This window comes from Oncorhynchus keta, unplaced genomic scaffold (genome assembly GCF_023373465.1).
Source record: "Oncorhynchus keta strain PuntledgeMale-10-30-2019 unplaced genomic scaffold, Oket_V2 Un_scaffold_29839_pilon_pilon, whole genome shotgun sequence".
Lineage (NCBI taxonomy): Eukaryota > Metazoa > Chordata > Actinopteri > Salmoniformes > Salmonidae > Oncorhynchus > Oncorhynchus keta.
In genome coordinates, this window is record NW_026290908.1 from 35,400 (window position 1) to 106,827 (window position 71,428).

Sequence of the window (71,428 nt, forward strand, 5' to 3'; positions counted from 1 at the left end):
CATGAATGTGAGTGTAAACTGATGTCTACAACATGAATGTGAGTGTAAACTGATGTCTACAACAACATGAATGTGAGTGTAAACTGATGTCTACAACATGAATGTGATGTGTAAACTGATGTCTACAACATGAATGTGAGTGTAAACTGATGTCTACAACATGAATGTGAGTGTAAACTGATGTCTACAACATGAATGTGAGTGTAAACTGATGTCTACAACATGAATGTGTAAACTGATGTCTACAACATGAATGTGAGTGTAAACTGATGTCTACAACATGAATGTGAGTATAAACTGATGTCTACAACATGAATGTGAGTAAACTGATGTCTAAACTGATGTCTACAACATGAATGTGAGTGTAAACTGAAACTGATGTCTACAACATGAATGTGAGTGTAAACTGATGTCTACAACATGAATGTAAACTGATGTCTACAACATGAATGTGAGTGTAAACTGATGTCTACAACATGAATGTGAGTGTAAACTGATGTCTACAACATGAATGTGAGTGTAAACTGATGTCTACAACATGAATGTGAGTGTAAACTGATGTCTACAACATGAATGTGAGTGTAAACTGATGTCTACAACATGAATGTGAACGTAAACTGATGTCTACAACATGAATGTGAGTGTAAACTGATGTCTACAACATGAATGTGAGTGTAAACTGATGTCTACAACATGAATGTGAGTGTAAACTGATGTCTACAACATGAATGTGAATGTAAACTGATGTCTACAACATGAATGTGAGTGTAAACTGATGTCTACAACATGAATGTGAGTGTAAACTGATGTCTACAACATGAATGTGAGTGTAAACTGATGTCTACAACATGAATGTGAGTGTAAACTGATGTCTACAACATGAATGTGAACGTAAACTGATGTCTACAACATGAATGTGAATGTAAACTGATGTCTACAACATGAATGTGAATGTAAACTGATGTCTACAACATGAATGTGAACGTAAACTGATGTCTACAACATGAATGTGAGTGTAAACTGATGTCTACAACATGAATGTGAGTGTAAACTGATGTCTACAACATGAATGTGAGTGTAAACTGATGTCTACAACATGAATGTGAGTGTAAACTGTGTCTACAACATGAATGTGAGTGTAAACTGATGTCTACAACATGAATGTGAGTGTAAACTGATGTCTACAACATGAATGTGAGTGTAAACTGATGTCTACAACATGAATGTGTGTAAAGTGTCTAAACTGATGTCTACAACATGAATCTACAACATGATGTGTAAACTGATGTCTACAACATGAATGTGAGTGTAAACTGATGTCTACAACATGAATGTGAGTGTAAACTGATGTCTACAACATGAATGTGAGTGTAAACTGATGTCTACAACATGAATGTGAACGTAAACTGATGTCTACAACATGAATGTGAGTGTAAACTGATGTCTACAACATGAATGTGAGTGTAAACTGATGTCTACAACATGAATGTGAGTGTAAACTGATGTCTACAACATGAATGTGAGTGTAAACTGATGTCTACAACATGAATGTGAGTGTAAACTGATGTCTACAACATGAATGTGAGTATAAACTGATGTCTACAACATGAATGTGAAGTGTAAACTGATGTCTACAACATGAATGTGAGTGTAAACTGATGTCTACAACATGAATGTGTGTAAAGTGTAAACTGATGTCTACAACATGAATGTGAGTGTAAACTGATGTCTACAACATGAATGTGAACGTAAACTGATGTCTATAACATGAATGTGAGTATAAACGGATGTCTACAACATGAATGTGAACGTAACCTGATGTCTATAACATGAATGTGAACGTAAACTGATGTCTATAACATGAATGTGAACGTAAACTGATGTCTACAACATGAATGTGAGTGTAAACTGATGTCTACAACATGAATGTGAACGTAAACTGATGTCTACAACATGAATGTGAGTGTAAACTGATGTCTAGAACATGAATGTGAATGTAAACTGATGTCTATAACATGAATGTGAACGTAAACTGATGTCTACAACATGAATGTGAGTATAAACTGATGTCTACAACATGAATGTGAATGTAAACTGATGTCTACAACATGAATGTGAACGTAAACTGATGTCTACAACATGAATGTGAGTATAAACTGATGTCTACAACATGAATGTGAATGTAAACTGATGTCTACAACATGAATGTGAGTGTAAACTGATGTCTACAACATGAATGTGAGTGTAAACTGATGTCTACAACATGAATGTGAGTGTAAACTGATGTCTACAACATGAATGTGAGTGTAAACTGATGTCTACAACATGAATGTGAATGTAAACTGATGTCTACAACATGAATGTGAACGTAAACTGATGTCTACAACATGAATGTGAATGTAAACTGATGTCTACAACATGAATGTGAGTATAAACTGATGTCTACAACATGAATGTGAGTGTAAACTGATGTCTACAACATGAATGTGAACGTAAACTGATGTCTACAACATGAATGTGAACGTAAACTGATGTCTATAACATGAATGTGAGTATAAACTGATGTCTACAACATGAATGTGAACGTAAACTGATGTCTACAACATGAATGTGAACGTAAACTGATGTCTATAACATGAATGTGAGTGTAAACTGATGTCTATAACATGAATGTGAGTGTAAACTGATGTCTATAACATGAATGTGAGTGTAAACTGATGTCTATAACATGAATGTGAGTGTAAACTGATGTCTACAACATGAATGTGAACGTAAACTGATGTCTACAACATGAATGTGAGTGTAAACTGATGTCTACAACATGAATGTGAGTGTAAACTGATGTCTACAACATGAATGAATGTGAACATGAATGTAAACTGATGTCTACAACATGAATGTGAGTGTAAACTGATGTCTACAACATGAATGTGAGTGTAAACTGATGTCTACAACATGAATGTGTAAACTGATGTCTACAACATGAATGTGAGTATAAACTGATGTCTACAACATGAATGTGAGTATAAACTGATGTCTACAACATGAATGTGAGTGTAAACTGATGTCTACAACATGAATGTGAGTGTAAACTGATGTCTACAACATGAATGTGAGTGTAAACTGATGTCTACAACATGAATGTGAGTGTAAACTGATGTCTATGTCTACAACATGAATGTGAGTGTAAACATGAATGTGAAGTGTAAACTGATGTCTACAACATGAATGTGAGTGTAAACTGATGTCTACAACATGAATGTGAGTGTAAACTGATGTCTACAACATGAATGTGAATGTAAACTGATGTCTACAACATGAATGTGAGTGTAAACTGATGTCTACAACATGAATGTGAGTATAAACTGATGTCTACAACATGAATGTGAGTGTAAACTGATGTCTACAACATGAATGTGAGTGTAAACTGATGTCTACAACATGAATGTGAGTGTAAACTGATGTCTACAACATGAATGTGAGTGTAAACTGATGTCTACAACATGAATGTGAGTGTAAACTGATGTCTACAACATGAATGTGAGTGTAAACTGATGTCTACAACATGAATGTGAGTGTAAACTGATGTTTAGAACATGAATGTGAGTGTAAACTGATGTCTACAACATGAATGTGAGTGTAAACTGATGTCTACAACATGAATGTGAACGTAAACTGATGTCTAGAACATGAATGTGAGTGTAAACTGATGTCTACAACATGAATGTGAATGTGAACGTAAACTGATGTCTACAACATGAATGTGAGTGTAAACTGATGTCTACAACATGAATGTGAGTGTAAACTGATGTCTACAACATGAATGTGAATGTGAACGTAAACTGATGTCTACAACATGAATGTGAGTGTAAACTGATGTCTACAACATGAATGTGAGTATAAACTGATGTCTACAACATGAATGTGAGTGTAAACTGATGTCTACAACATGAATGTGAGTGTAAACTGATGTCTACAACATGAATGTGAGTGTAAACTGATGTCTACAACATGAATGTGAGTGTAAACTGATGTCTACAACATGAATGTGAGTGTAAACTGATGTCTACAACATGAAATGTGAACATGAATGTGTAAACTGATGTCTACAACATGAATGTGAGTGTAAACTGATGTCTACAACATGAATGTGAATGTAAACTGATGTCTAAACTGTAAACTGACTGATGTCTACAACATGAATGTGAGTGTAAACTGATGTCTACAACATGAATGTGAGTAAACTGATGTCTAAACTGATGTCTACAACATGAATGTGAGTGTAAACTGATGTCTACAACATGAATGTGAGTGTAAACTGATGTCTACAACATGAATGTGAGTGTAAACTGATGTCTACAACATGAATGTGAATGTAAACTGATGTCTACAACATGAATGTGAGTGTAAACTGATGTCTACAACATGAATGTGAGTGTAAACTGATGTCTACAACATGAATGTGAACGTAAACTGATGTCTACAACATGAATGTGAGTGTAAACTGATGTCTAGAACATGAATGTGAGTGTAAACTGATGTCTACAACATGAATGTGAGTGTAAACTGATGTCTACAACATGAATGTGAGTATAAACTGATGTCTACAACATGAATGTGAGTGTAAACTGATGTCTACAACATGAATGTGAGTATAAACTGATGTCTACAACATGAATGTGAGTGTAAACTGATGTCTACAACATGAATGTGAGTATAAACTGATGTCTACAACATGAATGTGAGTGTAAACTGATGTCTACAACATGAATGTGTCTACAACATGAATGTATAAACTGATGTCTACAACATGAATGTGAGTGTAAACTGATGTCTACAACATGAATGTGAGTGTAAACTGATGTCTACAACATGAATGTGAGTGTAAACTGATGTCTACAACATGAATGTGAGTGTAAACTGATGTCTACAACATGAATGTGAGTGTAAACTGATGTCTACAACATGAATGTGAGTGTAAACTGATGTCTACAACATGAATGTGAGTGTAAACTGATGTCTACAACATGAATGTGAGTGTAAACTGATGTCTACAACATGAATGTGAGTGTAAACTGATGTCTACAACATGAATGTGTAAACTGATGTCTAAACATGAATGTAAACTACAACATGAATGTGAGTGTAAACTGATGTCTACAACATGAATGTGAACGTAAACTGAATGTCTACAACATGAATGTGAATGTGTAAACTGATGTCTACAACATGAATGTGAGTGTAAACTGATGTCTACAACATGAATGTGAGTGTAAACTGATGTCTACAACATGAATGTGAGTATAAACTGATGTCTACAACATGAATGTGAACTGATGTAAACTGATGTCTACAACATGAATGTGAGTGTAAACTGATGTCTACAACTAAACTGATGTCTACAACATGAATGTGAGTGTAAACTGATGTCTACAACATGAATGTGAGTGTAAACTGATGTCTACAACATGAATGTGAGTGTAAACTGATGTCTACAACATGAATGTGAGTGTAAAAACAACATGAATGTGTAAACTGATGTCTACAACATGAATGTGAGTGTAAACTGATGTCTACAACATGAATGTCTACAACATGAATGTGAGTGTAAACTGATGTCTACAACATGAATGTGAGTATAAACTGATGTCTACAACTGAATGTCTACAACATGAATGTGAAGTGTAAACTGATGTCTACAACATGAATGTGAGTGTAAACTGATGTCTACAACATGAATGTGAGTGTAAACTGATGTCTACAACATGAATGTGAGTGTAAACTGATGTCTACAACATGAATGTGATGAATGTAAACTGATGTCTACAACATGAATGTGAGTATAAACTGATGTCTACAACATGAATGTGAGTGATGTCTACAAACTGAATGTCTGATGTCACAACATGAATGTGAGTGTAAACTGATGTCTACAACATGAATGTGAGTGTAAACTGATGTCTACAACATGAATGTGAGTGTAAACTGATGTCTACAACATGAATGTGAGTGTAAACTGATGTCTACAACATGAATGAATGTAAACTGATGTCTACAACATGAATGTGAGTGTAAACTGATGTCTACAACATGAAAACTGATGTCTACAACATGAATGTGAGTGTAAACTGATGTCTACAACATGAATGTGAGTGTAAACTGATGTCTACAACATGAATGTGAGTGTAAACTGATGTCTACAACATGAATGTGAGTGTAAACTGATGTCTACAACATGAATGTGAGTGTAAACTGATGTCTACAACATGAATGTGAGTGTAAACTGATGTCTACAACATGAATGTGAGTATAAACTGATGTCTACAACATGAATGTGAGTATAAACTGATGTCTACAACATGAATGTGAGTGTAAACTGATGTCTACAACATGAATGTGAGTGTAAACTGATGTCTACAACATGAATGTGAGTGTAAACTGATGTCTACAACATGAATGTGAACGTAAACTGATGTCTACAACATGAATGTGAGTGTAAACTGATGTCTACAACATGAATGTGAGTATAAACTGATGTCTACAACATGAATGTGAGTGTAAACTGATGTCTACAACATGAATGTGAGTGTAAACTGATGTCTACAACATGAATGTGAGTGTAAACTGATGTCTACAACATGAATGTGAGTGTAAACTGATGTCTACAACATGAATGTGAAGTGTAAACTGATGACTACAACATGAATGTGAGTGTAAACTGATGTCTACAACATGAATGTGAGTGTAAACTGATGTCTACAACATGAATGTGATGTGTAAACTGATGTCTACAACATGAATGTGAGTGTAAACTGATGTCTACAACATGAATGTGAGTGTAAACTGATGTCTACAACATGAATGTGAGTGTAAACTGATGTCTACAACATGAATGTGTAAACGTAAACTGATGTCTACAACATGAATGTGAGTGTAAACTGATGTCTACAACATGAATGTGAGTGTAAACTGATGTCTACAACATGAATGTGAGTGTAAACTGATGTCTACAACATGAATGTGAGTGTAAACTGATGTCTACAACATGAATGTGAGTGTAAACTGATGTCTACAACATGAATGTGAGTGTAAACGTAAACTGATGTAAACTACAACATGAATGTGAGTGTAAACTGATGTCTACAACAACATGAATGAATGAGTGTAAACTGATGTCTACAACATGAATGTGAACGTAAACTGATGTCTACAACATGAATGTGAGTGTAAACTGATGTCTACAACATGAATGTGTATAAAGATGTCTAAACTGATGTCTACAACATGAATGTGAACGTAAACTGAAACATGAATGTGACATGTGTGATGTCTACAACATGAATGTGAGTGTAAACTGATGTCTACAACATGAATGTGAGTGTAAACTGATGTCTACAACATGAATGTGAGTGTAAACTGATGTCTACAACATGAATGTGAGTGTAAACTGATGTCTACAACATGAATGTGAGTGTAAACTGACAACATGTCTACAACATGAATGTGAGTGTAAACTGATGTCTACAACATGAATGAATGTGTCTACAACATGAATGTGAGTGTAAACTGATGTCTACAACATGAATGTGAGTGTAAACTGATGTCTACAACATGAATGTGAGTGTAAACTGATGTCTACAACATGAATGTGAGTGTAAACTGATGTCTACAACATGAATGTGAGTGTAAACTGATGTCTACAACATGAATGTATAAACTGTGTCTAAACTGATGTCTACAACATGAATGTGAGTGTAAACTGATGTCTACAACATGAATGTGAGTGTAAACTGATGTCTACAACATGAATGTGAGTGTAAACTGATGTCTACAACATGAATGTGAACGTAAACTGATGTCTACAACATGAATGTGAGTGTAAACTGATGTCTACAACATGAATGTGAGTGTAAACTGATGTCTACAACATGAATGTGATGTGTAAACTGATGTCTACAACATGAATGTGAGTGTAAACTGATGTCTACAACATGAATGTGATGTAAATGTGACAACATGAATGTGAGTGTAAACTGATGTCTACAACATGAATGTGAACGTAAACTGATGTCTACAACATGAATGTGACATGTGTAAACTGATGTCTATGTCAACATGAATGTGAAGTGTAAACTGATGTCTACAACATGAATGTGTAAACTGATGTCTACAACATGAATGTGAGTGTAAACTGATGTCTACAACATGAATGTGAGTGTAAACTGATGTCTACAACATGAATGTGAGTATAAACTGATGTCTACAACATGAATGTGAGTGTAAACTGATGTCTACAACATGAATGTGAGTGTAAACTGATGTCTACAACATGAATGTGAGTGTAAACTGATGTCTACAACATGAATGTGAGTATAAACTGATGTCTACAACATGAATGTGAGTGTAAACTGATGTCTACAACATGAATGTGAACGTAAACTGATGTCTACAACATGAATGTGAGTGTAAACTGATGTCTACAACATGAATGTGAACGTAAACTGATGTCTACAACATGAATGTGAGTATAAACTGATGTCTACAACATGAATGTGAGTATAAACTGATGTCTACAACATGAATGTGAGTATAAACTGATGTCTACAACATGAATGTGAGTATAAACTGATGTCTACAACATGAATGTGTAAACTGATGTCTACAACATGAATGTGTGTAAACTGATGTCTACAACATGAATGTGACTGTAAACTGATGTCTACAACATGAATGTGAGTGTAAACTGATGTCCCATATTGGTACTATTGTGTGCCATGTCAATCACTGACAGTGTTATTTTACTAAAGGGCCTGTCTCCTGTTATTTTACATTTACATCTCAGAGGTTTCTTCTGCATCTCAGTATATTCTTTCTGTAAATATTCTCTCAAAGCAGAAATAGCATCCACATATTTTTAAGCATCAGCAACCACTTTCAAGCCACCACCTCTATCTAACCAGGAAGAGAGGATGAGAAAACAAGATCCCCAGTGTAGGGTTCGTATGTCAAAGGTCAATGTATAGGCCCAAAAGTTTCAAGAGAAGAAGAAGATGGGGCACATATTTGTTCTATGATAAGAGGGCACCCAGTTCCAAAGTTCATCCTTTCATACATGTGGAATCATTTACCTGCAGACACAGATGCTGAAACAGACCAACCAGGTAAAGCTCTTTGATTCCCAGTCTTCATCTCATGCTGTGACTACACTCGTAGAAAAACCCTTTGAAGATACCTTTTTGGTTCCAGGTAGAACCCTTTTGGTTCCAACTAGAATCCTATTGGGTTCCATGTAGAACCCTTTCCCCAGAGGGTTATACATGGAACCCGAAAGAGTTCTGTCTGGAACCAAAAAGGGTTCTCCTATTGGGACAGCCAAGAACCCATTTGGAACCCTTTTTTCTTAGAGTGTACATATTGCTTATGGGCAGATTCCTCCCAATAAGTATTGTGTGTTCTTGTAACAGGCAAAGCGTTAGAAATAGTGCTGTTCTCACTGCAGACATTTTGTTGTTGTGGATTTCTGAACCCATCACATGTTGTCAACAATTATATTTGTCATGGTTTCCAGTTAAATCTAAAGAACAACACCCATAGGTTGAATACCACCTGGGGTCCCCACTTCTCCTGCCTTACCAGGGTCTCCCAGTGAGGAGGACAAATGAACCTTTTACAGCAGTGGGCCAAATCAGGCTCAGGACCACACAAAGTGTTTCTTGGTAGTCTTAAACAAATCTACTTTGAAGCAAGTATACACCTCACACACATGGGTATGTGTCACACCCTGATCTGTTTCACCTGTCCTTGTGCTTGTCTCCACCCACCTCCAGGTGTCGCCCATCTTCCCCATTATCCCCTGGCTATTTATACCTGTGTTTTATGTGTGTCTGTTGCCAGTTCGTCTTGTTTGTTCAAGCTTACCAGTAGTTTGTCTCAGGTTCTGGGTTTCCTTAGTCACGCTTTTGCGTGTCCTCCTGGTTTTGACCTTTGCCTGTCCTGACCCTCTGCTTGACCCTCTGCCTGACCTCCTGCCTGCTGTCCTGTTCCTTTGCTCCACCTCTGGATTACCAACCTCTGCTTGAGCCTGCCTGCCATCCTGTACCTTGGCCTCTGCTCTGGATTATCGACCCCTGCCTGACCTCTGCCTGTACCTTGGCCTCTGCTCTGGATTATCGACCCCTGTCTGACCTCTGCATGCCGTCCTGTACCTTTTCTGCAGTTAAAAGAAAGTATTAATTATGAAAAATATTTATAACATTCCACCCATGAGGCCACAAGAGGGACATTTGATTGCAGGAAAGAGCTACAAAAAGTGCTGTTCTCACTGCAGACATTTTTTTTGTGGATTTCTGAACCTGTCATTCCTGAGTCATGTTGACAAATCTCATTGTTGCCATTGTTTTTAGGGTTAAATCTAATGAACAGCATCCATGGGTTGAATACCATAGTGATCTTATTGCTTCACAGTCATGTCCAGGTCTGCTGGTCTGGACATTGGAGAGATAGAAAACCTATTAGCAGTGATGTCTGTGTGGTTAACTGACCAGAATACATTAGCCAGTTAAACACCCCAGTGCTTGTACCTGCCTCAGGCAATGCCTAGTAGGATCCTACTGCTAAACCACTAACTATAGGAAGACACTGGGGGAGGGGGATCTGTCCTGCACTGTGCAATAATACACTCTGAGAGAGACCATGTAGGTTACTATCACAAATCAAAATGTTTTGTTCATAATGAATTAACAGGGTCTAAGTAGATTTGCTGTGCTACTAAAGTATTTCCACTGCAGCACAAAGGCAATGTGATTTCTGATTTCTCTGCAGTGCAGGTTGGAGGAGCTATCAGAGTGAGCTCCCTAATGGAGCCAGGTCAGAATCCTGCCCTGTGCATACAGATTGAGATATGGGAGGTTGAGTCCCCTGCAGTCTGGCCAACCTCTGGTCAAATAGAATCACTCCTCCCTGTGGACCCGCCCTCCTATTAGACAAACGGAGAAACTCTGGGTCTGTGTTTGACCTCACACACACCAGCCCACTCTGTAATGGAGTTTTTTTGTGTGTGTGTGTGTGTGTGTGTGTGTGTGTGTGTGTGTGTGTGTGCGCATAACTACAAAGATACAAAATGAGAATCAGATTAAACATCGAGGCTATTGGATGGCAGGTTGGCTGCTCCATTTACTGTGTGATGCATATTCATCTAATGTGTAAAAACCTGTCACTTTGATCAGGTACCCTGCTAAATAAAATGTGGGTAACGATTAATTAGAATTTGTTTAATTGCTACACAGTCCCAGGATATCGGTTGAAGTACGCAAACATGTAATGAATGTAATTATTACAATCTGTATCTTGTAATGAAACGGATCATCAAGTGTTTGAAAACAATAATTATTTTTGGAAAGAAGTGGTATATTTACACCAGACAGTCAAGCAGGATGTGCTTGTGTATTCATCCTATACTCCCTAGTTCCCCCAAGTGCTGTTGTCCAATCCAGTGATTATATTTCAAGTGTCCTATATAAGTGTCCTGACTTCATATTAGCTTGGGTAACCCAAACGTTCACGTGTATCAAGTATTACAAGGTAGGATTTGACCCATCAAGAGTAATTTTAATCCTTTCCAATTATCTTCAATTGTCTGGATAACCATTAACACTAGAGTAATTATAAACTATGCCTTCTCCTTGCTTACCAACCATAATCAAATCCTTTCATGGCTGTTTGGTTGAAAATTAATCTTCAGAAAAAGTAATATTGTGGTAATAAGAGAGGTAAGGATGTCTGTGTTTGTAAAGTATCTGAAGATGCCTTCTGACTCTCAACTAAAATTATTCCGTGGCAAAGTCTGACTGGATATAGGGCAATACTGGTAAATTCCAGATGGACTGGTCCATCTTTAGCCCAGTGGGCCTGTATAAATATTTTTTTGCACAAAATTATCATTATTTGGCTAGTAATGGGGCCCTCAAGGGACAAAATTGTCCGGTGTTAGAAATGTCCAGAATGATTTTTGGTCCCAGTCCGTCCCTGTTCAATGCATTCACTTGGTTGTCTTCACAGTTCTAGGATTTCTATAAAGATCTATACACATTGAGATTGGGGTTTGTCCTCAGGGTGAGGTATGCTTTTTAATTGTTGGAAACTCTAGGGATGCAAAGTTGCTTGCTAAGCCAATTTAAATCCCAGTGGGCAATTCCACAGAAAATACACTGTAATGCTTGTAGGGGTTTGGTAACCTTAACATTGAGAACATTGACAAGCAAGACTAATTGCTTCTACACCTGTATTGCTTGCTGTTTGGGGTTTTAGGCTGGGTTTCTGTACAGCACTTTGAGATATCAGCTGATGTACGAAGGGCTATATAAATAAAATGTGATTGATTGAATCTGATTAATTCTAATGTCTTGACTAACCTTGATCCAGCTCCTCATATTCATCACTCCAGACTTTTGTCTTGTTTCATGTCTCAGAACATCGGCTTGGATAGAGGCTGGGGTTGTTTATGTTCAGCTCCCTATCTGCTATAGATGAAATCATGGTATTTTCACACATGGAGGAGGGCCACTGCGGTGGCCTGGGTGCAGGGGAGTCTGGGCTGGCCGTGATAAGGGCTTAGGGGCTTTGAAGGCAGCTTTACACTGAGATCAAGGTGGGCCACACAGACCACAACAGAAGTGTTCAGACCCCTAGAAAACCCCATAGAGTTTTAGTCCTAAAGTAAGCTATCATCCTTACCAGAATGGCATGGAATGGCACTTGAAGGGTCACACAAGCCTAGAAAATAGCTGCCATGAAAATGGTGTGGTTAATAACTGATTATTGTACTTCCTCCTTCGACATCAAGACCTTTGCTTTCCCCAAACACCCTCCCGACACACACACACCTACACACACGCATTTACCATTCATGATGTTGTAGGCCTGGCTGAAAGGTGTTTGATACTAACAAGAGCCCATCCTTCTGGGATGGCCCCTGCCTGCCACTCTTCATCCACACCATTATCATAAATGTGACATTTCACAGATAATATTGATTACTTTATCTTAGCATTTCAGCCTGCATGACAGGCCGTTGCAGAGAGCAGCGTTTCTATTGATCTCTAGCCTATTAAACCCTCTTGTGAGTATAATCGTTGTTATAAGACCTTTTACTGCCTATAGAATCAATGGTTCACATTTCCAGACAGGACAGAAGAGATGTCATATTTGAAAATCTGCAATTTTCATCTACATGCCCTCCACCAATGTGTAATAGGCATTTTCTAACCGTTCCCTGGAAGAAAGACTGTACATATAGGGAGCTGAAATCATACACATATAATGCTATTTAGTTGTTCTGTGAAATGTTGAGTTCAGGACACAATGTGTGTTTACTTACATGCCAACACTGAAAAACATTGGTTTGCATGTTTCTTTAATGCCAATCCTATCCTGAGGGTTTGGTTTGGAAATGTCATGTAGACTTATATAGCAGGTCAAATCACACACTCCAGCAATTTGTTCCTACCGTGAGTCTTCTTTAATCTTTCTTCGTTCAGTTGGTAGCGCATGGCGCTTGTAACACCAGGGTAGTGGGTTCGATTCCCGGGACCACCCATTTGTCAAATTTACGTCGCTTTGGATAAAAGCGTCTGCTAAATGGCATATATTATAAAACCGCTAAACGACAACGGTTTGACATTGTTATTTGATTGACATTATGGTTCATGATAAATCCATGTGTAATAACAGAGCACGTAGTCAATCTTCAACTCAAGCTCTACTGAGGAGAATGACCATTTCCTCGTCTTGTTGTTGCCGGAGAAATCACACTTAGTAGAACAATAGGCTATAACATTCACTTCACTGGAGAGGACACTTATTTCTCTGAGAACTTAAGTTGAGAATAGGTAACATTTTACATTACATCTGGTTAATACAATTTAGTATCATTTTATTGTCGTTATTTGGAATTTATCCTCTGACCATCTAATGACAAATATTTGAATCACATCTGTTACACTAGTCCTTAATCAATCAATGATTGTCAGACAAATCTGTGTACAAGAAAAATAGGAAACGATTTAGTAGGCTACTATTTAATATTAACAACATATGTCCCCATTATCATGTTTGATGATTTATGACGATATTTCAACAACTAAAATAAAGTCAGAATCCTTATAAATTGTCATCAGAAATAATTATTCATTTAAAAGAGTAATAAACGGCATGAATTTTATTTTGAATGGAAAAACCTGACATTGTAAGCCCATGACCAATCAAAATAACGAACACATTTACAAACGTTAGATTATTTAGCAGTATACGTTATTAATTCAAATGCAATATAACCACAGTCCAGGTGTGACAAGACAAGAAATAGCCTACATAAAACATCTCCCATAAATTATTTGATAAAAAATAAATCTGTATACGTTCGAGGCATATATGTTCCATATACATTATCCAGTGTCTACATACAACAACATAGTTATCGAAAATGTTTAGTTATCAAATGAAAATACTCACAATTCAAAGCAAGACCAAATAGTTCAAGACATCCATGTCCTTCAGAAATCGACGATATTGTAATATTGTCTAACTCTTCATTCTGTTTAAAATTAAAAACATCTTAAATGTCGTGTTGTCTCTTTTTTTATCTGGCAATGCAGACATGTAGGCCTATAAACATGACCAAGCGCTCTTATGAAGAGAGGTACAAAAACAATGGAAATAAATATGAGAGAAAATGCATAATGCGTGATATAGGGAACTAAAAAATGGCCATATTAACCTCGCCTTTCTGACATGATGACAGGCTTTATGTCACCTAAAAGGGCAAAGTATCGAGGAAAAGCGTGTCTATTATTGCAGGTGGAGGGACCAAGTCTTCCAGTTTCAAGTAGAATATCCTCTGCAGACCTTGTGTACACAGCGTGCGAAGTTCAGGCAGCTTTCCCAAGAGTTTTGTCAAGTGATTTGGTCGACTGACACTTCCATCGTTAAAAGTCACTTTGTCTTTCAAACAGTTCACCATCTTGTTCTGAAGTTCCTCTACTTTCCTGGGCTCCTTCAGCCCATGTCTCTCTGAAACAATGACAGGGTGCAATTCGTTTCAAAACTTAACCCAATGGCATTATAGGCGCATAGATTCAGAATGTAGGGTTTTATTAGCCTACCTGTTACTGTGGCAAGGGCGCATATGCAGGAGAATGTTGCAACGTCTATATTCATACTTTGAAGGTTTGCAGAGAACTCCACTATGGTGTCAATCCAGTCTCCAAAGCCGCGCCTACACTGAAGCCTGTGCAAAACCAATCCGTTGCAGAAGATGAGCTTCCCTTCCTCAGGGTTGGACCTGTAATATGATAGCATCGCATGATTAGGAATCGGATACCGACTTGGCAATAAGATCAAATGGATACTATCGCGCGTAATTGTTGTGCGTAAAATGACTTTATATAGGTGCATTTTTGATATGCTATTGTATAAGATACCTGTAAGCCAAACGCAGAACGAAGAGTTCCAGGAAGGCTGATTCGAAGAGGAGATCTTGGTCCGGTCTCGGCAGATCGGTAAAACCTGGGATCTTTTGCGCCCAGTCTCGGATAATCTCCATGGAGACGGTCAGGACGTCGTAGAACTGCTGCACATGTTGCGTGTCATCTCCTTCGATTTGGCTGTCAGCATTATTCTGGAACTAGAAGATGATGTTAAATTGAACTCATAAACCCAATGCTCAACGGTATATTTTTAAAACGTATTTTTTAAACTTATTTTATGAATAAATTGGTGCGCAAAGTGATGTGGGTTGCATTTCCGAGGCTCGTACTTACTCGGGAGTAGTCCAGTCGAGACAATGAGGGGTTGGAGTCCACATGGGCCCTCACTAGCGCGTTAAGGATGCTGACAGGTGACAAAGGGTCTTGAATCTTATGTTTGGAGGGTAACCGGCCACGTCGACCCTTTAAACTTGCAGTCCTGACGACTGAATAATGAAACATATGAATTAAGTTGTTTTGTATAAATAATTACTATTATGCTTTGAAAAACACATTCTGCCTACAATTAATGTGTAAATACATTTCAAGGAAATGCGTAAAGTTGTGCGTTTTAGAACGAACCTTACCTTCTTTAACCATTCCCGTGACAAGGCACTTCTGGAAACGGCAGTATTGGCACCTGTTTCTCCGGCGTTTGTCAACTGCACAGTTTTTCCCAGCTAAACACACATATTTGGCATTTTTCTGAACAGTGCGCTGTGAAGAAACACAGAGGAGAACACCTTTAGTTGCCATTCGATGCGTTGACACCTGAAGCTTTGATACATTGATCAAATATAGCCACTAAAATACTTTTGCCACGCATATTGACCATGGGAAATGAACAGCCATGGCATATTGACCATGGGAAATGAACAGCCATGGCATATTGACCATGGGAAATGAACAGCCATGGCGTTGCAGTCTTCCACCTACTCTCCCAGCTGCATAATGCATCATAGCAGCGGACGAGGCAGACAGTGGGTAAATATAGTTCCGTGGCTACTCATAATATTAAGTTGACCCTCTCCCAGTCCTCTATTGGCATGGCAAGGAGATGAAGGTTCTTGATTTTTTAATTAATTTTTTTATTTTTTATTTCACCTTTATTTAACCAGGTAGGCTAGTTGAGAACAAGTTCTCATTTGCAACTGCGATTTTGAAGGGATTGTATCAGGAGCCAACAAACAACACAATGAATCAGTAGCCTAAATATTAAAATACATTTAAATGGAATGTTAGTTGACCGTTAGTTCTAAATGTATAACAATCCCCGCTGATATTTAATGTAACATACCTTGAAGAATCCCTTACAGCCCTCGCAGGTTCGCACGCCGTAGTGCTGACAGGCGGCATTGTCCCCACACACGGCACATAAAGCATCGGTGTTGGTGGGTGATCCTTGGCGAGGAGGCGACGGTGCTTGGTTATCCATAAAGTGATGTCCGTGACCGAGCTGGAACGAATAGGGGGAACCCACCCTGTGCTGTTTCCTTAGGGAGCTGGAACCAAAGATGCCCTGGCTCTCCAAGCCATGATACCTGCCTGAGGTATCCGGGTTCACGGACACCTGGAGGGACCCGTCAAATCTCATCTGGCACGTCGACAAAGGACTACCGGTTTGGGAATGCTTGAGAGAAAACAAGGATAATCTGGATATGGCATTTTTCCGCTGCTCCATTCTGTGCGCCACCGCCAAGTAGTCCTGGTGAAAACTGTACAGAGATCCAGAATCATCCCACGCATGGCTGGGTGGACTCTGGAATGTCTGTGTGTGTGGAGAGGGGGACTTGTAGTAAACGGACCCGGAGGGAGTGACCATCTCATCGGACTGATGCGGCTGGTGGTGGTGACTCTGCTGGTGGTACATGGGGATGTCTTCAACTTTGATGGATGACTGCTCCCCCAGATTGGGCATTTGGAATAGACAAGGGGGTTTGACGTCATAGTTCGAATTGTTACAGTAGCTGTCCACGAAAACACCGACATTTGGAAGATTGGTGATAGTGGCTGATGTGATTTCTGTGTTGGTCAGGTCCATGCTAAACTTGACAAACTCGGGCGTTAAAAAGTCGCAGTTATGGCTGTGGTGCTCTCCAGCGGCGTGGAAGCTGCTTGCGCTCTGTTGCGAAGCGGGACTAGCTCCTTGAGGCGACGATCCGCACTGAGCCTGAACGCACGGCATAGTTGCTATATGAGAGAGGGAGACATAGTTATATAAATCGATCTCCTTGTCAAGCCATAATCCCATCCAATGCAGATGCATTGCACGTAAATTAGAAAATTTGCGTAAAAGCGCACGAGACTTATATGATTAGCCTATTCTGTCACCACTCTCTAGAACAAGTGCCAACAGCAAAAGCATTGCATCTATAATAGGCGCAACGTCTCCAACATTATTTGTGGTCTTACCTTCAGTTGTATGACTATTTTCAAAGACACAATGCCCGAATCACTTCCTGGAGTTATGATAATATCCACTCGATGTTGCTCCCTGCTAAAGAATTCGAAAAAAATCGGTCACAAAAATTACAAACCTGTAAAGATATGAATTTATAAGCAGGTCATTACTTTCTGATCACATTAATGTTATAATGTTGAAAACAAAATGTGAATTTTAAGATAATTAAACCAATACCTTAAACTGTCACCCGGTGCACCATAATACATACATTTAGAGGATTACATCTTCTCCGCTGTATCCATATCCAAGTGCAAATGTAGTATTGTGAAGAGAACGGGGCAGATGGCCATGCACATCCCCAACTGGCTTCTAGACTGGCCGCGGTTAACACTGACAATGTGCCTTTGTTTATGTGGCTCGGAGTCGGAATACCACTGCCCACGTGCCAAAGACACTGGACGTCATCGAACATTACGCGCACCAATCCCTTCCAAGGATGGATGTTTCAGATACTTCTGTAAACGCACGATAGCATACAGAATCTAATAGAATAGAATAGAATGTTTTTTTTTTTACATCATCATACAAGAATGATTAAAAAAACATCACATAATAATACACATTAACGCATATGGGTTGGCGAAATGCCTGATGAAAGCATTGCAAAAAAAACAAATAAGAATCTCACCTCAATTCACAACTAACTTAATGATATGCATAGTTGCATTTACAGCAGCCTACGCAAAATATAGAGGTATGTACGAAGATACCAAACAACAATCATGTAAAATAATGACTAGGGCTGGTGACACTTGTGGCACCATAGTGACCCCGCACTATTGAGGATGGGGATTCCTGAGGAAACGTTGTACATTTTTGCCCTCCACTTACCTCATTATTATAGCAACGCCCTCTCCAACCTGATTGGATAATTGTGTAATCCCATTGGTCTACCCATATGTCAGTCAACTAATCTTTGCTTCCTGGTTCTCCTGGCTGTCAGAGTTGTATCACCGTTCTCCCGGCGTTATCATCAATTGGACATAGAAAATCAGTAAGTGAACGATTTAGAATACATATTTGTGCCCTTTCTTTATTGTTATATTGATAATATCAAAAGTTGAGCGATTGGCAGCGAGCCAGACAATATCATGGCAAACGTCAATGCGGCATTGTACGTATTGCTAGAACCCTCTCACCAGTGCACCTTCAACGTTTTCTGTTCTGTTTCTGTTAGGATGATGATACGGCATTCTGTTTTATTTTACACCCTTCTATAGAATAAAAACACTGTGAAATACAGTTATATTTACTTCCTGTTGCATTTGCATTGGATAACCAGTATCAACGAATTGGGGATGGATTGACTTTTTTATTTTTATGTAACGTATAAGAACTGGAACAAGTGCTAAGTTAGTTTGTCCTCTAAATTCACGTTGTCGTTTTTTGTGTAAACACTCGGAACCTTCATATGAGTTGCTGTCACTGTTCTTGCATGTGTATTTGTTGTCATTAACAACAAGTCTCAAGCTAAATGTGGATGGTGGCGTCTGTATCTCGCGTGATCATGTCTCTAATTCATGTGGTTCCCTGAGTAATTTCTTCATTTTCTGTCATTCAGTTGAGGAAACGGCTGCTGTCATGTGGGATTTGGCCCTGGTGTATTACGTTGGAGATGTGTCACCAGGAAGTCATGCCATTCTGAAACCAATAATGTACTTGTCTCTCTGCGTGGGTGGGGCTGTAAGACCCCTCCCTTCCCCCTATACTTAATCATGCTGAGTATTAATAATAATAATAAAAACAAATAATACAAAAATATGTTTTATTTTCACGAAAACTGGATAGGTGCAGTGAAATGTGTTGTTTTACGGGTCAGCCCTAGTAGTACTGAGCGCCTTGCTTAATCTTCCGGTTACTGGGGTAACTCTAACTAGTACTGTAGGCTACCTGCCGCACTCTAACACATTCACTGGATCAACACGACGATGTCATACTACATGTACTTTTTTTCTTATTATCATATATTTGATTTTATGATCCATCTGATGAACACATAATACACAGGTAATAAACACAGAACGCAGCTTGTCTCATCCAAAACGATTTCCTACCTACATTCATGACAGATAAGAAAATGACAGACATTTTTAAAATTCTCCTCATCTTATGAGGGAAATCATTACCTCTGGCCTAGTGAAACAAGAGCTGCTGGTGTGCATGCATACACCACTATGGTGTTTGCTCAGTTGTAGATTAGAATATATTGAAAAAAATGTATTTTAAGCAGATTGTCAGAATGATGGAGAGAAAGTGGCCATCATGTCACGGCACCTGAGTGGGTGAACCAGGTGTTGTCTTAACTCCCGAGTGGCGTCGTGGTCTAAGGCCCTGCATCTCAGTGCTAAAGGCGTCACTACAGACCCTGGTTCGATTCCAGGATGTATCACAACCTGCCGTGATTGGGAGTCCCATAGGGGCGGCGCACAATTGGCCCAGCGTCGTCCGGGTTAGGGGTTGGCTGGAGTAGGCCGTCATTGTATTAACTGACTTGCCTAGTTAAATAAAGGTTTAAAAAAATAATTAACTGTCAGACAAGTAAGAATGTTAAAGAAAAGTCAGCTGTCATCCAAGTGTCTCACACAGACACTCCCAGGGCTCCCACACTCTCCTCCACTACATCAGCCTGTGAATCCCATGCCCCCCTACCCCCACCTTGTCCCTCAGCACCTGGCCCTAGCCGATTGGCTCTTTGCCCTCCTGTCACGACCTCTCCACATGATCACCTGTCATGTAATATATGAATAATAATAATATAATAATAATATAATAATATATGCCATTTAGCAGACGCTTTTATCCAAAGCGACTTACAGTCATGTGTGCATACATTCTACGTATGGGTGGTCCCGGGAATCGAACCCACTACCCTGGCGTTACAAGCGCCATGCTCTACCAACTGTGCTACAGAAGGACCACAATGTCATTGCAATATAACCCAGTGTGTCTAACTCAGTCCACTGCTGTGTGTTGTGCTGCAGGAACAGCATCAATGGCGTTCCGGAAGGCCTTGAAAGGGACAGCTATCATCGGGACCGGGGCGGCCGCTGCTCTTCTGGGCCTATCTCAACTGTCGGAATACAGAAAGACACAGGTAGGCCTGGGACATTGAGATGATGTAGTGGGTTGCATTTCACACAATCTGCTTGTGTTTTGTAAACTTGTTTTTCTCATACTTGTATGGATTTTGAGTTTGTATGCTGCATTGAGGACAATAACATTTTCTAATCTCATCTTTATGTTGCCAAGGTTGTGGTAGTCTGTTTCTAAAGTCAGGACCTGTAAATTACACCTCAGAGTCCCTCTGCAGCAGGTTATAGATAGTACTGAGAGTGGGAGAGCGTCTGCCAATGGCAGGGCAGGCTCCTGGGAGTCTACTAGGGAATGCTGGGACAGCATCTGACAATGGCAGGGTATGCTCCTGGGAGTCTATAGGGAACGCCCATCTGGGCAGCAGGTTGGCATTTATTGGGATGACTAATGTACTGTAGGCAGCTCTGCAGAGTGGTCACTAGCTGGCACACACCTTAACCATAACCTTAACCACACTGCTAATGCCTAACACTAACCACACTGCGAACCCTAATGCCTAACCCTAACCTTAAATTAAGACCAAAAAGCACATTTTTATTTTCATGCATTTTTACGAAATAGCCAATTTTGACATTCCAGCTGGCCTGTCTCGTGGAAATGGCTCAGTTCTGCCTCCAGGACAAGATTCATGACAATAAACGTCAACCTGCATCTGGGCATGTCTTATCTAGACTGAGGAATGTGTTCCACTTTTATTCAAGACTATGCTGCTCAGATAGGACTGCTGTGTAGAGTGAAGTTGACCTGAATATGAAGACAGTCAATGGGACTTTAGCTGTGTAGAGTGAAGTTGACCTGAATATGAAGACAGTCAATGGGACTTTAGCTGTGTAGAGTGAAGTTGACCTGAATATGAAGACAGTCAATGGGACTTTAGCTGTGTAGAGTGAAGTTGACCTGAATATGAAGACAGTCAATGGGACTTTAGCTGTGTAGAGTGAAGTTGACCTGAATATGAAGACAGTCAATGGGACTTTAGCTGTGTAGAGGGAAGTTGACCTGAATATGAAGACAGTCAATGGGACTTTAGCTGTGTAGAGTGAAGTTGACCTGAATGTGAAGACAGTCAATGGGACTTTAGCTGTGTAGAGGAAGTTGACCTGAATATGAAGACAGTCAATGGGACTTTAGCTGTGTAGAGTGAAGTTGACCTGAATGTGAAGACAGTCAATGGGACTTTAGCTGTGTAGAGTGAAGTTGACCTGAATGTGAAGACAGTCAATGGGACTTTAGCTGTGTAGAGTGAAGTTGACCTGAATGTGAAGACAGTCAATGGGACTTTAGCTGTGTAGAGTGAAGTTGACCTGAATGTGAAGACAGTCAATGGGACTTTAGCTGTGTAGAGTGAAGTTGACCTGAATGTGAAGACCTTCAATGGGACCAACCCTGATCATAAAATAGCTTACTTTCTGTCGCAACTTGCCATAAACTGCCTTATGAAGTGGTAAGATGGACTTTAGCTATGTGACGTGAGAAGTTCTTATGCCTTGTTTCATTTGTGTAAAAAAAAAAGAAGGGAACATGACTTTTGATGTTTGTTTAGTACAGTGAAATAATCAGCACTATTTTGGTGACAAACAAACAAAAAAACACTGAGGAGGAATGGGAGTCCTGATTTTATTTCATTATTTTTCATTTATTCAAATCTGATGACGCTCATGTGGATCATATAACATAGCATCTGAAACTCCAGGGAACTGGACAAAATACACCTCCATGATGTTTCCATGGCGATGCATCACTTGATATTATTAATAGGGCAACTGCTGTGTGAAAAATCATTAGACTGGTCCCAGATCTGTTTGTGCCGAACATGTTTGACATGATAATGACTATATTGACAGCACAAACTGATCTGAGACCAGGTGACCACTGCATCACTGTAGACCAGGGATTGAAATAGCCAAGGAGTCGTGTGGGTAACGTTAGAAAGAGAGAGACGGGTGCATCTCTTGACCTTTGAACCTAGTCAGTGCCACAGATATAAATACGTCTTACAGTATATCTTCTATTTCAATGGTCTGTTATTACTAGTGACATACCAGGTCACTTGTCTAAAGCATCTGACCCTTTCTGTGACCCTTTGTCCTAATGTGAACTTTTATTTCTGTATCCTGGTAAATATCTCATCCCCCTCACCTTCCTCCCAAACAAGAATAAATGGGTAAGCAAAAGTGAAACACCTCTGAGAAAAATTATAATAATCTGCAATCAGGCATGCGGATGAGAGGCCATCACTAACTAACCCTGGAGAATCTACTGCTAATTGGATAAATATGTCTGTTTGGTCTCCTCTGTGACAAGGGCACAATCTCTTTCTCTCTTTCAAGCTTGAACGTTTTTCTGTTTTCTGGCGGTGGGCGATTGGACATTTGCATGACATCCACTGTCTGACTGACTCCATGTACTCAACGTGATTGCAGGGCAGAATGCCACTTAATTGTCTGTGGGTGTTTTAAATATGCACGTCCATGGAAATAGACACTAATTATTTGATCTTGTTTGCTGTTACGGCCCTAAATTACAAATGCCCGGGTTTCATTCACAGATTTGCAAGTCAAATGGACCAAGTGGCATCGCAGCAGCTCGATGTAATCATTTAGAGAATAAAATGCTAAATAGAAAATGAATAAAATGTTTCATTACGACAGCCATGCTTAACTTGCTTGTCCCCATGATCCTTGAGTTCAGAACAGACTTGATTTGACTTTGTTCTATTTTCCCTGAGTTCTTTTGTGCTTTTGTAAATCAGACACCAGGAATCATTGTTATTATCTAAGTACTGCAAGTAGGGGTCTTTCTGTATGAATAGGATTGTGGGTTACAACCCTTACCGGTATGGGTACCTGATGTTGTTGTGACCATCGATATCTATGGTCGTGACAATGTTGCTGTGACAATGTAGACACATCTATCCCAGGGGAGATTATCCAGGCTTTAAGACATTTCTTTATGCTTTCACTAATCTCTGAACCCAGAGCCAAATCTTGATTATTTTCAGTCTGTCACAAAAGACAATGCCTTCACAACAACAGATGTAACTGTGCCTGTCCTGCATGTTGTCCAGGCACGGCTGGCGTACGTAGCGGCGGAGGGGGAGTTAAAGCAGCCGTTTAAAGATGAGCTCCCAACCAGACAGGCTCAGCTCTCCACCCTGCAAGACACTGAGGAGTTTGACGTCCTTGTCGTAGGGGGAGGGGCCACGGGCTCCGGATGTGCCTTAGACGCTGTCACACGCAGTGAGTCCCCATGAACTGCAACATTTTGGAAAACCTTTTTGGTTGGGGTCAATTACATTTCAATTTCAGTCAATGTGCAGGAGAGTCGAGGCTATTCTTCTCTCAAAATTATGAGGCCCTCAATGCAATATGCATGCCTTGCCATTTTGCCTTCATGCATATTACACGACAGGAGAAGCACATGGAAGTCATAACCTACCAAATGCCTCCTGAATAACTCTGGCTCTGAGGGTGCATCCGAAATGGCACCCTATTCACTATATAGTGCACTACTTTTGACCAGAACCCTATGAGCCCTGGTTTAAAGTAGTGTGCCATATAGGGAATAGGGTGATATTTCAGACTGTCTAAATCCTGGTCTTGTCTTGATTTGTCTCTGCTCTCCTAGACCTCAAGACTGCCCTGGTGGAGAGGAATGATTTCTCATCGGGGACCAGCAGCCGGAGCACCAAGCTCATCCACGGGGGAGTACGATACCTCCAAAAGGCCATCATGAAGTTAGATTACGAACAGGTAAACGGCTCGTTTTTCCGATGCTGCCTGACAGTTGGTTCCCTCTGGGATCACATTGCTTTGTTTTCCCCCTTTGTGGACATTTTATCATTGAAAAGAGATTGAGAGGTTGGAAGATTCAGAGGGTTGTAGGGCACTAGGTGTTTCCCATAATCCTTCCTTGGTCTGCTATTGTGTGAATGCTACAGGTATACTCCTACTCTTCTACCAACAAGTACTGTGTTATGTGTTAGATGTTATCCACCCATTTTACTGACCTCTGAACCCCTCTTTCCCTCGTTCTCAGTACATGATGGTGAAAGAGGCTCTCCACGAGCGCTCCAACCTGCTAGACATCGCCCCTCATCTGTCTGCCCCACTACCCATCATGCTCCCTGTTTACAAGTAAGACACGAGTCCACACAGTTAGTAGAATGAGTGTTATACCCTGTCAGCTGAAAATGTTCTGAGTGTGTGGTGGTTGTTTAAAACATGTATACACATTTTAAAATGTTCAATCGTATACAAGCCAGATGGCCATTCTGTATAACAGACAGCTAGTTATACCAGGTGTATTTACATGTTACCTCTAGTGGTTACCTCTAGTGGTTACTTCTAATGGTTACCCTCGAATGGTCACCTCGAATGGTCACTGACTTTAAGTCACTCTGGATAAGAGCATCTGCTAATTGACCGACATATAAATGTAATGTCTGAATGTACTCTGTCTACTGGGCTGGTATAAAGATGTTGTACTGTCTGTTTATAGATGGTGGCAGCTGCTGTCCTAAATCAAATCAAATCAAACTTTATTTGTCACATGCCCTGAAAACAAGTGTAGACCTTACTGTGTAATGCTTACTTACAAGCTTACTTACAAACCAACAGTGCAGTTCAAGAAGAGTTTAAAAAAAACATATTTACCAAATTAAGTAAAAAAATAAAAAATAAGTAACACAATAAATGAACAATAATGAGGCTATATATACAGGGGATACCGATACCGAGTCAGTGTGCGTGGTTACAGAAGTAATTTGTACATGTAGGTAGGGGTGAAGTGACTATGCATAGATAATAAACAGCGAGTAGCAGCAGTGTACAAAACAAATGGGGGTCAATGTAAATAGTCTGGTGGCCATTCAATACATTTTTCAGCAGTCTTATGCCTTGGGGGTAGAAGCTGTTAAGGAGACTTTTGGTCCTAGACTTGGCGTTCTGGTACCCCTTGCCGTGCGGTAGCAGAGAAAACAGTCTAAGACTTGGGTGATTGGAGTATCTGACTGTTTTATGGGCATTCGTCTGACACCGCCTATTATAGAGGTCCTGGATTGCAGGAAGTTTGGCCCCAGTGATGTACCGGGCTGTACGCACCACCCTCTGCAGCGCCTCACGGTCAGATGTGGAGCAGCTGCCACACCAGGCGGTGATGCAACCGGTCAGGATGCTCTCGATATTTCAGCTGTAGAACATTTTGAGGAACTGTTGACCCATGCCAAATCTTTTCAGTCTCCTGAGGGGGACTGCATAGGTTTGTCGTGCCCTCATGGACCATGATAGATCGTTGGTGATGTGGATACCAAGGAACTTGAAACTCTCGACCCGCTCCACTACAGCCCCGTTGATGTTAATGGGGGCCTGTTTTGCCCAGCGTTTCCTGTAGTCAGGAAGTCCAGGATCCAGTTGCAGAGGGAGGTGTTTAGTCCCAGGGTCCTTAACTTAGTGATGAACTTCGTGGCCACTATGGTGTTGAACGCTGAGCTGTAGTCAATGAACAGCATTCTCACATATGTGTTCCTTTTGTCCAGGTGGGAAAGGACAGTGTGGAGTGAGATTGAGATTGCGCCATCTGTGAATCTGTTGGGGTGGTATGCAAATTGGAGTGGGTCTAGGGTATCCGGGAGGATGCTGTTGATGTGAGCCATGACAATCTTTCAAAGCACTTCATGGCTACCAACGTGAGTGCTATGGGATGGTAATTATTTAGGCAGGTTACCTTCACTTCCTTTGGCACAGGGACTAGGGTGGTCTGCCTGAAACATGTAGGTATTACAGACTCAGTCAGGGAGAGGTTGAAAATGTCAGTGAAGACACATGCCAGTTGGTCTGCACATGCTTTGAGTACAAGTCCTGGTAATCCATCTGTCCCCGCGGCTTTGTGAATTTTGACCTGTTTAAAGGTCTTCCTCACATTGGCTACCGTGAGTGTTATCACACAGTCATCCAGATCAGCTGGTGCTCTCGTGCATGCTTCAGTGTTGCTTGCCTTGAAGCGAGCTCACAAGGCATTTAGCTCATCTGGTAGGCTTGCATCACTGGACAGCTTGTGTCTGGGTTTCCCTTTGTAGTCAGTAATAGTTTTCAAGCCTTGCTACATTCGACGAGCATCAGAGCCGGTGTAGTAGGATTCAATATTAATCCGGTATTGACACTTTGCTTGTTTGATGGTTCATCTGAGGGCATAGCGGGATTTCTTATTGGCCACCGGATTAGTGTCCCGCTCCTTGAAAGTGGCGGCTCTAGCCTTTAGCTCGATGCGGATGTTGCCTGTAATCCATGGCTTCTGGTTAGGATATGTACGTACGGTCACTGTGGGGATGTCGTCGTCGATGCACTTATTGATGAAGCTGATGACTTAAGGTGGTGTACTCCTCAATGCCATTGGATGAATCCTGGAACATATTCCAGTCTGTGCTAGCAAAACAGTCCTGTAGCGTAGCATCCGCATCATCTGACCACTTCCATATTGAGCGAGTCACTGGTACTTCCTTCTTTACTTTTTGCTTGTAAGCAGGAATCAGTAGGATAGAATTATGGTCAGATTTGCCAACTGGAGGGTGGGGGAGAGCTTTGTACGTATCTCTGTGTGTGGAGTAAAGGTGGTCTACCGATTGTTTTTTTTTATTGTTTTTTTTATTTTATATATATTTTTTATCCCCCTCTGGTTGCACATGTGACATGCTGGAAAAATTTGGTAAAACTGATTTAAGTTTGCCTGCATCAAAGTCCCCGTCCACTAGGAGCGCCGCTTCTGGGTGAGCATTTTCTTGTTTGCTTATGGCCTTATAGAGTTGATTGAGTGTGGTCTTAGTGCCAGCATCGATCTGTGGTAGTAAATAAACGGCTACGAAATAATATAGATGAGAACTCTCTTGATAGATAGTGTGGTCTACAGCTTATCATAAGGTACTCTACCACAGGCGAGCAATACCTCTAAACTTCTTTAATGTTCGACATTGCGCACCAGCTGTTATTGACAAAAGGACACCCCCCCCTCGTCTTACCAGACGTAGCTTCTCTGTTCTGCCAGTGTGAAAATCCCTCCAGCTCTGTATTATCCGTGTCGTTGTTCAGCTACGACTCGTTGAAACATAAGATATTACAGTTCTTAATGTCCGTTTGGTAGAATATTCGTAATCGTAGGTCATCAATTTTATTTTCCAATTATTGCATATTAGCAAGTATAATTGATGGCAGTGGGAGTTTACTCGCTCGCCTACGGATTCTCAAAAGGCAGCCCGATCTGCGTCATCTTTTCCTCCGTCTTTTCTTCATGCAAATGAAGAGGATCTGGGCCTGTTCCCAGGAGAGCAGTAAATCTTTCTCGTCAGACTCGTTAAAGGAAAAAGCTTCTTCCAGTTCATGGTGAGTAATCCCAGTTCTGATATCCAGAAGATATTTTCGGTCATAAGAGACGGTAGCATTATGTACATTATGTACAAAATAAGTTAAATAATAAGGTACAAACAACACAAAAAAATGAACAAAATAGCACAATTGGTTACGGGCATGTAAAACGTCAGCCATCCCCTTCGGCGCCATCTTAGATGAACTACTGGACTGGTAGAAAGATGTTGTACTGTACTATCTGTTTATAGATGGTGGCAGCTGCCATACTACTGGGCTGGTATAAAGATGTACGACCTGGTAGCTGGAGGCCAGTGTCTGAAGAGCAGTTATGTCCTCAGTAAGAACAAGGCTCTGGAACTCTTCCCCATGCTGAAGAAAGACAAGCTGGTGGGAGCCATCGTCTACTATGATGGTGAGTATTTCTCATTATTATCTTCATTGAAAGGGCTTTTTAGTCCAGGAGTAGGTTTAGTCTGGATCCGGGTAACTGGTCCAAAATGTGTTATACTCACTGTAAGTCTCTCTGGATAACAGTGTCTCTGCTAAATGACTAAGATGTATAAGTGTTGTTGGACATACCAACACTTCAGTCAGTAATACTCCGATAGGATGGTAATAACCGTCTCATTTAGCAAGATGCTTTTCTTCTGTTTGCTAAGTGGGCTATGTCTAGGGCCGGTTTGCCATACATTAAGAATTCACACTGTTATTAAACAAAACAAAACTCATGTTCATAAAAATACTGCCTTTTTCCCAACAGTAACAAAATCATTTTTCTTTAGTGTGTGTGTGATTGAATGTGACCCAAGTCAACAACAAGACAAGAACAAGGCAGCCGGTGGCCATCAGATCTCACATGTCCATTGATGCCTGAACCAATGCGTCTGCGAGCAGCTTGTGCTCTCTATGTGCCTTGGGCCAAGGCTGTGTAGTGTGTGCGTGGCCTGGATTGGCACGGAGACAACCAATCAGATGTTCCGGCTCTATCTGGGTGTACTCTGTGCAGAGAACGTCCCATTAGTTGACTGGAGGCCTCTCTTTTTCAAACCAACAACAGCCAACTCTGTGTCTGAAGGCTATCTGAATCAGTCAGTCTACATTTATATTCTACTAGGTCTCTCCAAGAGTGGAAAGACAACCTCTTCTCTGAGGGGGATAATATACCAGGCCAGATACCTGAGCAACAGTTCATCACATTTACTCACTTGACTTTCTAAGGAAGAGTGAGGCATGCTGATATTTTTTTGCATTTTGTTTATTTTAATGCATTTTGTTCATATTAATGTGTTTTGTTTATTGCTCATTTGAAATGTGCAGAACATATTTGTAGCTTAACATTTCTTCCAGGCAGCATGTTTGTGTGTGTATTGTCTCTGGGTGTGCTGACTGTCCTACAGCAAACAGAGAGAATATTCGGAGGGGTTTTGTGTTGGGTTGAAGCAGCATTGTTGGGTTGGTTTGTACCCCTCCCCCCAGGAGGCTGAGGGGGTCTTTTCTCTCCAATTATTCCGTCTGGAACAATCACGGCCGTGACATTTCAAAAGCTGACCTTCTCTGCTACTGCGGCTCAGAGAAGAGGAGAGCCGTGGTCTGACTGCCAGACTGCTCTGTCTCCTCTTGTTCTTCACCCTGCCGGGTGGGATCTTAGACTTCACCAGCGTTCCTCATTTCCCAGGAGACCAGTGTGGTCCAACACACACACACACACACACACACACACACACACACACACACACACACACACACACACATACAGAGACAGGAGTCCTCATTCTTACTCGTTAATTCTGCACAAGTGTGTAGTTGTATTTTTTCAGCAAGCAACCATAAACTGGTTTGTTAGACGTATCATATTTTGGGTTAACGACAGGGTCTCCAGTCATACCTTCTGCTGCCTAATGTGAGGCATCAGCCCAGCCAAGCACACCCCAGCCCCACGTCAGCCCAGCCCAGCCCTGGCTGTCTGTCCCATCCCACAAGCTCTCTGACTAGTGATTTGAGTAGCACCAGCAGGCATTGCTTAGGACCGGGCCTTGAGGGCAGCAATGAACCAAATGGCCCTGCAAGGGATTCCCACACATTAGATACACCACAGCCACACTGCACTTCAAAGCTCCGTTCCAAATTCTTAAAGATGCAATATTTAACTTTTTGGGCAACCTGACCAAGTGCACATAGAAATGTGAGTTATAGATCTGTCATTCGCAGTGAAAGAAAGTCTAAGAAGCGGTAGATCTGTTCTGTGTGTGCTATTTCTATGCTTCTATTCTTAAGTTTAGTTTTTGCGTCTTTCTACTTTGGGTTTTCTACACCAGCTTCGAACAGCTGAAAATATTATATTTTTGTTTATGGAAAATATATTTCACAGCGGTTTAGATGGTACAATGATTCTCTACACTATAATTGCTTGTTTTGGCACATAAACTGGAATTAGGCTGACTTTTACACATTTTTCACAACCAGGAAATGGCGGAACAATTCTGCATAGAGCACCTCTAAGGAAATCTTCCTTCTTTGTTTCTATTTCTCTTCGACCCCCTCCTATCGTCCCCCCGCTACAGGACAGCATAACGATGCTCGTATGAACCTGGCGATCGCCCTGACAGCAGCCAGACATGGTGCCGCCATCGCTAACTACACAGAGGTGGTCCACCTGCTGAAGAAAACAGACGCAGGGACGGGCAAGGAGAAGGTCTGTGGGGCGCGCTGCAGGGACGTTATCACAGGTACACACACTTGTATGTGCACACACACACACACACACACACACACACACACACACACACACACACACACACACACACACACACACGAAGACACAGTATGACAGTGGTTTCTGACTGAAACAGTTATGATCTCTCACAGGAAATGAATTTGACGTCAGAGCCAAATGTGTCATTAACGCCACGGGACCGTTCACGGACTCTCTGAGGAAGATGGACGACGGGAAAAACACTAACATCTGCCAGCCCAGTGCTGGGGTTCACATAGTTATCCCTGGTTATTACAGGTACAGTACAGGGACAGCACCACACTGTCACACCTTCACACCAGGGACAGCACCACACTGTCACACCTTCACACCAGGGACAGCACCACACTGTCACACCTTCACACCAGGGACAGCACCACACTGTCACACCTTCACACCAGGGACAGCACCACACTGTCACACCTTCACACCAGGGACAGCACCACACTGTCACACCTTCACACCAGGGACAGCACCACACTGTCACACCTTCACACCAGGGACAGCACCACACTGTCACACCTTCACACCAGGGACAGCACCACACTGTCACCAGGGACAGCACCACACTGTCACACCTTCACACCAGGGACAGCACCACACTGTCACACCTTCACACCAGGGACAGCACCACACTGTCACACCTTCCACCAGGGACAGCACCACACTGTCACACCTTCACACCAGGGACAGCACCACACTGTCACCACACAGGGTCACCTTCACACCAGGGACAGCACCACACTGTCACACCTTCACACCAGGGACAGCACCACACTGTCACACCTTCACACCAGGGACAGCACCACACTGTCACACCTTCACACCAGGGACAGCACCACACTGTCACACCTTCACACCAGGGACAGCACCACACTGTCACACCTTCACACCAGGGACAGCACCACACTGTCACACCTTCACACCAGGGACAGCACCACACTGTCACACCTTCACACCAGGGACAGCACCACACTGTCACACCTTCACACCAGGGACAGCACCACACTGTCACACCTTCACACCAGGGATAGCACCACACTGTCACACCTTCACACCAGGGATAGCACCACACTGTCACACCTTCACACCAGGGATAGCACCACAGCACCACACTGTCACACCTTCACACCAGGGGGTCACACCTTAGCACCACACTGTCACACCTTCACACCAGGGATAGCACCACACTGTCACACCTTCACACCAGGGACAGCACCACACTGTCACACCTTCACACCAGGGACAGCACCACACTGTCACACCTTCACACCAGGGACAGCACCACACTGTCACACCTTTCACACACTGTCACACCTTCACACCAGGGATAGCACCACACTGTCACACCTTCACACCAGGGATAGCACCACACTGTCACACCTTCACACCAGGGACAGCACCACACTGTCACACCTTCACACCAGGGATAGCACCACACTGTCACACCTTCACACCAGGGATAGCACCACACTGTCACACCTTCACACCAGGGATAGCACCACACTGTCACACCTTCACACCAGGGACAGCACCACACTGTCACACCTTCACACCAGGTACATTTAGGTCATGAATTGAAATTCAACTCATGAATTGAAAATTGTAATTTATTTTTAATGAGGGAATTTCAATTCAGCAGCGCTGACCAACCAGGTCTTCCTAAATGTAGTTGTAATTTCCATAGCCCCTCCTCCCTCTGCCCTGTTCTTGTAGTCCTGACAACATGGGTCTCCTGGACCCGGCAACCAGCGACGGCCGTGTCATCTTCTTCCTGCCCTGGGAGAAGATGACCATAGCCGGGACGACGGACACGCCCACTGACATCACCGCCCACCCCATCCCCAGGGAGGAAGACATCAACTTCATCCTGAACGAAGTCCGCAACTACCTCAGCCCTGATGTAGAGGGTACGTAACCCCCAAACTACCTCTGCCCTGATGTAGAGGGTACGTAACCCCCAAACTACCTCTGCCCTGATGTAGAGGGTACGTAACCCCCAAACTACCTCTGCCCTGATGTAGAGGGTACGTAACCCCCAAACTACCTCTGCCGTAGAGGGTACGTAACGTTGACTTTGGAACAGCACAGTAGCTAGTAATTGTTTTAAGTGCTGGAGACACTACAGGCTTGATTTTCTGATTGTTTAGCTTGATATGGTTTTGCCATTAGATTTAACACCTGTCCTGTGCCTCTGTGCCTCAGGTAATGATCTCTGTCATCACATGCAGATGAGATTCCCTGTGTTCTCTGACTGGTTCTAGGGCCTGTGATAAGATGTGATCTGATGTTGTCATCTGATTTAATGGAACCTTGTGTGTAATACTGACTCTGTCCTCGCCCGGTGGCCCTCAGTAAGGAGAGGAGATGTCCTGGCAGCGTGGAGTGGTATCCGTCCTCTGGTCACTGACCCCAACTCTAAAGACACCCAGTCCATCTGCAGGAACCACATAGTCAACGTCAGCGACAGCGGCCTGGTCACCATTGCAGGTCAGTACCTACTCTAAAACAAGTGGTATCCTGATGACGTGCTATACAGCTGTAGTAGTTTCTAGGTCCTTCGTAGCCGTCAATGGCTCTTAGCCTATAGACCTTTTCCTGCTCAAATTGGATAGGTCATGTTCTGTATTCTGTCTGGCCCTGTATCTAATAATAATGATCATCTGGTGGGTGTTTGGATTTGTGTTTATTATATGCATGTGTGAATTGGAAATGTGTTTTCGCATATCCCAACTCCTCCTGAGTGACCCTCAGCAAATAGGGTTAAGTGCCCTGCTCAAGAGCACATTGACAGATGTTTCTTTCACCTTGTTGGCTCAGGGGTTTGAACTAGCGACCTTTCGGTTACTGGCCCAACGCACTAACCGCTAAGCTACCTGCCCCCCTATCGTATCTGGTGTGTATGTGTGTGTAACATGTGGATGATCCCATCACCCCAGGTGGGAAGTGGACAACGTACCGCTCCATGGCAGAGGAGACCCTGGACGCCGCGGTTGCAGCCCACAGGCTGGGGGGCGGGCCCAGTAAGACAGTGGGCTTGGTGCTGGAGGGGGGCCAAGACTGGAGCCCCACCTTGTACATCCGACTGGTGCAGGACTACGGCCTGGAGAATGAGGTGGGGACAGACCCTTCCCATAGACATTCTGTCTTTAGCCACCATTTTGGATCTATAATACTCCCTTAGGCATTGTCAGTTGCACTATGGTTACACAGTCACTGTATATCATATATCAGAACATTTAACATTGGTTAACGGTTGGATGACCTAGTGTCCCAGGTCTAAATCAGTCCCTGATTAGAGGGGAACAATGCAGTGGAACTGGCTTTGCGGTCCGGAGTTGAGTTTGAGAGCTCTAGTCCAGACCAGTGTACTTCCCTTTCAAGGTTTTAGAAGTCATTTGTACCAGGTAGGAAAGCGCTCCGCTTCCTATCTATGTTAACTTCTCATTAGAGAAAGCCTTCCACACCATTAGGGTGTTTTCTAGAATATTCCAAAAGGTCAGTGCTCATATTTTGACAGCATTTGACCTTTTGGTGAGAGAGCTAAGCCAACCATCTGAATAGCAATAACCCCTTGTTTGGTCCAAACGCAAGATAAATCATAGACATAACTGTATCTACCCATCACCCACCTCAGCATATCCAAAACATTGGAGTTGTCTGCTGAAAGATCGTATCGAACCATAAGGAGTTGCCTTTGAACAGCTGCCTGCTGCGTTTCACAATACTCTCTCAATACTGTCTTTGGCAAAACGCTGTGAGTCATATTCAAACTCATGGGAAACAGAAAGGAAAACGCCTAACACTGCTGCTTATGTCCCCAGGTGATTTATTTACAACAATGTTTCTGCCCTTAGGTCTTCATGGGGCATATTCAAACAAAACCATTACCTGGGCTTTAATCAAAAAGTGTCACCCTAAACCTTGTTTGGTTGATTATATGACATCCACACAATGTCCTCTCACAACACAAGAGCAATGTCATTTTGTCTTGGTAAAACCTTAAACAAGGATTGCTGTTTTGATTGAATAGTGGTCTGTTTCCCATCATTCCACAGGTTGCCCAGCACCTGGCAGCAACGTACGGGGGGAAAGCATTCGACGTGGCCAAGATGGCGCGAGTCACTGGGAAGAGGTGGCCCATCGTAGGGAATAGACTGGTCTCTGAATTCCCTTACATTGAGAGTGAGGTACAATATGTGTTCTGTTGAGACTACTACAGGATACTGCATCAGATCTGTAAAAGACCGCATGTTTATGTTCTCCTGACGCACACACACACACACACACATCATGACCATAGACTATTACGTTCTATTATCTAACCAATTGAAACACACCCCCACCCACCTTCCAGGTGAGGTATGCTGTTAAGGAATATGCCTGTACGGCCATCGATGTGATCGCCAGGCGCACACGGCTGGGTTTCCTCAACGTGCAGGCTGCTGATGAGGCTCTGCCACGCATCGTAGACATCATGGGCAAGCTGCTGGACTGGAGCGACAAAAAGAGGACGGTACGTCACACTGTTGTTCCTGTCTACTAGACTGTAGTTCAAATGACTGTCTGGCAGTGTTACAGGAACTATTTTAGAACACCTTTAAAATAACATATACAAACAACAAAATACTTTTTACCTTTTAAAAAGAACAACTTGCCTTAATATCCATTTTTAACTCAAAGATGAATTATTGCCCCTGTATTTCCTGTCCAGGAAAGACTTAGGACCTGTTTTAATCCAACCATTGTTTTAATGATTCAGTGACTACAGTACATTCTCACTCAGTGGACTAATAATAATGTTTTGATTGACTAGGACCAACCCTAAATCCATGTGCTGTTAGTCAGCTTGTAGGAGCGCTGGAACTGTTGTTAGGTCAGAGTATAATAGTAGGATCTACGCCCTTCCTGGATTTCCCTCTCCAGGGGGCTGTGGCTGTGTGTGTGTGTGTGTGTGTGTAAACCTTCCCCCAGTTCTGCTATTCCTGTTGTCCTGCTCTTTACAGGTTTATCACAAGATGCATCAGTTCCTTTTACTTAAGCTGTTGTTACATTTAGCTATGATCCCTTTTCATTAATTATTACTTAAATTAGTTACGATTAAAGTTCTGAATAATCTACACTGTGTATATATATATACACACACACACACACACACAAAAGTATGTGGACACCCCTTCAAATTAGTAGATTTGTCTATCTCCATAGACAAACATTGACAGTTGAATGGCCTTACTGAAGAGCTCAGTAACTTTCATCGTGGCGCCTTCATAGGATGCCACCTTTTTAACAAGTCAGTTCGTCAAATTTCTGCCCTTCTAGAGCTGCTGTGGTAAACTGTAAGTGCTGTTATTGTGAAGTGGAAACATCTAGGAGCAACAACGGATCAGCTGCGAAGTGGTAGACCACACAAGCTCACAGAACAGGACTGGTGCGTAAAAATCGTCTGTCCTCGGTTGCAACACTCTCTACCAAGTTCCAAACTGCCTCTGGAAGCAACGTCAGCACAAGAACTGTTTGTCGGGAGCTTCATGAAATGGGTTTCCATGGCTGAGCAGCCGAACACACCCTGCGTAATGTCAAGCGTCGGCTGGAGTGGTGTAAAGCTCACTGCCATTGGACTCTGGAGCAGTGGAAACGCATTCTCTGGAGTGATGAATCACGCTTCACCATCTGGCAGTCTGATGGATGAATCTGAGTTTGGCAGATGCCAGGAGAATGCTACCTGTCCCAATGCATAGTACCAACTGTAACATTTGGTGGAGGAGGAATAACGGTCTGGGGATGTTTTCCATGGTTCGGGCTAGGCCCCTTAGTTCCATCCAGTGAAGGGAAATCTTAACGCTGCAGCATACAATGACATTCTGGACGATTCTGTGCTTCCAACTTTGTGGCAACAGTTTTGGGAAGGGCATTTCCTGTTTCAGCATGACAATGCCCCTGTGCACAAAGCAAGGTCCATACAGAAATGGTTTGTTGAGATTGGTGTGGAAGAACTTGACTGGCCTGCATAGAAACCTGACCTCAACTCCATCGAACACCTTAGGGATGAATTGGAACTCCGACTGCGAGCCAGGCCTAATCGTCCAACATCAGTGCCAGACCTCAATAATGTTCTTGTGGCTGAATGGAAGCAAGTCCCCATAGCAGTGTTCTAATACAGTGGAATGCCTTCCCAGAAGAGTGGAGGCTGTTGGAGCAGCAAAGGGGGGACCAACTCCATATTAATGCCCATGATTTTGGAATGAGATGTTCGATGAGCAGGTGTCCACATACTATTGGTCACGTAGTGTAACTTATCTTCACTACCATGGTTTGTTTAGGAGGAGCTGGAAGCTGCGAAGAAGTTCCTGTACCTTGAGATGGGCTACAGGTCCCGCTCTGAGCAGCTGACCGGGACCACAGAGATCACACTGGACACACAGGAAGTGGCAAAGTACTCTACTTCCTGTCTACTTTACGCTCTACTTCTGGTCTACTGTACTCTCTACTTCCTGTCTACTCTACTTCCTGTCTACTCTCTACTTCCTGTATACTCTCTATGTTTGTGAATGTGCATAATATGCTGCGTCCCTAATCAAAACGTTTTTAATAACAACAATGACATAAATGTAGCTAGGTTGTTGTAACATTAACTCTTAAAAACATGTAACATTGTTTTGCACGGCATGGATCACTGGTGCGGTTGAATGCAGCATTACTGTATGGTGCACTCAACATGTCTTGTAGATGAGTAGTCAGCCTAGGCTCAATCCAAAGATTAAGACAGAGACTGTTTAATTGTATAAAATACAAATCTTTAATGCATACGAGCAGCTGCAAGGTAGATCTGTCTCTGGTCGCAGTCAGGGAAGAACTCAAAGAATAAATGGTCAAATGTTCTTATATAGTGAGAGGTGATCATACAATCATATTGTTTACACAACAGATCTTTATACAAGCAACAGTTCTGGAACACAATGGCTTTGTGTTAGGGTGAGACATACCAGGAGTCTACTGTATGAAAGGCATAACATCACAGTCCAACAGGGAATATATCCCTTGAGAAGTTGCAACAGCTCACCCCAAATTCTGCCGCCACGCTGTAATATGTCTACATGTTCCTCCTTAGCATGTAGATTTGTCGCAGGTTTAGTTTTGGTTATTCATTGTCGAGCTTTAAAAAAACGAAACCAGACTGCAAAATGTTTGGAGCCTAGCTAGGACTGTGTTATGTGTCTGTACACCTCTGCTGCGCACAGTAAACGGAACGAAAGCAATGCAATTGATGTTGAATTCACAGATGTGAGCGCATCAGGCTGTGATTTCATAAAGTAGATGACTCAACTGTTTATTCATTTATACTCGCTTGTGTGTCCTATTGTCCTTTAGTGGTAACGTTCAGTATGCCCACTTCTGAATCCTTTAGTAGTAACGTTCAGTATGCCCACTTCTGAATCCTTTAGTAGTAACGTTCTTTAGTAGTAACGTTCAGTAAACCCACTTCTGAATCCTTTTTAGTAACGTTCAGTATACCCACTTCTGAATCCTTTAGTAGTAACGTTCAGTATACCCACTTCTGAATCCTTTAGTAGTAACGTTCAGTATACCCACTTCTGAATCCTTTAGTAGTAACGTTCAGTATACCCACTTCTGAATCCTTTAGTAGTAACGTTCAGTATACTTCTGAATCCTTTAGTAGTAACGTTCAGTATACCCACTTCTGAATCCTTTAGTAGTAACGTTCAGTATACCCACTTCTGAATCCTTTAGTAGTTTAGTATACCCACTTCTGAATCCTTTAGTAGTAACGTTCAGTATACCCACTTCTGAATCCTTTAGTAGTAACGTTCAGTATACCCACTTCTGAATCCTTTAGTAGTAACGTTCAGTATACCCACTTCTGAATCCTTTAGTAGTAACGTTCAGTATACCCACTTCTGAATCCTTTAGTAGTAACGTTCAGTATACCCACTTCTGAATCCTTTAGTAGTAACGTTCAGTATACCCACTTCTGAATCCTTTAGTAGTAACGTTCAGTATGCCCACTTCTGAATCCTTTAGTAGTAACGAATCCTTTTCAGTTGCCCACTTCTGAATCCTTTAGTAGTAACGTTCAGTATGCCCACTTTGAATCCTTTAGTAGTAACGTTCAGTATGCCCACTTCTGAATCCTTTAGTAGTAACGTTCAGTATGCCCACTTTGAATCCTTTAGTAGTAACGTTCAGTAAACTTTCAGTCCGTAGTAGAAGATTTGGTCAGTAGTAACATTCAGTATGCCCACTTCTGAATCCTTTAGTAGTTACGTTCAGCGAATCCTTTAGTAGCTGGCGTTCGTGAATCCTTTAGTAGTACGTTCAGTGCCCACTTCTGAATCCTTTAGTAGTGTTCAGTATGCCCACTTCTGAATCCAGCTGTACAGTATAACGTTCCCACTTCTGAATCCTTTAGTAGTAACGTTCAGTATGCCCACTTCTGAATCCTTTTAGTAACGTTCAGTATGCCCACTTCTGGTAGTAGTAACTTTAGTTCAGTATACCCACTTCTGAATCCTTTAGTAGTAACGTTCAGTATGCCCACTTCTGAATCCTTTAGTAGTAACGTTCAGTATGCCCACTTCTGAATCCTTTAGTAGTAACGTTCAGTATGCCCACTTCTGAATCCTTTAGTAGTAACGTTCAGTATGCCCACTTCTGAATCCTTTAGTAGTAACGTTCAGTATGCCCACTTCTGAATCCTTTAGTAGTAACGTTCAGTATGCCCACTTCTGAATCCTTTAGTAGTAACGTTCAGTATACCCACTTCTGAATCCTTTAGTAGTAACGTTCAGTATGCCCACTTCTGAATCCTTTATGTTATAACTTTTTGACGATCAAGATGACATTTCCTGTAGGCTACAGCAATGACTCGTTGGAACCCAAACTTGGCATGGACATTTAACCTACAACACGTTGAAACTTTCAGTCCGGTAGAAGATTTGGTCAGTGCCATTAGTGATGACATGTTACAGCGCATTGGCTGGCTCGTGTGTGGGTCCGTGTGACTTATAGTGCAGCGCATTGCAGCTGTACAGAAGCGGAACAAAATTCATTGACAACACAAATCATTGCGCAGGCCGGATAGAAATGTGTCACAGACCGGATTCGGCCCGCAGGCCTTATTTGACACGTGTTCTAAGGAAGAAACTGACTGGATTGAGTTGGACCCCTGATATACCAAGGGTTCAATCTCAATCTGGTCAATTGCTCCCTCCCACCTGACCTTCTTAAATCACTCCCCTTGAGATGTTGCCACGATATGAGATGCAGATTGCGTTAATAGCTCTGTTTGATTGACAGGTACACAAACCGGTTCCACAAGTTTGACAAAGACAGTAAAGGCTTCATCACCACAGTGGACGTTCAGAGGGTCTTACAGGTGAGAATCTTTCACAACTCTCTTTGGAATCTTTATCCATGGGTGCTGACAGAGCTCATGTAAACTGTGTGCAAAGGCCATTGAGCTGTGGCGTCATTTCCTGATATTATGCCTTGCTGGTCTCTCTTGCCCCTCCCAGAACATAATTTCCTGATATTTTGTCTCCCTGGTCTCTCTCCCCCCTCCCAGAACATCAGTGTCCAAATTGATGAGAACGCTCTCCATGAAATCCTCAACGAAGTGGACCTCAACAAGAATGGACAGGTGGAGCTGAATGAGTTTTTACAGGTAGGTGGTTTGTGTGTGTGTGTGTGTGTGTGTGTGTGTGTGTGTGTGTGTGTGTGTGTGTGTGTGTGTGTGTGTGTGTGTGTGTGTGTGTGTGTGTGTGTGTGTGTGTGTGTGTGTGTGTGTGTGCACGCGTGCATCTTCACATATGGTCTCTCCTCCCTCCACTGATAAGAGGACTCATTAATTCTCAGGCCCATGGTCAATATCTGCCCCCTCTCCCATCTCTGCTCTCTTTCTCTCTCTCTCTCTTTACCATGAGAAGCTGAACAAACAGACCAGGCTGGAGAACATGATAATAGACTCCTCAGGGAGAAGGATCAATTACCCCTCAGACACAGACACACACAGACACACACACACAGACACACTAACACTCGGCTACAGAACAGGTAGATGCTCACATTAGTTTTACATGATTCCAATATTGTAATTAATGGAGAATAGGGGATTTTCATGTTCTGTTCGCTGGGTGTTTTTTCTCTTCTGCGAGTGGCAAGGCATGACAGACCCTCCTATGAAGGGAGCTGTAGGTGTGAAAGCCTAACTGGGAGTATGTTCTCTGCTGACCAGATTCAGATCATTACAGTCTGAAACGTATGACAATGGCTCCAGGTAATGAGGGTGAGAGAGAGCTACAGTACTTCCAGGTCATTAGAAGTCATCATGTGATCAATTAGGAAGTGTAATGCTGAGGACCAGAGAATACCTTTATTACAAGAAAAGTTGACAGGAGATGACTTTTCATGGTCAAGTAAGAATCCCAGAATGGTTTGGGGTACTGTAAAACCAGTGTACTACTACCACAAGTGTCAGTAGTATGAGTACTCTGTCCAGACACAGCCTGACTACCCCTGGAGCTTAGATCAGAACATGCTCCAGCATTATAATGTATCTCTATCCCTGTCACACACACACACACACACACACACACACACACACACACACACACACAGCGTATCTCGTTGCGTTAATTTGATACCTTGCATTACATCCACAACTATGCCACAGTTTCCTCATCCTCTATATTCCCTCTGTTCCCTGCTCCCAGCTGATGAGTGCTGTGAAGAAGGGCCAGGTGTCTGACAGCAGGTTGGCCATCCTGATGAAGACAGCTGAGGAGAGCCTGGATCTGAGGGGACCTGTGACTGTGGACCGCAGTGGAGGAGGGGTGTGAGGGGAGCCCATCCACACCACCACACATTACCACCACACCGTACCATCATACCATACCACCACACATTACCACCACACCGCACCACCACACCACACCACCACACTAACCAGAGCTGTGGTGCTAAGAATGACAATGATGAAAGGGATGATATTGTAAACAACAAGAGTACAAACTAGATTTGTATCCTAATTTAATCTAGGTGAGTATGTGTCAACCCTGAGTGTTTTATTGTGAAGTTGAGGCTAGATTGGGGCAGCAGGTAGCCTAGTGGTTAAAAGCGTTGGGCCAGTAACTGGAAGGTCAGTGTGTCCTTGAACAAGGCATTGAACCCTAATGGCTCCTGTAAATCGCTCTGGATAAGAGAGTCCGCTAAATGACTAAAATATAAAATGTAGTTTGATGTTAGACATTTTTTATAATAATTCTTTGTATTGATATTTTCATGGAGGGAAACGGGGACTATCTGGCCAGTTTTCCATCACACTGGATTCTCACTACTACAAAGTTAATGGGTTTGACAATCAGTGCCTCTGACATAAAGCTGTAACTCACCATTCATACGGTCTATAATCTTATCAATGCTTCGCCTTATATGGCTTTGTAATATAGTTTATTGTTATATTATTCCGTCTTATTTTTGTTATCGGTGTCTTATGGATGTCCACATCTCACTGGAGCTGTACTTTGGATGTGGTTCTTATGCCCTTTCTCCAATACAAGAACCAGTTCTGCCTGGTTGCACCTGATTCCGCCTCGTTAGGGACAGCCGGCATTACAGTACCAGCAGTTTATTCACACTCAAGCTTACCGTTTCCACGTCTTCATTTCTGACTTCAGCATGTTACTTTACATCACTGTTCCTCGCCGCAGTCACATTTTATATTTAAGCAATAAGGCCCGAGGGGGGTGGTATATGGCCAATATACCACAGATAAGGGCTGTTCTTACGCATGACGCAACGCGAAGTGCCTGTATACAGCCCTTAGTTAGCCGTGGTATATTGGCTATATATCACAAACCTCTGAGGTGCCTTACTGCTATTATAAACTGGTTACCAACTTAATTAGAGCAGTAGAAATAAACATTTTGTCATACCCGTGATATACCACAACTGTCAGCCAATCAGCATCCAGGGCTTGAACCACCCGGTTTATAATGGCCAATATACCACTGCTAAGGGCTGTTCGGCACGACGCGAAGTGGAGTGCCTGGATACAGCCCTTAGCTGTGCTATATTGGCTATATACCTCTAACCCCTGAGGTGCCTTATTGCTTTATAAACTGGTACAGATAAGTTAACAACAAAAATAGAACAGTGAACAAGGATTTTTGATATGACTCACCTATGGGCGGGTGGAGAGGCCCATAGGTGAGTCTGATATACACAAAGCTGAAATGTTGTTTTGGCTAATCGGCACACAGGACCAAACTACCCGGTTTATAATAAGGCTTTTTTCCTGGCACACCGGTGACAACGACGTTTCTATATCTGCTGTCTGCTAGCTAGCATACACTGGTCTGTCTGATGCACCTTAAGTAACTGACTCCATCTTTATCCTTACTGTTTTTTTAAATCATGGCAGAATGAATGCTTTTTTACTACTGTTATTGCTACGTCATTATATATATATTTTAATTAATGATATTTATTCATTATAATGTTATTCACTCCTTCCATCATTCAAAGAACTTAAGATAGCTAGAGGTATGAGTGGTGATGAGATGTACGTCTAATGCTGAGAGGATTAACGGAACAATCTGGAACTTTCATTTCCAGTCAAGTGGTGCCGCTGCATTAGTTTGTAAACTGGAGGTGACCACCTTTACCTTTGCAGAAAGTTACAAATTGTGCCTTTTTCAGTGTTGTATGGAAATGTCTCTTCACTGTCTGTATCTGTCTGCAGTGCACCTGAGTTTGTACAGTATTTGTACTATTACTAAGTTAATACTTGCAGTTCTGCTGATTATTTGTGGTTTTATAGAGGGAAGCAGTTGAAGGGGAATGTATGATCTGTGCCTTGCTTTCAAACACGGTATGTTGTCATATGAATTTAACCTATTCCAACTCATTCCTCTATATTTGACATATTTGAACTGTCTTAATGTTGCAGTTATTAAAAAGCATGTAAAGATACATATTCTAAAACGTATTTTTAAACAGAATTAGTATTTTCCGAATGGATAAAAGGAACATCACATTTTTTGATAGTTCTGACTGGTTCTTAATATTGGTCTTGTTGGCATGTTTGTAATACAATTTGCGTGTGTTCTTGTTTTGTCTAAAAAGGCTGAGAGAATCATTCTAGAGGCTTCCGCTGTGTACTCTTACTGTAACTGAATCCAACCATGTGTATCAGTATTTTGCCACATGGGAGTTTTCAGTACAATGCCTTGACAGCCAGGGCCAACTTTGTCTATGTTTGCTTGTGTCTGCTTGGATGAAATTCCAGCCTTATCCAGATTGAAAGAGATTCATAGTCCTCTTTTTTCAATAAACACAGTAAGTCGATCTCAAAAGCTTTTTCAAGACACACTGCTATTATGTAATTAAATGTATCTGGTTGCTAACAACAACATTGTTTTCGTGTGTTTTTTCACGGCAAACCCTGTTTTCTTTTACAATCCCGCTTACCGCCATTCAGATTTGTGAGCATAACAAGCTTGCATGATAATTCTCCCATAAGGGAACTTAGTAGTATAATTCAACACAATACAGAAAACGGCTGCATGTTGAACTGTACTCAGACTGAGGTGTACTACACATTGAACTGAGACGTAATTAGTACCTACATTATAACCACTGAACTGTAACAAACAAACCCAAGACACTTGCACTAAATCTATTCATATGGCAGCCTTCCATGAAGCAGGTTCTGATGAGCAGTCAACATACAGAACTGTATATAGGAGAGATGACACCTGTTACTAGCACCACTATGAAGCTACAGGTATGGAAGAGACTGGTCAGAGTGAAGCACATGGAGTCTAGATTATCCTGCATTAAGGACGGATAGATTTATGAGTCACTCGTACAGATAAGCTGCTCTACACTGGGTATAGGACCTCATCATTTGGCTACATACAACCTAATCTTCTCCAAGGGAAGGTCATGTATAGATTCAGTTAGCCAACTGTAATACCCCCACAACCAGCGGAAACCAGCTAGATCATTCAATTCAGTCTGATTGCCTCAAACAAAGTGGTTTTAACCCCAAATCCATCAAAAGCTTTTGAAAATGTGTTATTGTTTCATTGGGTCCCATTTAATTCATTTGAACAGGGAACTAGTATCTGTGGCTTGCTCTGCTTAAAGGCCCTTAATATACCTGGTCCCCTGTCACCCAGCCCAGTGTTAATCCAGGGGGCTCTCTCCTGCACCAGGGGAATAGGTAATGGGTTTTCCTAGGTGATCAGCAGACGGTATAATGCAATTAAGCAACCTGGGGCTGCTGGACGAGGGGCTCTGATCCTGAACTAATTTGAACTGCGGTTTGATAGCAAGCGCTGTGATCCTGGAATAATCATGTAGGCTGCTAATGAAACTCGGTGGGCAGACCAGGCTGATAGACCAGGCTGATAGAGGTCCTCTGCTCTGAACGCTCGCCATGTGCCAGGGAGAGTGGGGAGACAAGATGTCAGGCTGGCCAAAATGTCTCACACATACAAGCACTAGTATGGAAGGGCCACTGCTAGCAGCCTTTTGACACACACACACACACACACACACACACACACACACACACACACACACACACACACACACACACAACCAGGCTTTCCTAAAGGTCAATGTGAGATTTGAATGTCAGGACTAAAGTCCTCTGTTCATATTACTTGGTGCGTTTGCAGTGGAAGTCTATGAGATCCATCCAGCGCCACACTTAAAGGGCCTTGAGTGAGCGAGACCAGAGGCAATTACTGTAATTGTAATGAATAATCAGACAAATCTTCTTGGCATTATGACCACTAAAGCTCTCCCTCTCTGGAGGCAGCAGGTCGGCAGCAGGGGGATTAGAGATGGGGAGAGTACACCTACAAGTGTCTGACTGACTGGTGTGGGTGTGCACTGACTGGTGTGCTCCACGATGTCTGACTGACTGGTGTGCTCCGTGGTGTCTGACTAACTGGTGTGCTCTGTGGTGTCTGACTGACTGGTGTGCTCCGTGGTGTCTGACTGACTGGTGTGCTCTGTGGTGTCTGACTGACTGGTGTGCTCCGTGGTGTCTGACTAACTGGTGTGCTCTGTGGTGTCTGACTGACTGGTGTGCTCGTGGTGACTGACTGGGGTGCTCTGTGGTGTCTGACTGACTGGGGTGCTCCGTGGTGTCTAACTGACTGGTGTGCCGTGGTGTCTGACTAACTGGTGGTGCTGACTGACTGGTGTCTGACTGACTGGGGTGCTCTGTGGTGTCTGACTGACTGGGGTGCTCCGTGGTGTCTAACTGACTGGTGTGCTCCGTGGTGTCTGACTAACTGGTGTGCTCTGTGGTGTCTGACTGACTGGGGTGCTCCGTGGTGTCTAACTGACTGGTGTGCTCCTTGTTGTCTGACTGACTGGGGTGCTCCGTGGTGTCTGACTGACTGGTGTGCTCTGTGGTGTCTGACTGACTGGTGTGCTCCGTGGTGTCTGACTGACTGGTGTGCTCTGTGGTGTCTGACTGACTGGTGTGCTCCGTGGTGTCTGACTAACTGGTGTGCTCTGTGGTGTCTGACTGACTGGTGTGCTCCGTGGTGTCTGACTGACTGGTGTGCTCTGTGGTGTCTGACTGACTGGTGTGCTCCGTGGTGTCTGACTGGTGTGCTCTGTGGTGTCTGACTGACTGGTGTGCTCTGTGGTGTCTGACTGACTGGTGTGCTCCGTGGTGTCTGACTGACTGGGGTGCTCTGTGGTGTCTGACTGACTGGTGTGCTCCTTGTTGTCTGACTGACTGGGGTGCTCCGTGGTGTCTGACTGACTGGTGTGCTCCGTGGTGTCTGACTGACTGCTGTGCTCTGTGGTGTCTGACTGACTGGTGTGCTCCTTGTTGTCTGACTGACTGGGGTGCTCCGTGGTGTCTGACTGACTGGTGTGCTCCGTGGTGTCTGACTGACTGCTGTGCTCCTGGTGTCTGACTGACTACTTACTGCACACTACTAGAAAAAGGCATTAGGGAATGGCTGTGGGAATTCAACAATGCAGCTTTATTGGCTTCTCTGCATCTGTGCAATATCTTTTCTGCATCTTCTCTGGAGCAAACCACTACAGCTGCAGATGCAGGACAATATGACAATCATACTGCCTGTCCTGCCATGGGCTCTTAATGGAAGGGTTGATCCGAATCATTTGTCAAAACTGGAACGTTCATTATAAGAAGGTTTTATCTCACGAGTATAACAGTTTTCATCACTTGAAAAAGAAGAGCTGTCCATTTTGGCTCCAGTATTGTGAGGTTTGGTCTTCAGTGTGAATGCTAGCTGTCATTCATGTTATTATGAGCCAAGATGGCTCTCCATAGCTCCCAGGCCTTCTGCTCTCCATAGCTCCCAGGCCTTCTGCTCTCCATAGCTCCCAGGCCTTCTGCTCTCCATAGCTCCCAGGCCTTCTGCTCTCCATAGCTCCCAGGCCTTCTGCTCTCCATAGCTCCCAGGCCTTCTGCTCTCCATAGCTCCCAGGCCTTCTGCTCTCCATAGCTCCCAGGCCTTCTGCTCTCCATAGCTCCCAGGCCTTCTGCTCTCCATAGCTCCCAGGCCTTCTGCTCTCCATAGCTCCCAGGCCTTCTGCTCTCCATAGCTCCCAGGCCTTCTGCTCTCCATAGCTCCCAGGCCTTCTGCTCTCCATAGCTCCCAGGCCTTCTGCTCTCCATAGCTCCCAGGCCTTCTGCTCTCCATAGCTCCCAGGCCTTCTGCTCTCCATAGCTCCCAGGCCTTCTGCTCTCCATAGCTCCCAGGCCTTCTGCTCTCCATAGCTCCCAGGCCTTCTGCTCTCCATATCACCCAGGCCTTCTGCCCTTGGCCCACCTTTGTTCAAAGTACAACTAGTTAGCTATGCCCCGTGGGAGTACATTTTTGAGGTGGGCGTTCTTCTGTACACAAAGGGTCTTAGAGTTGCTGACGTCACAATGTGACAAAGGCGTGATCTCCACCACCACATTGAAGCTATTCATAGCAAGGTCACCAGTGTTGCTCTAAGACACATTGTAGTACAGAAGAGCACTGTGAGGTTATTGAAAGTGCTTCAGGAGAAACTGCATTGCCTTGCTAGCTGCTGCAACAGCTAACACATAATGGAGGCAGCAGCACTGATGGACACTGCATGATGGCCAAAGGAGGACTGAATGCTGCAGCCTCAGAGTTCTGGAATCTGTCAAAGACAACATGACAGCTAAATTCATTTTTAAAAATGAGTGGGAGGAAACAGAACGACGCCAGGGCAGTATTGGAGCCATCCCTTCATATATATCTGTAATTTGGCAGCCCACTCAGAGTCTGGTGTTACAGTAGTTACAGGGGGAACAGTCATGGGTTTGAATGAGTTTGTGAACCCCGCGCCTGGTCTCAAAGAGGACATTGTTGAGAGCGGTGGAGAGAAACTGGAAAATATTTGAGGGAGAAAAAGGGAGTGAGGAAAGTAGTTGAAGTGTTGACTTCCTTAACCCAGAGGGCAACAGTCTCTGATTCTCTACGTGGGGAGAACAATGATGGGAGAGATGACATGCAGGCAATTCATTCCCTGGTGTTTCCACACACAAGTGCTCTGAGGGAGACAGCAATCCTGGGATGACGCTGGCCAGTTGGACAGGGCAGGACCTCAGTGGACAAGTGAAGCTACTGTCTCACTGTAGAGATGGAATGAGTTGCAGTGTTTGCTGGCAGAGTATGTCCCTACAACACACTGTATGGAACATCCACGTCAGTAGGAGGGAGATCTCTGTATGATGCTAAATACCATCCAAACAGGCTCATTTGATAACAAAGCAATATTTTTCAACATTCCACTGTACATTGTTATAAACCAGTTGCTACGTCCATTTTTGGAAATGTACCCATTGATTCTTGAAGATATATAACTTATAACTAACTGCCTGGTGAGCTTAGTTGGGCTCCCGAATGCCACAGCGGTCTAAGGCACTGCATCTCAGTGCTGGAGGTGTCACTACAGACACCCTGGTTTGAATCCAGGCTGTATCACAACCGGCCGTGATTGGGAGTCCCATAGGGCAGCGCACAATTGGCCCAGCATCGTCCGGGTTTGGCCGGTGTAGGCCGTCACTGTAAATAAGAATTTGTTCTTAACTGACTTGCCTAGTTAAATAAAGGTAAAATAAAAATATTATAATAATAATGTAGTTCAACTGTCGTACCCCATCAGAACTCCAATGTTTGTAAACAAAGAAAATGTAAACAAACACTATTTAGCTTCAAAACATGGTTAAAACTATCATTCTGATATCCTGGATGGTCAGTCCTTACATCCATAGCGCTGTCTATGAATTTGAGAGTGGTTCCATTTCTTCAGCCACATTCCTCAGCTTTTTACCTAACCAGGTTCTGGGAGGCCGCTTTGTTCTAGTTTCTACTGCTGATAACATAGAAAATAGGAAAATAAAGAGAAAATCATCTTATTTTGCTGAACAGACTGAGTGACAGGTGTCCTTTCAAATGCCAGAGAAAGAGCTTCCTGCTTGAGCATTGATATGCAGCACTATGTGGTTCTTATCGCCAGGCAGTGGATGGCCTGGATAAATGCCTGCCGGCTCACCTTCCAAATTACCTCAGTATTATTGCATCATTGGGGAGGAGGAGGAGACGGAATGTACGCAATTGGGGGTGAAGCTCAATGATCTATTCTCTTCACACAATGGAAGGTTCTTAGCATTCCTGGGTTATTGAGTCATCCTCTCTGCAAGACTACTCAGAGCCCTGGGGGGGGGTTACAGGAAGACCATTGGTCCCTATGTCACCAGGTTAGGTGTTTCACTAATCTCCCCCTTCCAGGCCTGTCATGAATATTCTACAGCGTTTTGACTGCCACACAGGTCTGTTTCAGTGGTCACCATGGAGTTAATGGAAACACAGAATGAAGACTGCCTCCCATCTTAGCTTAGACATCTGTGTAAACCAACAAATATCCTTCAGGTGTCTGGCAATTTGGCCATTAAGAAGGACTATCAGCCTGGCTGCCAATCTCTTATCAGCTACATTTAACTACTTGTCCTTGTAGCCTACTCTGTGTCATTTGGCAAATGACACATGACACAGAGTAGAAGGAGTGGAATGTTACAGAGATTGGTACCCAGACTAGGACTTCATATTAACAGTTCATGGTCTTGTTCTAATCTTGAAGATTGTTCAGTGTCAATGGTCATGGTGAAACTACTGTCCTTTTTACTGTTGTATCTCAAACACAATTACTTGAGGAAAGAAATGGGCCAAGACTGCCAACCATTCATACAGTGTGTGGGTGGGTGCACTGCCTTACTTTCTGATTGGACTACAAACCAAGACAACAACGACCAAAAACACATTTTTGTATGCGGCGTGGCCCCGAAGTCTGGCAAATATTATGGTCTACCATTCTGAGAGTTGATGGAGCCAATATAGGGTAAGTGCTAATTGGGATCCTTGGGACATCCATACCCTAACCTTAACCCCTACCCTTATACTAACCTTTCAACCTTTCAACTTCAATGGGGTAGGGACATCCAAAGGATTCCGGATAGCACGGACCACCAATGTAGAGAGCTCTCTAAAACAGGAAGCTGTTAAAACGGACACATTCTGTGATAGCGCAAGGTATCTTGTAAGGCTGTTGTTCATCTCCATATTAAATCTAAAAAGAGTCCTGACCTGTAAATCCTAGAACCACTGTAGGACTGGTCACATAGTCTTGCACTGAAACCATCCTTTCCCCAACAGTTCTCACGTCTCATGGTTTAATGTCTTAGTGAAATGTCACCAGAGAGGATGCTGTTTTATATGCTGGATTAAGAGCTCGTTCAGTGGAATTCGCCACTACTAGCAGGAACTGGAACAGCGTGCTGCATGGCGAAAGGTGGTCTTGATTTTGAATTCAAATCAACACAGTTTGTGTTGTTATTATTAGGTAATGTAGTGACTATTTAATTATGACACGTTGAGGAAACTTCCAGGAAATATAATAAAGCTTAAAATAAAAACTGAAATTCCCTCAGGAGAGACGATGAACATTGTTCAGTGCATGTGAGAATCAAAAGCCCGGGGTAAACAGTGGTATTTCAGCTTCCTGCTCTTCCTCTTCCACAAGAAAGAAAGAAAGAAAGAGAACAAACAAAAGAACAAAGGAAAGAAAGAAAGAAAGACATTGGTATGAGAAGAACCAATCCTGTTAGCCACCCTGCTGCTACAGAAAGCTAATTAGACCCTCACATATTGCTCCCCCTGCTTGGCTAATGATGGTGGTGTGAACACTGTGACACAGAAGTGTCACTAACTATCCCTGTCTCTATGGCTAGCTGAACATAGGTCCACAGATGAGATAAAGTCCTTTATTTCACCTGTATCTCATTGAGCACCAAATCACAACAGGTGTGTGTAATGTAGGATTTTGCTTTTAGTGGGAATTGGTGATATGTATAGCAGCAGATGGTCCTCTGTGTCAGAGTCTATGCTGTAGTCCAATGTTAAGAAGAATAGTTTTGTAGCATATAAAGAATATTCTTATTTATGCGTTGGAGGAATGTTGTCCTGCACAACTGCTCTAAAGGTCAAGCGTGGCCCCAGAACAACAGAATGCTGAATGTGACCTGGTACCTCCTGTGACCCCCAGCTACATCAGGAAAGAAGCCCAACGGAGCTCATCATGGAATGAACAGGTAGCCTGCAGCCATATTATCTGACGTTTGCCTCTAGTCAAATGAAACAGTCATGGCTAGAAGGGCTCCAGCTTTTGTCAAATGAAACAGTCATGGCTAGAAGGGCTCCAGCTTTTGTCAAATGAAACAGTCATGGCTAGAAGGGCTCCAGCTTTTGTCAAATTAACATCAAAAGTAGATTTTTTTGGCCATTTTAGCTAACCTTAACTGTTTTCCTAACCTTAACCTAATTCTTATCACTGATTACGTTAATTCTCCTTACCGGCTGAGTACGTTCTCCTAACCTGCTACGAAAAGTCAAATTTGAACAAAGCTGTATCCCATCTATTCAAAAGCAAATGAAACCGGACGATGTGCATTGCATTCTCCTTCTCCAGTCTCAGCCAAGAGGATTCAATAAAATACACGCTCTACCATTGCCCAAGAAGAGACAAGAGGATTCAATAAAATACACGCACTACCACTGCCCAAGAAGAGACAAGAGGATTCAATCAAATACACGCACTACCACTGCCCAAGAAGAGACGAGGATTCAATAAAATACACGCACTACCACTGCCCAAGAAGAGACAAGAGGATTCAATCAAATACACGCCCAAGAAGAGACAAGAGGATTACCACTGCCCACTGAAGAAGACAAGAGGATTCAATAAAATACACGCTCTACCACTGCCCAAGAAGAGATTCAATCCCATCTATTCAAAGACAAGAGGATTCAATCAAATACAGGCTCTACCACTGCCCAAGAAGAGACAAGAGGATTCAATAAAATACACGCTCTACCACTGCCCAAGAAGAGACAAGAGGATTCAATCAAATACACGCTCTACCACTGCCCAAGAAGAGACAAGAGGATTCAATCAAATACACGCACTACCACTGCCCAAGAAGAGACAAGAGGATTCAATCAAATACACGCACTACCACTGCCCAAGAAGAGACAAGAGGATTCAATCAAATACACGCACTACCACTGCCCAAGAAGAGACAAGAGGATTCAATCAAATACACGCACTACCACTGCCCAAGAAGAGACAAGAGGATTCAATAAAATACACCCACTACCACTGCCCAAGAAGAGACAAGAGGATTCAATCAAATACACGCTCTACCACTGCCCAAGAAGAGACAAGAGGATTCAATCAAATAATCTACCACTGCCCAAGAAAAGACAAGAGGATTCAATCAAATACAGGCTCTACCACTGCCCAAGAAGAGACAAGAGGATTCAATCAAATACAGGCACTACCACTGCCCAAGAAGAGACAAGAGGATTCAATCAAATACACGCTCTACCACTGCCAAGAAGAGACAAGGAAGAGACAAGAGGATTCAATCAAATACACGCACTACCACTGCCCAAGAAGAGACAAGAGGATTCAATCAAATACACGCTCTACCACTGCCCAAGAAGAGACAAGAGGATTCAATCAAATACACGCTCTACCACTGCCCAAGAAGAGACAAGAGGATTCAATCAAATACACGCTCTACCACTGCCCAAGAAAAGACAAGAGGATTCAATCAAATACAGGCTCTACCACTGCCCAAGAAGAGACAAGAGGATTCAATCAAATACACGCACTACCACTGCCCAAGAAGAGACAAGAGGATTCAATCAAATACACGCTCTACCACTGCCCAAGAAGAGACAAGAGGATTCAATCAAATACACGCACTACCACTGCCCAAGAAGAGACAAGAGGATTCAATCAAATACACGCACTACCACTGCCCAAGAAGAGACAAGAGGATTCAATCAAATACAGGCTCTACCACTGCCCAAGAAGAGACAAGAGGATTCAATCAAATACACGCTCTACCACTGCCCAAGAAGAGACAAGAGGATTCAATAAAATACACGCTCTACCACTGCCCAAGAAGAGACAAGAGGATTCAATCAAATACACGCTCTACCACTGCCCAAGAAGAGACAAGAGGATTCAATCAAATACACGCTCTACCACTGCCCAAGAAGAGACAAGAGGATTCAATCAAATACACGCTCTACCACTGCCCAAGAAGAGACAAGAGGATTCAATAAAATACACGCACTACCACTGCCCAAGAAGAGACAAGAGGATTCAATAAAATACACGCTCTACCACTGCCCAAGAAGAGACAAGAGGATTCAATCAAATACACCCACTACCACTGCCCAAGAAGAGACAAGAGGATTCAATCAAATACACGCTCTACCACTGCCCAAGAAGAGACAAGAGGATTCAATAAAATACACGCTCTACCACTGCCCAAGAAGAGACAAGAGGATTCAATCAAATACACGCTCTACCACTGCCCAAGAAGAGACAAGAGGATTCAATAAAATACACGCTCTACCACTGCCCAAGAAGAGACAAGAGGATTCAATCAAATACACCCACTACCACTGCCCAAGAAGAGACAAGAGGATTCAATCAAATACACGCTCTACCACTGCCCAAGAAGAGACAAGAGGATTCAATCAAATACACGCTCTACCACTGCCCAAGAAGAGACAAGAGGATTCAATCAAATACACGCTCTACCACTGCCCAAGAAGAGACAAGAGGATTCAATCAAATACACGCTCTACCACTGCCCAAGAAGAGACAAGAAAGTGCTCTATTGTTGACAATATGCTAAGGTGAATACAAAGTTAGCTTTGGAAAATGTCATCAAATACATTTTACGACACCGTGCAGCATAAGAAAAAACACAAACATGAAACAAACTTCCAAGAGACAAATGATTAAAGTCAACTAATCTGTTATACTTCAGCAGGTCACAACAGCTAAATGAAGATTAGAATGGAGGGAAACAACTCATCAGACCTTTGATGTTTACTACCTTTCTTAATGGACATGATTGGCCCATGATTACTCCTTTGGTTTCTGTAGATATGTATGTGAATACAGGCAGTAAGGGCACAATGAAATACAGTCTATAAATATTAATGAAGGCTTAAATGTCACATTCCAAACTGCCGTAATCTGTGACATTAGCTACATTTAGATCACTTTCACACACAAATCACGTTCATCTACTCCTCCACATTGTAGTTTGAATTTGAAATTCAATCAACCACTATGTTACAATGCCAACGGCACTATCATGGCCGCAGGAAGATGTTTTGTGGTGGGGGGCTTTTAGTAGCAGGCTAGGAGAACTTACTCAGCAGGTTAGGAGAACTTACTCAGCAGGTTAGGAGAACTAACGTAGCAGGTTAGGAGAACTAACGTAGCAGGTTAAGATAATTTACTCAGCAGATTAGGAGAACTTACTCAGCAGGTTAGGAGAACTAACGTAGTAGGTTAGGAGAACTAACGTAGCAGGCTAGGAGAACTTATTCAGTATAACGTAGCAGGTTAGGAGAACTAACGTAGCAGGCTAGGAGAACTTACTCAGTATAACGTAGCAGGTTAGGAGAACTAACGTAGCATGTTAGGAGAACTAACGTAGCAGGCTAGGAGAACTTACTCAGCAGGTTAGGAGAATTAACGTAGCAGGTTAAGAGAATTAACGTAGCAGGTTAGGAGAACTTACTCAGCAAGTTAGGAGAAGTAATGTAGCAGGTTAAGAGAATTAACATAGCAGGTTAGGAGAATTAACATAGCAGGTTAAGAGAATTAACATAGCAAATTAGGAGAATTAATGTAGCAGGTTAGGAGAATTAACGTAGCAGGTTAGGAAAATTTACTCAGCAATTTAGGAGAATTAACGTAGCAGGTGGCACTGCAGTCTAGCCTCAACGTCTGACAATACTGCATTGCAAAATGGGCTCATCTTTCTCTCTCTCTCTCGCTCTCTCTCTGTCTCTCTGTCTCTCTGTCTCTCTGTCTCTCTGTCTCTCTGTCTCTCTGTCTCTCTGTCTCTTTGTCTCTCTGTCTCTCTGTCTCTCTGTCTCTCTGTCTCTCTTTCTGTCTCACACACAGATATTGACCAGGGAGACCATGTGTAAAGAAACACACACACACATAGACACACACACACACACACACACACACACACACACACACACACACACACACACACACACACACACACACACACACACACACACACACACACACACACACACACACACACACACACACACACACACACACACACACACACAGACACAGACACCGCCTGCTGTTTGGTCCTCAGTTCATCTAGATCTCAAGCACCACCTTGTGTCCGTAAATGTAAAAGTACACTGAATGCTCTTTCCATGACAGACTGACCAGGTGAATTCAGGTGAAAGATGATCTCTTATTGATGTCCACTTCAATCAGTGTAGATGAAAGGGAGGAGACAGGTTAAAGAAGGATTTTTAAGCCTTGAGACAATTGAGACATGGATTGTGTGTGTGTGTGCCATTCAGAGTGTGAATGGGCAAGAACGAGGTATGGTAGTAGGTGCCAGGCGCACCGGTTTGTATCAAGAACTGCAACGCTACTGGGTTTTTCACACTCAACAGTTTCCCGTGAGTATGAAGAATGGTCCACCAGCCAACTTGACACAACTGTGGGAAGCACTGGAGTCAACATGGACCAGCATCCTTTCGACACCTTGTAGAGTCCATGCCCTGACGAATTGAGGCTGTTCTGCAACGCAATATTAGGAAGGTGTTCTTAATGTTTTGTACACTCAGTGTATGTGTAAAGTATATTTTTCTAAATGTAGACCTTCTTGTCTCAAGGTCTGTTCTATGTGTGCAGAGTGAATCTACAAGTCACAGAATAATTATCATCCAAGTCAATTTTGCAGTTAGCTCACTGTTAGTCCAAATCTCTGTTGTTGGTCTGACTGTTCAGGATGGTCTTATGGAATACACTGGAATGAGAAAGAAAAGGATCAGATTCAGTTGGATGTTGTTTTGTGTGTGGCAAGACATGTTTCGCTGTGGTATTCGTCACTGGATCTCTGAAACAACATTTTAAGAACAATCTACAAAAGAAACACACTTGAACACCAGTTTACAGCAAATACTGTAGATCACGTGTCAAACTCATTCCACAGAGGACAGAGTGTCTGCGTGTTTTCACTCCTCCCTTGTACATGACTGATGAATTAAGGTCACTATTTAGTAAGGAACGCCCCTCACCTGGTTGTCTAGGTCTTATGAAAGGAAAAACCAAAAACCAGCAGACACTAGACCCTCCATGGGATGAGTTGGACACCCCTGCTGTAGATTATTCAACTTAACTTATAACATACAGAACAGAAGATTTACATTCTATGAACTGTATAAAAAGCATTTCTTGCAATTATTGGACATTTTAATATACAAAGATTTATTATGACACAATGTCAGGGCAAAAAGTTCATAAACGCGTACGTGACATCGGGGTTATGTGTTTACCATGGACTCAAACTCATCAATCCTCTGTTTGGTGTTCCCTTTTCGTATCTTCCTGTAGGATACGGTGCTGTACTTTGAAGCATTTTTGCTGCCAGGCTTCTCGCCAGGGGACTGCCGCCCACCACTCTGGAGCCCACCTCCATTTGACCCCTCTTCCTCCTCCTCACACTCTTCCTCAGGTTCCTCATGGTTCTCTCTTGGCTTGGTGAATGTGTTAGGTCCTGCCCCTTTTACAGGTTGACCAGTGGACACCCCAGTCTCCAGCTTTGTCTCCTGTGGCGTCCTCTCCATTGAAGATGTCACTTCCTGTTCTAGTGAACAGAGACAAAACATTTAAATTGTTTATCAATAGTTGTTGTTCTGCCAACAATCCTCCATAATAATAGCTCTCTTGATGAGACACAAAGGCTTTTTGTCCAATAAAAAAGAGGCTTGTTGATACACTGCTGCCCATTGGTAACAAGGCATTGCATGAGAAGAGCAACTCTGTGGAACTTTAATTGTTATTCTAATTAATCACAAACTCCCAGCTAGGCCTGATGCCCTAATTTGTGTTGCACTACAGTTGTTGGTGTGCAATGAGCCTGCAGAATATACGCTGCTTCACATACATCTCGACTGCACTCGCACACCACAACACATAGTTCCTAGAGCATGTGATAATAAATTACTATTTTATTTTTCCATTCATCTACAATACACATAACTAGACATAAATAAGATAGGTGCATGTATGTGTCCAAGTGCATCAAAATATCTCCTTATTGTGAGTTTATCTGAGCACATCTTCTCCATAATTCAATAATCATACCACATCTCTGACTAACTGTTCTCACCAACCATATTGAAATACCTTGTAGGAGCTTCCCACCTTGCTCTGTGTGAAGATCTGTCTCTGGGTCACACTGTGTGCTTGGTCCAGGCTTTGGTTCTAGATGAGAAGTTTGTCTCTGTTGCTCTGGAGGTCTCTGGGGGGACCAGAGCAGCTCTAGCTGTAGCAGCTCTGTCCCAGTCCTAGGGGGCAGCGTCTGTGACTGGGGCTCTGTTAGGGGCTCTTCTGCATCACAGGCTGTCCCGCTACTAACACTCTCTCTCTCTCTCTCTCTCTCTCTCTCTCTCTCTCTCTCTCTCTCTCTCTCTCTCTCTCTCTCTCTCTCTCTCTCTCTCTCTCTCTCTCTCTCTCTCTCTCTCTCTCTCTCTCTCTCTCTCTCTCTCTCTCTCTCTCTCTCTCTCTCTACCATTGTCCAGTGATGTGACTAAAACATCCTGCTGTGATATTTGGCTGTAGTTCTTGCTGTCCCTCTCTCTTGTACCATGGAATCGCTGGCAGCAGCCATGGTGGCCCCATTGCAAGGGTCATCATTGATTGTCACTGTGACCACCACACTATTTCCCACTTTAGAGAACAGCGACCTACAGTATGTGGTTGTGATGATGATGATGTTCCCTGTACCACCTCACCATCCTTTACTGTGTTAGCTGCACTCATGTCTTCCTCACTGTCATCAGAGCTATAATCTGTTTCTTCGTCATCATCTCCCTCAAGCTCGGGCTCTATGCTGGGCTCTGATGACAAGATATCCCCAATACGATCAATGATCTGCATGACATGAGAGAACACTTCCAGCTCCATTCCTTCCGGGAAAATATTCCACCAGAATGCCATCCTTCTTTTGAAAACTGTTCTTCTCAGACAGTTCTGTAGCCCCCCCTCTCTCTCTTTGACTCTCTCTCTCTCCGTCTCTGTCGATCTCTCTCTCTCTCCATCTCTCTCTCTGTCTCTATGTCCCCCCTCCCTGTCTGTTGTCTGATATTTGGGGACTATCTATTGTGAATTAATTATTAGGACAGACAGGATTGGTGTATGCAGTTCTGGTGCACAATTACATCTTATGACCAATGTTCTAGAACAATCATATTGTTCCTAGAACAAAACATATTGTTCCTAATATGTTAATCTGTCAAGAGTAAACACCATCTAACCTACTTTGTAATTAGATTAACATTCTTTACAAGTTTATCCGTCTGCACAATGTAAAGCTACAAAGCTTTGCTTGTGACTCAGGGTTATGGGGTTCCCACGGATATATATGGCAATATAGGGGGCTATTTAAATTGTGTAACATGAGGAGTTGAGGAGTTTTGTATGGTCTCAAAACAATATTTGTAACTTTTCACTTTCACGTGCATTTACCCTCCTCGACGCTAGAGGGCTCTGTAGATTTCCCTAACAACTCGTAAATTGCCCCTTTTATACACGGAAATAACTACTGTCAACATGCCGACACATGTGTGGCATGCTTGAAATAAATGAATGTACTCTTTCTGTGATGTTTATGATAATTTAAATAATAACAAATATAGATAACAACTACCAACATGAAGTTTGCTTACAGGGTAAGTGATACCATTTAGTAGTCTGTATCTGCTTGCTAGCTTTAGTGGTTAGTTAGCTAGCGAGCTAATCTTTCTAATGTCTGCCTCCAGTTTTCCAATTTGTTGGGAGCTGTGTATCGTCGTGGGAATCTGAGTTTCTCCAAGGATGGCAACTCTGTGATAAGTCCGGTGGGAAACCGCATCTCCGTCTTTGATCTAAAAAAGTAAGATTGCATCTGATTATAGGATTTCTTTTATCTACTAACTAGCTACATGTTATAGCTAGCTAGATTCCTTTACAAGACTGTGTTGATTAAAATACGTTTTTAACTTATTGCATTTGGAGAACAGACGAACTGATCACGTTCTCTTTCTAACAGCAACAAGTCAGAGACACTGCCAGTGTCCACTGCCAAGAACATCACCTGTGTCGGCCTCTCCCCCGATGGGAACCTGGCTATACTGGTGGATGAAGATGGAGCCGCGTTGCTGATCAGCCTGATCACAAGGGCTGTTCTCCATCACTTCCACTTCCACAAACCTGTGGCCAGTATCCGCTTCTCTCCTGATGGCAGGTCAGACCCTCTCACATCATGACACACGCTGCATTGCTACATCATTACATCAGCTGATGTAGCCTAATGTCTGTTGGTGTGACTCTCTCCTGGTCCTCAGGAAGTTTGTGGTAACCAAGGAGAATGTAGCGTTGATGTACCACGCTCCCGGGAGGAACCGGGAGTTCAATGCCTTTGTCTTGGACAAGAGCTACTACGGACCCTACGATGAGACCACCTGCATCGACTGGACCGACGACTCCAAGTAAGTCACATGTTTCATGTCACCTGGCAATGGAAAACCAGCTAACACTGCTTACCCTGACCACACTGCTTACCCTGACCACACTGCTTACCCTGACCACACTGCTTACCCTGACCACACTGCTTACCCCGACCACACTGCTTACCCTGACCACACTGCTTACCCTGACCACACTGCTTACCCCGACCACACTGCTTACCCCTGACCACACTGCTTACCCCGACCACACTGCTTACCCTGACCACACTGCTTACCCCGACCACACTGCTTACCCCGACCACACTGCTTACCCCGACCACACTGCTTACCCCGACCACACTGCTTACCCCGACCACACTGCTTACCCCGACCACACTGCTTACCCCGACCACACTGCTTACCCCGACCACACTGCTTACCCCGACCACACTGCTTACCCCGACCACACTGCTTACCCCGACCACACTGCTTACCCCGACCACACTGCTTACCCCGACCACACTGCTTACCCCTACCACACTGCTTACCCCGACCCACTGCACTTACCCCGACCGCTTACCCCACTGCTTACCCCGACCGCACTGCTTACCCCGACCGCACTGCTTACCCCGACCGCACTGCTTACCCCGACCGCACTGCTTACCCCCGACCGCACTGCTTACCCCGACCACACTGCTTACCCCACTGCTTACCCCGACCGCACTGCTTACCCACTGCTTACCCCGACCACACTGCTTACCCGACCGCACTGCTTACCCCGACCGCACCTTACCCCACTGCTTACCCCGACCCCGACCGCACTGCTTACACCCGACCACACTGCTTACCCCGACCACACTGCTTACCCCGACCACACTGCTTACCCCGACCACACTGCTTACCCCTGACCACACTGCGTACCCCGACCACACTGCGCTTACCCCGACCACACCCCGACCACACTGCTTACCCCGACCACACTGCTTACCCCGACCACACTGCTTACCCCGACCACCCCGACCACACTGCTTACCCCGTAACTGCCTGTTTCCCCACGCAGGTGCTTTGTGGTGGGCAGCAAAGACATGTCTACCTGGGTGTTTGGAGCCGAGCGCTGGTCCAACCTCATCTACTACTCTCTGGGGGGACACAAGGACATCATGGTGGGCTGCTTCTTCGAGAAGGACAGTTTAGATGTGAGTGTTCTCTCTCGGGTTTCCCTCTCAGACCTTCTCTGTGTCCAACATGTTCTGGGTTTCTCTATGTGCCCTGTGTGTGTTTGCAGATTGGAACCTGCGTGTGCTTGTGCATCATTTACCGTATGTGAGTTAAAGGGATGCTTCAGGATGTTGTCGACGAGGCCCTTTGTCTACTTCCCCAGAGTCTGACAAACTGGTGGATACCATGTTTATGTCTCTGTGTCCAGTATGAAGGACGTTAGAGGTAGCACAATGACTTGAAGTGTATGGGTATCTGCTATCATGCCAAAACCACAAAGTATCCCTTTAAGTGTGTGTGTGTGTGTACATGTTTCCATAGTGACCTGCTGAATATGTGTGTGTTCCAGTTGTACACAGTGAGCCAGGACGGGACACTGTGTGTGTGGGAGAGTGATACGGAGCTGGACGGGCTGGTTCTGAGAAAGACCAGGCTACCAGAGGAGAGAGGAGAGGAGGAGGAGAGAGGAGAAGGAGAGGAGGAAGAGCCCAGAGGAGAGGTGATCAGAGGGAAAGGAGAAAGACCCAAGGAGAAGGAGGGAACCAAGAACGTCAGATACAAACAGAGGAGCAAGTATGTCATCTCACAAACATGTTGAAGTATCTGTGGTACAGCAGCAGACTGCCGACGGCTTGTCTGGCCAGGAGTCTAACCAACTCTTACCAAGCCATTTACAAATAAACATTGATGATACTTACATTTGTTTTGGGCCGACTGAGTGTTACCAATGTGAGGTTGGTTTCTGATTGGATGCTGCCTGTTGTGTTGGTCTCCATCAGACACTTCTTTAACAAGGAGGGTGACTTCAACAACCTGACGGCTGCAGCGTTCCACAAGCACACACACATCCTGGTGACTGGGTTCGCCTCGGGGATCTTCCATCTCCACGAACTGCCCGAGTTCAACCTCATCCACTCCCTAAGGTCAGGGGTCATACACACAGACACACGCACACACACATCCTGGTGACTGGGTTCGCCTCGGGGATCTTCCATCTCCACGAACTGCCTGAGTTCAACCTCATCCACTCCCTAAGGTCAGGGGTCATACACACAGACACACGCACACACACATCCTGGTGACTGGGTTCGCCTCGGGGATCTTCCATCTCCACGAACTGCCCGAGTTCAACCTCATCCACTCCCTAAGGTCAGGGGTCATACACACAGACACACGCACACACACATCCTTGTGACTGGGTTCGCCTCGGGGATCTTCCATCTCCACGAACTGCCTGAGTTCAACCTCATCCACTCCCTAAGGTCAGGGGTCATACACACAGACACACGCACACACACTAACTCCTCGACTGTTGAACCACTCAATGACCAGTTTCGTTCAGGCCCCAAGTATGCAGTTCTTGCTTGTGGGTGTCATTCATCATAAGTTGTTAGGACAATTAGGTTTTGTTGCATTATTGGCTAGTAGCAGTAACTGAGCCTGTATGTTTTCATGTGTTCTCTCAGTATCTCAGACCAGAGGATCGCCACAGTGTCAATGAACAGCTCTGGCGACTGGATAGGCTTTGGCTGCTCAGGTATGTTCTCATGGTGTCTCAATTAACATACCCAACTAGCTGCAAACTTGCAGTGTTTAACAAAGGAGCCTTGTGTGTTGTCCAGGTCTGGGCCAGCTGCTGGTGTGGGAGTGGCAGAGTGAATCCTACGTGTTCAAACAGCAGGGACACTTCAACAACATGGCCGCCCTGGCTTACTCCCCCGACGGACAGTACATCGCTACAGGAGGGGATGATGGGAAAGTGAGTTCTTATACGTTTTTCTCCATGGCCTGTTAGCTGCTGTATCTCTGTTGTTCTGTTGTGCCAAACCACGTTGGCTGAATGATACAACATTTTTGGAATACCAAGGTCATGAAAATGGTGACCCTGGCCGTGACCCCACTCCCTGCGGGAGCTTTAGGGGGAGTTGAGATATGCAAGAAACACAATTTCATTACACAACAAATATAAGCACCCCCCCAAATGATTCTATAGTTAAGTAACAGCAGGATTTTCCTGTGTTTTCAAACAGGCATGTGAATGCTGATGGTTTTCTGTGTTTCAGGTGAAAGTGTGGAACATGACCAGCGGCTTGTGCTTCGTCACGTTCACAGAACACACCAGCTCTGTCACTAACGTCACCTTCACCTCCAGAGGCTTTGTCATCGTCAGCGCCTCCCTGGATGGAACGGTCCGAGCCTTCGACCTGCACAGGTAAGAGAAGACACCTGGTGAAGGTCGCTTCACACCACGCCTACACACCACACCACGCCTACACACCACACCTTCACACCACACCACGCCTACACACCACACCTACACACCACACCTACACACCACCTACACACCACGCCTACACACCACACCTACACACCACACCTACACACCACACCACGCCTACACACCACACCCACACACCACACCACACCCACACACACCACACCTACACACCACACCACGCCTACACACCACACCTTCACACCACACCACGCCTACACACCACACCTACACACCACACCTACACACCACACCTACACACCACACCTTCACACCACACCTACACACCACGCCTACACACCACACCATGCCTACACACCACACCATGCCTACACACCACACCATGCCTACACACCACACCATGCCTACACACCACACCTACACACCACGCCTACACACCACACCTACACACCACACCTACACACCACGCCTACATACCACACCATGCCTACACACCACACCATGCCTACACACCACACCTACACACCACACCACGCCTACACACCACACCTACACACCACACCATGCCTACACACCACGCCTACACACCACGTCTACACACCACACCTACACACCACACCATGCCTACACACCACACCATGCCTACACACCACACCATGCCTACACACCACACCTACACACCACACCATGCCTACACACCACACCTACACACCACACCTACACACCACACCATGCCTACACACCACACCATGCCTATACACCACACCTACACACCACACCATGCCTACACACCACACCATGCCTACACACCACACCATGCCTATACACCACACCTACCCACCACACCATGCCTACACACCACACCTACACACCACACCATGCCTACACACCACACCTACACACCACACCATGCCTACACACCACGTCTACACACCACACCTACACACCACACCATGCCTACACACCACGCCTACACACCACGTCTACACACCACACCTACACACCACACCATGCCTACACACCACACCATGCCTACACACCACACCTACACACCACACCATGCCTACACACCACACCTACACACCACACCATGCCTACACACCACACCATGCCTACACACCACACCTACACACCACACCATGCCTACACACCACACCATGCCTACACACCACACCTACACACCACACCATGCCTACACACCACACCTACACACCACACCATGCCTACACACCACACCTACACACCACACCATGCCTACACACCACGTCTACACACCACACCTACACACCACACCATGCCTACACACCACACCTACACACCACACCATGCCTACACACCACGCCTACACACCACACCTACACTCCACACCACGCCTACACACCACGCCTACACACCACACCACGCCTACACACCACACCTACACACCACACCATGCCTACACACCACACCTACACACCACGCCTACACACCACGCCTACACACCACACCTACACACCACACCTACACACCACACCATGCCTACACACAACGCCTACACACCACGCCTACACACCACGCCTACACACCACGCCTACACACCACACCTACACACCATACCTACACACCACGCCTACACACCACGCCCACACACCACACCTACACACCATACCTACACACCACGCCCACACACCACACCTACACACCACGCCCACACACCACACCTACACACCACACCTACACACCACGCCTACACACCACACCTACACACCATACCTACACACCACACCACGCCTACACACCACACCTACACACCACACCTACACACCATACCTACACACCACGCCTACACACCACGCCCACACACCACACCTACACACCATACCTACACACCACGCCCACACACCACACATACACACCACGCCCACACACCACACCTACACACCACACCTACACACCACGCCTACACACCACACCTACACACCATACCTACACACCACACCACGCCTACACACCATGCCTACACACCACACCTACACACCACACCTACACACCACGCCCACACACCACACCTACACACCACGCCTACACACCACGCCTACACACCATGCCTACACACCACACCTACACACCATACCTACACACCACACCACGCCTACACACCACGCCTACACACCACGCCTACACACCACGCCTACACACCACACCTACACACCACACCTACACACCACACCACACCTACACACCACACCTACACACCATACCTACACACCACACCACGCCTACACACCACGCCTACACTACACACCACGCCTACACACCACACCTACACACCACGCCTACACACCATACCTACACACCATACCTACACACCACACCTACACACCACAAACCTGTTTAAGACAGACATGCACAATACTCACCCTTTCAATTAAAACAACAACAAACTAGCAATGCAACATGATATAAACCTTCCAGAAACATGTTTTCCCTTTCAATCACATCCACTAGGAAGGTTTCATAGAGACACCGGCTCTATGGTTAATGAGTGGTTCATACTGATAGGTGATTTCAATCACATCCACTTGGAAGGTTTCATAGAGACACAGGCTCTATGGTTAATGAGTGGTTCATACTGATAGTTGATTTCAATCACATCCACTAGGAAGGTTTCATAGAGACACAGGCTCTATGGTTAATGAGTGGTTCATACTGATAGTTGATTTCAATCACATCCACTAGGAAGGTTTCATAGAGACACAGGCTCTATGGTTAATGAGTGGTTCATACTGATAGTTGATTTCAATCACATCCACTAGGAAGGTTTCATAGAGACACCGGCTCTATGGTTAATGAGTGGTTCATACTGATAGTTGGAAGGTTTCATAGAGACACAGGCTCTATGGTTAATGAGTGGTTCATACTGATAGTTGATTTCAATCACATCCACTAGGAAGGTTTCATAGAGACACAGGCTCTATGGTTAATGAGTGGTTCATACTGATAGTTGATTTCAATCACATCCACTAGGAAGGTTTCATAGAGACACAGGCTCTATGGTTAATGAGTGGTTCATACTGATAGTTGGAAGGTTTCATAGAGACACAGGCTCTATGGTTAATGAGTGGTTCATACTGATAGTTGATTTCAATCACATCCACTAGGAAGGTTTCATAGAGACACCGGCTCTATGGTTAATGAGTGGTTCATACTGATAGGTGATTTCAATCACATCCACTAGGAAGGTTTCATAGAGACACAGGCTCTATGGTTAATGAGTGGTTCATACTGATAGGTGATTTCAATCACATCCACTAGGAAGGTTTCATAGAGACACCGGCTCTATGGTTAATGAGTGGTTCATACTGATAGTTGGAAGGTTTCATAGAGACACAGGCTCTATGGTTAATGAGTGGTTCATACTGATAGGTGATTTCAATCACATCCACTAGGAAGGTTTCATAGAGACACCGGCTCTATGGTTAATGAGTGGTTCATACTGATAGTTGGAAGGTTTCATAGAGACACAGGCTCTATGGTTAATGAGTGGTTCATACTGATAGGTGATTTCAATCACATCCACTAGGAAGGTTTCTAGAGACACAGGCTCTATGGTTAATGAGTGGTTCATACTGATAGAAGGTTTCATAGAGACACAGGCTCTATGGTTAATGAGTGGTTCATACTGATAGTTGATTTCAATCACATCCACTAGGAAGGTTTCATAGAGACACAGGCTCTATGGTTAATGAGTGGTTCATACTGATAGTTGATTTCAATCACATCCACTAGGAAGGTTTCATAGAGACACAGGCTCTATGGTTAATGAGTGGTTCATACTGATAGTTGGAAGGTTTCATAGAGACACAGGCTCTATGGTTAATGAGTGGTTCATACTGATAGTTGGAAGGTTTCATAGAGACACAGGCTCTATGGTTAATGAGTGGTTCATACTGATAGTTGGAAGGTTTCATAGAGACACAGGCTCTATGGTTAATGAGTGGTTCATACTGATAGTTGATTTCAATCACATCCACTAGGAAGGTTTCATAGAGACACAGGCTCTATGGTTAATGAGTGGTTCATACTGATAGTTGGAAGGTTTCATAGAGACACAGGCTCTATGGTTAATGAGTGGTTCATACTGATAGTTGGAAGGTTTCATAGAGACACAGGCTCTATGGTTAATGAGTGGTTCATACTGATAGTTGGAAGGTTTCATAGAGACACAGGCTCTATGGTTAATGAGTGGTTCATACTGATAGGTGATTGTCTGGAACTACTGTATCTACACAGGTACCGTAACTTCCGGACGTTCACGTCTCCGCGGCCGGCCCAGTTCTCGTCTCTGGCGGTGGACCCGAGCGGGGACCTGGTGAGCGCTGGGGCCCAGGACTCCTTCGAGGTCTTCATCTGGTCCATGCAAACTGGACGCCTGCTAGAGGTCCTGGGGGGCCACGAGGGCCCGGTGAGCTGTCTGTGTTTCAGCCCGGTGCAGTCCATCCTGGCCAGTGCATCATGGGACAAGACGGTCCGCCTCTGGGACATGATGGACAGCTGGCAGACCAAAGAGACGCTCCGTCTCACCTCTGATGGTAAGCCCCGCCTCAGTCTCCCCTCAGTCCCTTCCACAGCTCTCTGACTGACAGTCATGTTAATGGGATAGTATCCTGCTAAATTAGCATTTCTTTGTAATTTTCCTAATCCAGAGTTGTTAGTTGTTTCCAGACAGACACTTAGTCGTAGTGTGGCCGAGTGTAGAGACGATTTGGGATTCATGGAAAGTAATGGTAGTAGGGGAAACACTGAATGAATGTCTCTGTCTCCGATTGGTTGTGCAGGCCTGGCGGTGTCATACCGGCCGGATGGTCAGGAGCTGGCCGTGGCCACGCTGGACGGAGAGATCTCCTTCTGGAGCCCCCAGTCAGCCAATCAGACAGGCTCGGTCAGCGGACGCCACGACCTGAAGATGGGACGCAAGGAGACCGAGAAGATCACCTCCAAACAGTCCGCCAAGGGCAAGTGAGTGAATAACCTGTGTGTTTCTGACAGGGTTCTGGTTATTGGACCAACAGTTAATTTCCCTGGCAGCGTCTGAGCAATTACCTCATAGTTTCCCTTCGGGCATTAAGTGTGGCCACCCGTACTGTGTATTCCAGGTCCTTCACATCGCTGTGCTACTCTGCAGACGGGGAGTCCATCCTGGCTGGAGGCCAGTCCAAGTTTGTCTGCATCTACAACATCAGAGAACAGATCCTCATGAAGAAGTTTGAGATCTCCTGCAACCTGTCCCTGGATGCCATGGAGGTACAATAGTGACCACAGGTTGACCTGTACACCTACAGAGCATATATACAGTACACCTACAGAGCATATATACAGTACACCTTCAGAGCATATATACAGTACACCTTCAGAGCATATATACAGTACACCTTCAGAGCATATATACAGTACACCTTCAGAGCATATATACAGTACACCTACAGAGCATATATACAGTACACCTTCAGAGCATATATACAGTACACCTTCAGAGCATATATACAGTACACCTACAGAGCATATATACAGTACACCTTCAGAGCATATATACAGTACACCTTCAGAGCATATATACAGTACACCTACAGAGCATATATACAGTACACCTACAGAGCATATATACAGTACACCTTCAGAGCATATATACAGTACACCTTCAGAGCATATATACAGTACACCTACAGAGCATATATACAGTACACCTACAGAGCATATACACAGTACACCTTCAGAGCATATATACAGTACACCTACAGAGCATATATACAGTACACCTACAGAGCATATATACAGTACACCTTCAGAGCATATATACAGTACACCTTCAGAGCATATATACAGTACACCTACAGAGCATATATACAGTACACCTACAGAGCATATATACAGTACACTGACAGAGCATATATACAGTACACCGACAGAGCATATATACAGTACACCGACAGAGCATATATACAGTACACCGACAGAGCATATATACAGTACACCTACAGAGCATATATACAGTACACCTACAGAGCATATATACAGTACACCTACAGAGCATATACACAGTACACCTACAGAGCATATACACAGTACACCTACAGAGCATATATACAGTACACCTTCAGAGCATATACACAGTACACCTACAGAGCATATATACAGTACACTGACAGAGCATATATACAGTACACCTACAGAGCATATATACAGTACACCTACAGAGCATATATACAGTACACTGTGCTAGTAGAATGGCGGCTAGCTGTCTTCTAGTCAGATGTTGCGTGAGATTGATCTTGTCTGTTTTCTATCTCCTTCAGGAGTTCTTGGACCGGAGGAAAATGACAGAGTTTGGGAGTCTGGCGCTGGTGGATGAGGGGGTGGGCGATGGGGACGGGGTAGAGCTCAGTCTGCCAGGGGTTAGGAAAGGAGACATGAGCTCTCGCCATTTCAAGCCTGAAATCAGAGTGAGCTCTCTCCGCTTCTCTCCTACTGGTTAGTATCAGGATTACAAGTGTCTCATCTGAGCTGGTTCTGCTGAAGAGTCCACCTGGTGCATCGTTCTGTACCACGGATATCCAATGTCAAAACACTTCTCTTTCCCCTCCTCCTCTCTCTTCTCTTTCCGCTCCACCTCTCTTCTCTTTCCCCTCCTCCTCTCTCTTCTCTTTCCCCTCCACCTCTCTTCTCTTTCCCCTCCACCTCTCTCTTCTTCTCTTTCCCCTCCACCTCTCTCTTCTCTCTTTCCCCTCCACCTCTCTCTTCTTCTTTTTCCCCTCCACCTCTCTCTTCTTCTTTTTCTCCTCCACCTCTCTCTTCTTCTTTTTCCCCTCCACCTCTCTCTTCTTCTCTTTCCCCTCCACCTCTCTTCTCTTTCCCCTCCACCTCTCTCTTCTTCTCTTTCCCCTCCACCTCTCTCTTCTCTCTTTCCCCTCCACCTCTCTCTTCTTCTTTTTCCCCTCCACCTCTCTCTTCTTCTTTTTCTCCTCCACCTCTCTCTTCTTCTCTTTCCCCTCCACCTCTCTCTTCTTCTTTTCCCCTCCACCTCTCTCTTCTTCTCTTTCCCCTCCACCTCTCTTCTCTTTCCCCTCCACCTCTCTCTTCTTCTCTTTCCCCTCCACCTCTCTCTTCTTCTTTCCCCTCCACCTCTCTTCTTCTTCTTTTCCCCTCCACCTCTCTCTTCTCTTTTTCCCTCCACCTCTCTCTTCTTCTCTTTCCCCTCCACCTCTCTTCTTCTTCTCTTTCCCCTCCACCTCTCTCTTCTTCTTTTCCCCTCCACCTCTCTCTTCTTCTTTTTCTCCTCCACCTCTCTCTTCTTCTTTTTCTCCTCCACCTCTCTCTTCTTCTCTTTCCCCTCCACCTCTCTCTTCTCTCTTTCCCCTCCACCTCTCTCTTCTTCTCTTTCCCTCCACCTCTCTCTTCTTCTCTTTCCCCTCCACCTCTCTCTTCTTCTCTTTCCCCTCCACCCTCTCTTCTTCTCTTTCCCCTCCACCCTCTCTTCTTCTCTTTCCCCTCCACCTCTCTCTTCTTCTCTTTCCCCTCCACCTCTCTCTTCTTCTCTTTCCCCTCCACCTCTCTCTTCTTCTCTTTCCCCTCCACCTCT

At 43.8% G+C, this 71,428-nt stretch overlaps 4 protein-coding genes and 3 long non-coding RNA genes across 18 annotated transcripts in view; 2 read left to right on the forward strand and 5 right to left on the reverse strand.

Moving 5' to 3' along the window:
- Positions 1 to 14,200: 14,200 nt before the first annotated feature.
- LOC118375309 (nuclear receptor subfamily 4 group A member 2-like) lies at positions 14,201 to 18,463 on the reverse strand. 3 transcript variants are annotated; one of them, XM_052515706.1, is made up of 8 exons: positions 18,194 to 18,463; positions 17,934 to 18,015; positions 16,819 to 17,711; positions 16,109 to 16,238; positions 15,816 to 15,967; positions 15,477 to 15,679; positions 15,159 to 15,337; positions 14,201 to 15,066 (listed from the first exon to the last, which is right to left on the reverse strand). In XM_052515706.1, the coding sequence occupies exons 3-8, from the start codon at positions 17,704 to 17,706 to the stop codon at positions 14,810 to 14,812; spliced, it is 1,809 nt and encodes a 602-aa protein (XP_052371666.1). In that variant the 5' UTR covers positions 17,707 to 17,711; positions 17,934 to 18,015; positions 18,194 to 18,463; the 3' UTR covers positions 14,201 to 14,809. The 3 variants fall into 3 exon arrangements, with proteins under 3 accessions (XP_052371666.1, XP_052371664.1, XP_052371665.1); XM_052515704.1 differs by having other exon boundaries at positions 17,934 to 18,018; XM_052515705.1 differs by having other exon boundaries at positions 17,934 to 18,018; positions 18,160 to 18,463.
- Positions 18,464 to 18,836: 373 nt separating this feature from the next.
- Positions 18,837 to 44,621, forward strand: gpd2 (glycerol-3-phosphate dehydrogenase 2 (mitochondrial)). 2 transcript variants are annotated; one of them, XM_052515702.1, is made up of 18 exons: positions 18,837 to 18,979; positions 20,967 to 21,079; positions 23,234 to 23,242; positions 24,146 to 24,317; positions 24,706 to 24,830; positions 25,117 to 25,214; positions 28,685 to 28,848; positions 30,998 to 31,162; positions 31,302 to 31,446; positions 32,905 to 33,098; positions 33,544 to 33,678; positions 34,128 to 34,303; positions 35,247 to 35,378; positions 35,546 to 35,704; positions 37,512 to 37,624; positions 40,507 to 40,585; positions 40,775 to 40,873; positions 41,922 to 44,621. In XM_052515702.1, exons 2-18 carry the CDS (start codon positions 20,978 to 20,980, stop codon positions 42,045 to 42,047), a joined length of 2,193 nt encoding a protein of 730 aa, XP_052371662.1. In that variant the 5' UTR covers positions 18,837 to 18,979; positions 20,967 to 20,977; the 3' UTR covers positions 42,048 to 44,621. The 2 variants fall into 2 exon arrangements, with proteins under 2 accessions (XP_052371662.1, XP_052371663.1); XM_052515703.1 differs by lacking the exon at positions 23,234 to 23,242.
- Positions 31,502 to 32,881, reverse strand: LOC127928556 (uncharacterized). Of its 4 annotated transcripts, none has more exons than XR_008131597.1 (3): positions 32,638 to 32,881; positions 32,355 to 32,420; positions 31,502 to 31,611 (listed from the first exon to the last, which is right to left on the reverse strand). It is a non-coding gene; the product is annotated as an uncharacterized LOC127928556 (long non-coding RNA). The 4 variants fall into 4 exon arrangements; XR_008131596.1 differs by having other exon boundaries at positions 31,535 to 31,644; XR_008131595.1 differs by having other exon boundaries at positions 31,568 to 31,677.
- Positions 44,622 to 57,155: 12,534 nt separating the features above from the next.
- LOC118375315 (ermin-like) lies at positions 57,156 to 58,839 on the reverse strand. The gene is made up of 3 exons (XM_035761824.2): positions 58,668 to 58,839; positions 58,060 to 58,248; positions 57,156 to 57,517 (listed from the first exon to the last, which is right to left on the reverse strand). The coding sequence occupies exons 1-3, from the start codon at positions 58,837 to 58,839 to the stop codon at positions 57,195 to 57,197; spliced, it is 684 nt and encodes a 227-aa protein (XP_035617717.2). The 3' UTR covers positions 57,156 to 57,194.
- A 604-nt stretch (positions 58,840 to 59,443) lies between these two features.
- Positions 59,444 to 71,428, forward strand: part of pwp2h (PWP2 small subunit processome component) — a 14,043-nt gene continuing 2,058 nt past the window's right edge. Inside the window, exons 1-14 of the mRNA XM_052515693.1 lie at positions 59,444 to 59,603; positions 59,694 to 59,806; positions 59,963 to 60,157; positions 60,258 to 60,401; positions 61,420 to 61,555; positions 61,927 to 62,150; positions 62,357 to 62,500; positions 63,044 to 63,114; positions 63,200 to 63,336; positions 63,641 to 63,789; positions 68,086 to 68,384; positions 68,631 to 68,811; positions 68,949 to 69,096; positions 70,146 to 70,320. Of these exons, the coding sequence (XP_052371653.1) occupies positions 59,586 to 59,603; positions 59,694 to 59,806; positions 59,963 to 60,157; positions 60,258 to 60,401; positions 61,420 to 61,555; positions 61,927 to 62,150; positions 62,357 to 62,500; positions 63,044 to 63,114; positions 63,200 to 63,336; positions 63,641 to 63,789; positions 68,086 to 68,384; positions 68,631 to 68,811; positions 68,949 to 69,096; positions 70,146 to 70,320 (2,134 nt within the window). The 5' untranslated portion in view covers positions 59,444 to 59,585. The remainder of the gene's footprint in view (positions 59,604 to 59,693; positions 59,807 to 59,962; positions 60,158 to 60,257; positions 60,402 to 61,419; positions 61,556 to 61,926; positions 62,151 to 62,356; positions 62,501 to 63,043; positions 63,115 to 63,199; positions 63,337 to 63,640; positions 63,790 to 68,085; positions 68,385 to 68,630; positions 68,812 to 68,948; positions 69,097 to 70,145; positions 70,321 to 71,428) is intronic.
- On the reverse strand, positions 69,112 to 70,129 carry LOC127928553 (uncharacterized). 2 transcript variants are annotated; one of them, XR_008131569.1, is made up of 4 exons: positions 69,897 to 70,129; positions 69,561 to 69,608; positions 69,345 to 69,512; positions 69,112 to 69,296 (listed from the first exon to the last, which is right to left on the reverse strand). It is a non-coding gene; the product is annotated as an uncharacterized LOC127928553 (long non-coding RNA). The 2 variants fall into 2 exon arrangements; XR_008131570.1 differs by lacking the exon at positions 69,897 to 70,129 and adding an exon at positions 69,681 to 69,827 and having other exon boundaries at positions 69,345 to 69,632.
- LOC127928552 (uncharacterized) overlaps positions 70,327 to 71,428 on the reverse strand; it is a 1,133-nt gene continuing 31 nt past the window's right edge. The window contains exons 1-4 of one of the 5 annotated variants that reach the window (XR_008131564.1): positions 71,344 to 71,428; positions 71,105 to 71,211; positions 70,506 to 70,844; positions 70,327 to 70,459 (exon numbers count right to left, since the gene is read on the reverse strand). The exon at positions 71,344 to 71,428 is cut by the window's right edge and continues 25 nt beyond it. This is a non-coding gene — a long non-coding RNA (uncharacterized LOC127928552). Of the gene's footprint in view, positions 70,845 to 71,104; positions 71,212 to 71,343 lie in introns of all 5 variants that reach the window. The other 4 variants (XR_008131565.1, XR_008131568.1, XR_008131567.1 and 1 more) reach the window with 4 other exon arrangements.

What these genes read in the sequence shown, in the direction of transcription:
- LOC118375309 (XM_052515706.1), bottom strand. Translation starts at nt 17,706, where the DNA reads ATGCCGTGCGTTCAGGCTCAGTGCGGATCGTCGCCTCAAGGAGCTAGT. An exon ending in CTCGACTGGACTACTCCCGA is followed by an intron (nt 15,680 to 15,815) that starts GTAAGTACGAGC and finishes ATCATCTTCTAG; the next exon opens with TTCCAGAATAATGCTGACAG. An exon ending in GTTCTGCGTTTGGCTTACAG is followed by an intron (nt 15,338 to 15,476) that starts GTATCTTATACA and finishes ATCATATTACAG; the next exon opens with GTCCAACCCTGAGGAAGGGA.
- gpd2 (XM_052515702.1), top strand. Translation starts at nt 20,978, where the DNA reads ATGGCGTTCCGGAAGGCCTTGAAAGGGACAGCTATCATCGGGACCGGG. An exon ending in CTTAGACGCTGTCACACGCA is followed by an intron (nt 24,318 to 24,705) that starts GTGAGTCCCCAT and finishes CTGCTCTCCTAG; the next exon opens with ACCTCAAGACTGCCCTGGTG. An exon ending in TGAAGTTAGATTACGAACAG is followed by an intron (nt 24,831 to 25,116) that starts GTAAACGGCTCG and finishes CCTCGTTCTCAG; the next exon opens with TACATGATGGTGAAAGAGGC.
- LOC118375315 (XM_035761824.2), bottom strand. Translation starts at nt 58,839, where the DNA reads ATGGAGCTGGAAGTGTTCTCTCATGTCATGCAGATCATTGATCGTATT. An exon ending in AGCTAACACAGTAAAGGATG is followed by an intron (nt 58,249 to 58,667) that starts GTGAGGTGGTAC and finishes AGCCCCTAACAG; the next exon opens with AGCCCCAGTCACAGACGCTG. An exon ending in AGGTGGGAAGCTCCTACAAG is followed by an intron (nt 57,518 to 58,059) that starts GTATTTCAATAT and finishes TCTGTTCACTAG; the next exon opens with AACAGGAAGTGACATCTTCA.